General features: G+C 38.1%; 3 protein-coding genes across 3 annotated transcripts; 1 reads left to right on the forward strand and 2 right to left on the reverse strand.

The window, feature by feature from the left end:
• Positions 1-10,785: 10,785 nt before the first annotated feature.
• On the reverse strand, positions 10,786-13,149 carry LOC111918740 (subtilisin-like protease). The gene has a single exon (XM_023914358.3). It carries the CDS (start codon positions 13,145-13,147, stop codon positions 10,940-10,942), a length of 2,208 nt encoding a protein of 735 aa, XP_023770126.1. The 5' UTR covers positions 13,148-13,149; the 3' UTR covers positions 10,786-10,939.
• A 30,364-nt stretch (positions 13,150-43,513) lies between these two features.
• LOC111918806 (uncharacterized) lies at positions 43,514-49,776 on the forward strand. The gene is made up of 3 exons (XM_023914432.2): positions 43,514-44,551; positions 44,706-45,146; positions 49,138-49,776. Exons 1-3 carry the CDS (start codon positions 43,514-43,516, stop codon positions 49,774-49,776), a joined length of 2,118 nt encoding a protein of 705 aa, XP_023770200.2.
• A 15,765-nt stretch (positions 49,777-65,541) lies between these two features.
• Positions 65,542-68,210, reverse strand: LOC111918739 (subtilisin-like protease SBT1.5). Its single transcript, XM_023914357.3, has one exon. The coding sequence runs from the start codon at positions 68,016-68,018 to the stop codon at positions 65,661-65,663; it is 2,358 nt and encodes a 785-aa protein (XP_023770125.1). The 5' UTR covers positions 68,019-68,210; the 3' UTR covers positions 65,542-65,660.
• Between the last annotated feature and the right edge of the window lie 3,879 nt (positions 68,211-72,089).

Genomic DNA, 72,089 nt, shown 5'->3' on the forward strand with positions numbered 1-72,089 from the left:
TGTGGACCCTTCAAACATGCCACAAGGGATGCTAATCGTTATTATTTGACTTTTACTGATAATTACAGTAGATATGGATATGTCTACTTAATGAAGCATAAGTCAGAGACTTTCGAAAGGTTTAAAGAGTTTAAACAGGAAGTAGAGAATCAATTGGGCAGGAACATTAAGATGCTTCGATCCGATCGAGGTGGTGTGTATCTTAGTTCAAAGTTCCTCGACTATCTTAAGGAATGTGGGATTTTCTCACAATTGACACCTCCCAGGACACCGTAGTTGAATGGTGTGGCTGAGAGGCGTAATCGAACCTTTTTGGACATGGTTCGTTCCATGATGAGTCGATCTTCGCTACCAATCTCATTTTGGGGGTATGCCTTAGAGACTGCCACCCATATCCTTAATCTGGTCCCTACAAAGAAAGTTGCCAAAACTGCTCATGAGATGTGGACTTGTAAAGTACCCAAACTAGACCACATCAAGATTTGGGGTTGCGAGGCTTTCGTGAGACGCGAGACTCATGATAAGCTCGAAAATCGAAGCGAGAGGTGTATTTTCATCGGCTACCCACAACAATCCTTTGGTTACCTCTTCTACAGACCTAGTGAAAATGTGGTCTTTGTAGCAAGGATGGCTGTCTTGAGAGAGAGAGAGAGAGAGAGAGAGAGAGAGAGAGAGTTTATAAGCCAAGGAGATAGTGGGAGGCAAGTTGACCTTGAAGAAATTCAAGAGTCAAGTGGTGAAGGAACTTCAAACCCTAACACTCAACTTGAGGAGGAAACTCCTGTTGAGCCAATTGACAAGTCTATACCTCTGAGGTGTTCCACAAGGGTTAGGAATGCACCTGAGCATTACTATGGATTCCATAGTACTGCAGAAGGTGATACACTTATTTGTGATGAGACACTGATAGGTCTGGATGAGCCTAACAGTTACACGGAAGCCATGGCAGGCCCTGAGTCAGCCAAGTGGAAAGAGGCAATGGACAACGAGATACAGTCCATGTAAGACAATCAAGTTTGGAACTTGGTTGAGAATGTACTAGGTCGTAAGACTGTAGGGTGCAAATGGATCTTCAAGAAGAAGACTGACATGGATGGTAATGCACACACTTATAAGGTCCGACTGATTGCAAAGGGTTTCTCACAAACTTCGGGAGTTGATTATGATGAGACTTTTTTCCAGTGGCCAAGATTAAGTCTATTAGGGTTCTGTTAGCCATAGCTGCATTTCATGACTATGAAATTTGGGAAATGGATGTCAAAACTTTTTTCCTTAATGGAAAGTTGGCTGAGGATATTTACATGAGTCAACCAGAGGGTTTTGTCAATACAGAGTACCCTAATAGAGTATGTAAGCTTGAGAAATCCATTTATGGATTAAAGCAAGCACCTCGCAGATGGAATCTTTGCTTTGATGAGAAAGTCAAAGACTTTGGCTTTTTTAGGAGTGAAGATGAATCTTGTGTATATGTCAAGGCTAGTGGGAGTATAGTTAGCTTTTTGGTATTGTATGTGGATGACATACTACTCATAGGAAATGACATCCCAACTCTGCAGGAAGTTAAGTCCTGGCTTGGGAAGTGTTTCTCTATGAAGGACCTAGGAGAGGCTGCCTATATTCTAAGGATAAGGATCTTGAGAGACCGGAGTAAAAGACTAATTGGACTTAGTTAGAGTACCTACTTGGATAAAGTGCTGAAGAGATTCGGCATGCAGGACTCCAAGAAAGGAGAGTTACCCATCCGGAGTAACGCCAGATTGAGTAAGACACAAAGCCCTAGTACTGAGGCTGAGATAGCAGAAATGAGTCGAATACCTTATGCTTCGGCTGTAGGATCGATCATGTATGCTATGACGTGTACTTGACCTGATGTAGCCTTTGCCTTGAGCATGGTTAGCAGGTATCAGGGGAACCCTGGCAAGGCACACTGGACTACGGTAAATAATATCCTTAAGTACCTACGGAGGACTAAGGACTGGGTTCTTACCCTTGGTGGGAGTGATGACTTGCGAGTTGTAGGGTATAGTGATGCTAGCTTTCAGAATGATAGGGATAATTTCCGCTCTCAGTCAGGCTGGGTCTTTACCCTAAACGGAGGAGCAATTTCTTGGAAGAGTTCCAAGCAAGAGACAGTGGCTGATTCAACTTGCGAATCAGAGTATATAACAGCGAGCGAGGCAACAAAGGAGGTGATATGGTTGAAGAACTTCATTGGAGATCTTGGAGTTGTACCAGCTATTAAGAAGCCAATGGAAATTTTCTGTGATAGTGAAATTGCAGTTGCCTTAGCCAAGGAACCAAGGGATCACAGGAGATCCAAACACATTGATAGAAAATACCATTTCATCAGACATCGAATACAAGAAGGACTCCTCGTGGCAAAGAGGGTATCATCGGATGAGAATCCAGCAGATCCCCTCACGAAGGGACTGAATCGGGTTAAGCATCTCCAGTATGCTCGGAGCATAGGGATGAAGGATGATATTAGATTTAGTAGTTAGATAACCTTGAAATTTGTAAAGTGTAATTGACATTAGATGATGAGTAAAAGGTGTTTTATTTATGAGTAAAGTGTTGCTATCTCTTGTCGATCGTTTACTATATTTCTTTTACATGTTTTGACTTCCAAAATAATTATGTTTGGTATATCATATTCTTCGAACCTCCACAGTCGGTCATATGTCGGAAGTAGGTATAAATCAACACTGTCATGAGTGCTCATAAGTTCTGAGCATTGGACTCAACCCACGCTCACTGGAATCACTTCATGGAATTTATCTCGAGTGATCGTGAGACGGTAATATAATATGTCTTCAAACCTAGAGATATGATTTGTTACTTATGAGTTGGTTATGCATTGATTTTACGAAAACGCATTGGTAACTCGATGTTATAAAATGTGCTTTTGTGTATAATTCAATGAGTAGTAGAGCAAACACATGAGTCGAAGTTTATCTGTTCCTTCTTGGATTAGAAGCTGATATTTGGGCCTCTCGATGATTTTGTTTTGACCTATGTACCGGGCCTGGTCAGAACTAAGTTGATGTGTTCAATTAAGTTCTTTGTCAAACAAATCGATAATCGGGAAACAAACTGCTGGACAATAAGTAAGACATTGTTCCATGTATTTGTCCGGCTAATATCTAGAACAGAGGATTATATGATCACTTATCTTAAATGGCGTATCATAGTCTTCTCAGTTCTGAGAAACCTTGAAGGAGCTACGATTGCTAATCGGTTCCTGAAGTCATACTTGTAGTTAATAGTATTATTTAATTAGTTTGATCAAGAATTAATTTAGAATTAATTAAGTGATCAAAAGGTAACTAATTAAATATATAGGTTGATTATGTAAATCATCCATAACTTGTATAGTGGGCTAAGAGGCTCCATGGATTATCAAGTTGGGTTAAACCCATAGGATGCTCTATGGATACTCCATAGGAGTTACAAACCCATGGGTCATGGAAATGAAAAGTCATGACACATTAGGGTTTACATGGTGTAACCCTAGATGTGTCAACACTATATAAGGAACCCATTCTCCACCAAAATCGGCTACACAAGAACAAGTGAGGGCTAGGCCGATTTTTCAAGTGTGTGTATTCTCTCAAAATTTTACTCCTTTGCATTTGTTGTTGTGTGAAGGATTTGAGGCATCACACTTGGGGTGCTAGGCTCACAAGGTTTCAAGGATCATAATCAACAACAAGGTAAGTTATTCTATCTTTCATTCAAGTTAAAAATGTTCCCCATGTATGCTAGATAAGAATATAACCTTGGAATTCAACTTTGCATGATAATTAGACAAACATAGATCCAAGGTTATTAGGGTTGTAGGCACACACTATCGCCCATCCTAGACTCTCTCACTATAGGATTCTTATCACACATGAGCACACACTGGAATGCTTTTCTAGGAACTCTACCACTCCCAGGTGTGTTAGCACACCCAAATACTTTGAGAAACCCATCGCAAACTGCCTAGATTCCCAACTTAGACTTCCTTATGCACACATGCTCACCGGAACACTCTAACACTCCCTAAAGATCATTAGGAACACTTACCCCAACCTGCCATCAGCTGCAAAAGAAACTCCTACCAATACGAACTAACTTCCTTGCAAATACAATTACATGCAACAAGGATTAAATAGTTCTTCGACTGAAGTTTCCTACACTACAACGGTTGGACTCAAACAAGGGTTGCGTAATAGGCCAAATCAGACATTCTAAAACTATTTAATCCTTGTGGCATGAAACTTATCATATTCGCGCAATAGCTAGCTAGCTAGCATCAATATAATTTCACATAGCACAAAACAAGCAACTTTCAAGCAGAAAAACAATAAGCAAAAAGGCATCATGAGGATCAGGCAATTCTAACACTCAATTCTTGGGTATCCTTAGCCTACACACTATCCGACATCTCTAACAACTCATACATCTCACAAAAAAGGCATATATCCTAAGTATACTCTCTAGCATCCAATGTTGAGTAGATCCTTAGCCTATCTTATGGCATGAATATCATACTATAACACATATAACAACAAGTCAAATACAACATATATGATAAGTATGGGTATTTTAGGAAATAATTTTTCGAGCTCCGACTGACTGTACACATCACATCTTCCCCTTTCTTTTCATAAAATGAATATTCTCCAAAAAAAGGTTTAGCAAAAGTCTCAGCTCCATATTTTAAGTTTGGAATCCCACGAGTGTTCATCCAAATCCCTTAAACCAGGGCTCTGATACCAACTTGAAACATCCCAAAACCACGGCTAAAATTTTCATTTTTAAAATAATATAACATCCATTTTTAGTAAAGTTATACCCATTTGTTCAAAAACCATTATTCTGAAATCATAGTTAATAAGAAGATAATGCAGAATCTCAAATCATAATTTCTTGATGTGTGTGTACAGTCTTGCCTTTGCAATCCGATAAGTGCCTGCAAAATATTTAATCCACAACTATAAGAGCAAAGCTTAGTGAGATCCCTAAATATCTCATATGACATAGCATAACAATCAACTATGGATTATCATCAACCCTGGGGATTATCAACAGTCCCATGGAATTTCACCAGTCCAGGAGTTATCAGCAACTTAGTTCACATATAACAACAATCAACCGATAAGACCTAGTTGGTCAACATGCCAAAGGGAAGGCCATGTCGTAGGTGGAATATGTAACACAAATTCTAGAAGATCGGGTGTATCTGGGGAGACATCAAGTTCATCCTATTATGGGTAGAAGAGTTAGGTGGAGGTGTTGAGTTTGCCAGAGTTGTGTTTTGAGCATCTATAAGGGGATTCTTGAAATTCCAAGAGGAGGATGGAGTTGTGGATCAACTTTCCAAGTGTTCTACTCCCCAACAGATAAGACCCAGTTAGTGAACATGCATATACATGTCGTGGGCTTTGATCCCCACTATGTGGCCTATTGCCAGACCGTGGGCAATGATTCCCACTCAGTGACGATAGTTTTCACCCAAATCCACCTCAACTTCAAACGACCATAACTTCTTCGTTTTAACCCGTTTTCGACGATCTTTATATCCATGGAAAGGCATTGATGATCCCCGCTCTTCTATCTAGTTAATTTTGGCTTAACACATGCTGAATTAAAATCCTTAATTCATGAAAGAAGTCTGGAACATCATTTTTCTCATTTTACCATTTGACTCCAAAACACAAACCAATGGTATAGATCACATAAAAAATTGATCCAAGACATTTACTTAATCCATTTATTGTCCACAGTCCCGAAAAAAAAACTTCTTGAAACAGGATGTTACATTTTACGAGGTAAATATTAATTCAAACTAAGTCACAATATATTTTCATGCTGTATAGGACTACCTATTTCCCTTTTACATAATTGTGTAGTCGGATTTTCATTTTACATATGTGACTAAATTATAGCATTTTCCCTTTTACATACTACTAAATTACAATAAGGATATTAGCTATACTCCACAATGTGTTTACTACCACATCAGCTTCACTACATCCTTACCCACCTTAAGAAATACCCGTCACTCTACATCACCACTTTTATATAAATAAAATTAATAAAATATAAGAGAGAGAGAGAGAGAGAGAGAGAGAGAGACGGGAGGGGGAATTATAGGGAGAAAGGAAGAGGGAGAAAGAAAGAAAAGAAAGAGAGATTGTGAATTAAGCTCTGTGGAGATTCTTATTTTACACCACACGGTTCTGACTCTTGTTTCAAGTGTTGTTCACCATGAGGTGGCATTGTGACATAAGCCGCAACGTTCCCACTTCACATATACACCATATAACCTAAGTACAAACAACAAGTAACGACAATAGGTCCGATCCTAAGCACATGTGTGTGACCGCATATGGCTCGTGTTGTCAGGGCATAAAATTTTGACACTTACGGTTTCATCATTAATCCGTCACTACTAATTTGTCGCTATACATCACTAATATGTCCTTATTTTGTTGCTAATCCGAAAATTTAGAGGGCTTTATTTAATTATCACATAAGGTCTTTAAAATCAACTTACCAATGACCGTTAACTGTCGACCGTCCATTAGCAACATGAATATATTACGAGATAGTTGTTCCATCTCTTGTGATTAACCTATTTCTCTTATACTTTTAAAAATATTTCCCTTATACTTTTCAAAAACAATCACATGCAAGTTTGACAAAAAATTTCTTGATTTTAAATTTTAATGGTCTTACGTATTAATGTATGCTACATGGAGGAACCAATATCAACTTTGTTCATTTATGTATATATATTCATGAATTGATGTTATGTATCATTAAATATTTACTCTTCTGTATTTTTATCTCTTATTTTTTAATACCAAGTTGTGTGTTAAAATTTGTGCTTACAGTAATTTTGTTGATCATTTTAGGTAGTTAGTCTCATTAAACATGTATAAAAGTTCAACAGGCCAAATGATTGTAGCGTTGGTACGTTAAGCATTAAAGTTGATCATATGGGTCATATTTGGGCATGTTTCATGCTAAAGAATACCAAACATATGAAAAGAAAGCTTACCTAGGCCTGGCAATCGTGTCATGTTCGGGTTGGCGTGTCGTGTGTTGGCGGGTTGGCGGGTCAAATATGCCAACCCAAACACGACCCATTTAAATATACAGGTCACGTGTTGGCGGGTCACGGGTTGGCGGGTTTGGAACATAAACCCATATATGACCCACCAACCCATTTATTTATATGGGTTCACAAGTTGGCGGGTTCGTGGGTTAGATTTGGGTTCATGGGTCCGAATTTTAGATATTTAATTCTTAAACATCCAAATGAAAACTAAAAACATTCATAGAAACATGTTACAAACTTAGTCTTATAGGTTACGACTTATGACATTAGACCATCCACCACGAGTCATAATGTCGAAACATTCAAATGATCTATGAATAAATGGTATATATTATGTAATACTTATTAAATATTAATACTTGTACATAAATACATTTAAAAATAAATAATTTTTTTTATTAACAATATAAGCGGGTTGGCGGGTCAACCTGTTTATTTTTTGAGAAACCCATATATGACCCGTTTAATAAACGGGTTGGCGGGTTGGCGGGTTAGCGGTTTGGTGGGTTGAAAAACTCAACCCAAACCCGTTTATTTCGTGTCGTGTCGCGGGTCGTGTCGCGTGTCGTGTCGAGAATTGCCAGCCCTAAGCTTACCCATCCAAACGTGTGTTATTGACGACAAGGTATCATGGTCGGTGGTTTTTTATTATATGTGGTTATGGTCCAAACGTTTAAAAAGTTGCAGATTTGGTCATTTTCAACAAGTTTTATTGTGTTTTTGGTCCCTCATCTGTTAAGTTTAACTGGTTGGCTGTTAACTTTTTTAAAATGACAATTTTACCCTTAGGGACAATTTTCGCAGTTTTGTTTTTTACCATACCATAAAGACCATTTTTGCATACATTCTTTTTTATTTTGTTGAAGTATTATATATTAATAAATATTATTTTTAATATATAATATTATATATTAATAAATATTGTTTTATTGGATTATTAATTTATTATAGTTGATTTTTTTTTGTTAGAGTAATTCTTTTTATTGAGTTATTATATATCAATACATATAGTTTTTAATATATAATATTTATATCATAATAAATATATTATTAGATTATTAATTTCTTTTATTTAATATTTTTAATTCTTTTTTTTAATTATTTTTATTGGATTATTTAATCTATTATTTTCTTCATATACTAGATATTTTTTTATTAGATTATTAATTTATTTTAGTTAATTCTTAAAAAAAACAATTGTCGAAATAATTATTTTTTATTGAATTATTATATATTAATAAATATAGTTTTTAATATATAATATTTATATCATAATAAATATTATTATTGGATTATTATTAGCTTTAGGTTAATTTTTGTAATTTTTTTTAAAACTATTTTTGATTGGATTATTACTTTTAAGTTATTATTTTCTTCTTATACTAAATATTATTTTATTGGATTATTAATTTATTTTTAATTATAATAATAGTTATTGTTAATTTTATTGGCTCATGGGATACGCAAAACCGTCGTCTCTCATCATCAAAATCGTTAGGATTGATGACAAACATTTTCATTTCATCTAGCTTATAATGAGAAACCATAGGGAAAATACCACCACCATCACTCGGTCACCACCACCACTTATAAATGTTATAGGAGTTTGTTGCGCATTATGTGAGATATGAAGGATTCTAGTGGATTATGAAGAGGTTGTCGTAGGTAGCTACCAGCAACGCTAGGTGCAATAGGGTTGAGTATTTATTGAACCTCCCATGAAGGTGTTTGGAGGTGATCCTGCCAATTTTTGATAATGATAAGCGACACTTTTATGTATTTCGGCGACTTTGTGGTGAAACTAATAAAATTAAAAACACTTAATAGTATACATTAAAAATAAAATAATAATCCAATAAGATAAAATTTTTTATATTAAAAAAATAATAAATTAAAAGTAATATTTCAACGTATTAATAATTCAAAAAAAAAAACAAATTACAAAAATTAATAATCCAATAATGTATTATTTATTATGATGTAAATATTATATATTAAAAATAATATTTGTTGATATATAATAATCTAATAAAAAAATTGCTCCAACAAAAAAGAAATTATAAAAAGATTCAACTAAAAGAAATTGATAATCCAATAAAATAATGTTTTGTAATATATAATGATCCCATAATATAATAATTATTATGATATAAATATTATATATTAAAAACTAGGGATGAGCAAAAGGACCGAACCAGTCGGAATCGGCCCGAAACGGACATGAACCGGGAACCGGCTTCGGCCAAAATCAAGAATCGAACCGGCCCGACGGTTCTACCGGTTCCGGTTCCTACCGGTTCTTGTCGTGTTTTCAAATATTGGAACCGATCCTCGAAAAATAGCATCATACGATTCCGGTTTTTGCCGGTTCTATCGGTTTTTGCCAGTTCTGCCGGTTCCGGTTCCTACTGGTTCCCAGTTCCAAAAATCCACAAAAATAACGTCCCGGTCCCGGCCCGACCGGTTCCATCGGGTTCCGGTTCCGGTGCCGGTTCCGGCCGGTTCCCCGGTCTATATGCTCATCCCCATTAAAAACTATATGTACTGATATATAATAATTCAATAAAAAAAAATTACTTCGACAAAAAAATTAAAAAAAATATAATTAACTAAAATAAGTTAATAATCCAATAAACCAACATTTAGTATATGAAGAAAATAATTAATTAAAAGTAATAATACAATAAAAAAATAATTAAAAATTACAAAAATTGATAATCCAATAATATAATATTTATTATGATATAAATATTATATATTAAAAACTATATGTATTGATATATAATAATTCAATAAAAAAGAATTACTCTAAATTTTTTTTAAAAAAAAATCAATTAAAATAAATTAATAATCCAATAAAAAATATTTATTAATATATAATATTATATATTAAAAATAATATCTATTAATATATAATACTTCATTAAAATAAAAAAGAATGTATACAAAAATGGTCCTTCTAATATAGTAAAAAACAAAACTACGAAAATGGTCCATGGTGTTAAAATTGTCATTTTAAGGAAGTTAACGGATGATGGACTAAAACCACAACAAAACTTGTTGAAAAGAACTAAATCTGCAACTTTTCAAACGTTTGGACCATAGCCACATAAAATGAGAAACCATAGGGACCATTTTTGCAGTTTTGTCGTATAACAATTATTCATCAACACACATGAAAGTGTTTATCAAATTACGATGATACTGAATTGAGCCCTGGAGATCCCTTAATGTTACTTCCCCATTTTTTTTTATAAAGAACCATAAAAGTTTCACTAGCCACAACACTCATCACATGTCAACTTGTCAAGTTAATTGTTACAACATGATCACATGAAGCTTGTATTGGGAATGAAATACGTTAAAGAGGGATGAATTTCAAATTAGAATCAACAGATCTGATTAAAAACGACTTGAAATAATTTTCTTAGCTAAAATTTGTAAATGAGAGTTAAGAGCTACAAAAGATTGCATTACGGAAACATTTCAAGTCCATAAACTTGTGGATGATCACACTTTGCGTCCCCAGTCCCCATCATCGCCAAACCAACAATAAGATCAATGTATTGTAGTATAAAAATCGTTCTTTATCACATCAATCTCCCTCTTCCTATATGCGAAAACATCTTATTGATTGATCCCAACATGGTATATTAAAAAATTGGAGTAATATATATGCAGTGAAATTGTGTTCCAGTGTTATTAATTAATCAAGCCACATGAACATTTATTTGTCCATGATTAACCAGAAGAAAACAAATTTAAAAAATAAAAAAGTTGGTAAATGTAATCAATCAATGTCCAAGAAAAGCTATATGTCTTCCTCACTTAAACATATTTGATGGAAACGGGACTCCTAACTGAATGGTTGGGGGAGTTCCATATTATAGCTCCTTCACCGAATCGAATCTTTGGAAGAGTGCCTATAGCAATGAATGTCACTTGGTAAGACAGCTTCTGGTTAACCGTTGAAAAAGCGAGTGTAGAGGGTGACACAGCAATAGCCACGCCAGGTGGTGTGCAAAGTTTCACTGTGTAAGATGAAGTAGCGTCTCCAACATTTGTCACAGTCCTTGTGTATGACTTTGAGACATTAGAACTTAGTGTTATGGCGAATGAAGGATAATTCAGCTGTGCTGAGGGTATGCCTTGACCATTAACACAAGCGACTTGCTTTTGAACAATAGTCATAACTTCCTCACTCGTGTATCCCAATCCACACAAGTAGGGTATGTAATCATCAGGTTGGATATCGTAAATGAGTCCAGGGTCACTTGCTTTAGATGGATTAACATGACCAGATCCAACTGCGAAGAGGCTAGCTGGAAGCTCCCTTTCATCCTCAATCGGCTGATTGTTGAGGTTGACCAAATCAGCAGTGGTCATGATTGCAGACTTAATTGCAGCAGGTGACCAATCAGGATGTGCACTTTTCAACAATGCCGCTATCCCACTAAGATGTGGGCAAGACATTGATGTACCTGATACTACGTTAAAAGGTGTTGCTGTTGTGTTATCAATAGAGACAGGCCATGCTGCAAGAATACTCACACCAGGTCCTATAATGTCGGGTTTTAGAATTCCAGGGGTTGCTAGGCTAGGTCCTCTCGAAGAGAAAGAGGCTACTTGAGGAGCTGATTTATCTCCTATCAAAGTTCCATGGAATACAATACCAGCAACAGGCGATGAAGTTGAATTCATGTATTCTAAGATTTTAACGCCGTGTTTGTAACCAACATATGATGCAGGAAGTACATGAGCATCGACTACTGTGCTATCCCCATCTGCCTGTAAGTTTCTTAGAATCATAGCAGCTCCACCGGCATCTTTTACTGTCTGTCCTTTTGCGATTCTTCCTACACCACCACCTCTCACACACATCACTACCTTTCCTTTGACCTCGGTGTTGTTTAATGATCCTGGAGCACAAAAGGCCTTACTTATATCGCCATTCATCCCAGGGTATACGAGAGGCAAAAGAGTTTGTGGGAAATCTTTAGGTTGGAAAAGAGATTCTCCATTCAATAAAACCCCATTCCCGAGTTTAACTGTCGCCTGTACCTTTCTATCAACTGTACTAGCACCAACAGTCAGAATCCATGGAGCTTCGTTGGACACTGTAGAATTAAAAGGCCCAGAGTTGCCTGCAGAACAACTAAAAAATATTCCTCTCTGTATCGCAGCAAAGCCCCCAATGGCGATTGAATCCGTGTAGAAAGGTCTAGAGGGTCCACCAATTGAGAGAGAAAGCACATCCACACCTTCGTCAATAGCTGCATCCATAGCAGCTAACATATCGGTATCAGCACAACCACTTTCATCACATACTTTATACATTGCCACGTGTGCAAGAGGAGCCATCCCTACAGCAGTGCCATTGTCATTTCCAAGTGCAGTAGCACCTTCAACAAAGTTTCCAGCTGCAGTACTTGAAGTGTGCGTTCCATGTCCTTCTTTATCAAGTGCTGAACCAGAACCACCACTAACAAAGTTCCTAACACCGATCAATTTGTTATTACACCCGGCAACTTCGCATTTCCCTTTCCATTTTGCGGGTGGAGGGTCGATTCCTGTGTCGTTAAAAGAAGGATGAGTGGGGATAATCCCTGTGTCGAGAACCCCAACTATGATTCCCTTCCCATAGTTTGAACCTCTCCAGAAACCTAAATTCTGGTGCAACCCCAAGAACTTAGGAGTATGAGTTGTATGTAAAGACAACACGCTTTGTGGACGTACGGATATAACTCCATCTTTTTCTTCCATTTCCTTCACTTGATCAACGGTAAGTTTCACTGCAAAACCTGTAAGTACATTATGGTATGCGTGAACCATCTTTGGTTCTTCATCCGTATCTGCTGCAATTGTAGGCAAGAATGTGTGATACCAGCTTTCAAGGTCTTCGGATTGAGCAAAGGTGTGGGCGCTCGGAGAGCTTAGCTGGACAATGTATGTGTTAGTTTCTTTGGCTGCCACCGGTGAGAGGTTGAAGATGGCGGTGATAGAAAAAAGCAAAATGATAATAGGCCTGTTCTCCATGATTAATGTTGAAGAATTTGATGATGTACATCTTCACATTGAATGTATATATAGTTGATGTCTTGGCCGGCATAAAGCTGTGAAAGCCTTTGATAGATGTAACTTTAATGTAACTTTTGTCAAAACTTAGTAATATCCGTAGAAGCTAAGCGATTTACATAAGCCTAGGTAGCATCGAGAAATATTTAATGGTAAGATAACTGCAAATTTCATTCATTCCAGTTAAAAATTATAAACTTTATATGATGTACTTCAATTTTAAGTCATTGGCCTTACATATTGTAATACAAAAATAAACCAAAGAACACGTACATTTCATTAATTCAACAAAGTTCACCAACACTAAAATCAGGTCCAAAATACAAGTCTAAACAATTACTACAAGAAAGTTGGTTTTAACGACGAACAATTACTGCCAACGAAATGGAGTCGGTATATATATGACCCTATGGCTTCGTCAATGAAGAGTTTTTAGAACATTTTGAAAATTTTAACTTTTGCTGACGATAGGATTGGTGGACAATTATAACACCCAATTTTCGTTGTCAGCGGCCACAAATGTAGTCGAAAAAAACACATTTTCGTTGCTTATAGTTTTAGTGGTGAGATGTCATTGCTAATGTGTCACCACTATTGCTCCGTAGATAATAGTAAGGTCGCCACTATTGGCGTCATTGCTATTCGATGTCGTCGCAATACATAGAATCGTCGCAATTATCCGTCTCCGCTATTGAGTAATTCTGGTACACCAACATAATTTAGTGTTCCGATATGCAATTACATGCGTTCAAAGAGTCACTAATGGTGCTTCGTCACCCCTATTGGTGTTGCTAGAAAAAACTACCTATATTGATCTTCGTTTTTCCCATCATTCCCTTCATTGTTTTGGGTGACTTGACTACTAAACGATCGAATCATATCTCCTAATGTTACTAGAAACGATAGGTTTTTAAGATAAGCATTAATATCCGCCTACGAAGTAAATATATAAGTTAAAATTGATGGGTTTTATGCATAAGAACAATCCTATGTGCTCATACTAACCCTAATGCTTGGATTCAGGTTTCTCTATTGTACATGCAATGAATCCAAGACTTACAAACCCTAAACAAGCATACATATTTCATAATTTAACATATAGAATCAGATCTAGATGTTTACCTCTTCAATGGAAGATTGAATATTCTTTCTTGGAGCTTAGAGTCACAATTGTAACTCCTCTAATGGCTTACGAACACCATAAACAAGAAGGCAACTATGAGAGAGGAGGGAGGATGTTCAATTTCGGCCTAGGGTTTCTTGGGAAGCAAGTGGCCGAAAATTGCAAGTAGGGGTCTCCTTTTATACTGTATGTTGCTAGAGTTTCAGTCTAAACCCTAATTGACAGCTTATTCACCAAGCAGCCCAATGAACCTTCTAGAATAGGGCCTTGGACGAAAATATGATGATACTTCATCATAATTTCGTTCCCCCTTAGTCCATTAGGTTTCCCAACCAAAAACTCAACTATCATACATTTGACAGTTTATGCCCTTTTATTTAATTAATCTCTTTTAGTCACAAAATTAATTCCTAATTAATTTATGACTAATACTAACTAAATAAATGTGATTTCTCCTTTAATATATTATTCTTATAATATATTAACAAATCATATTATCCTCTCTCTCTCATCAAATTACCTTGTCAAGTTGCTTTGGTGAAGGCAACCAAAAGGACCATGCATAACCGGGTCAAGTACATACCAAATATAGTTACGGGCTTAGACGCTAATCCAACAAAAATAACAAACCAAGAAAAACCAGATAATTAGTACTTAACAATTAAGTCGCAAATGCATTAAGTCCTTAACAGTTTAAGAAACTATCAACCTACCAAATTCATAATAAATCAATTAAGTCCTTAACAATTTAACAAACTATCAAACTACCAAATTCATAACAAATAAATTAAGTCTTTAACAATTTAACAAAATATCAAACTATCAAATTCATCACAAATACAATAAATCCTTAACAAATTAGCAAAGTATCAAACTACTAAAATTCACAATAAAACGCACTAAGTCCTTAACAATTTAGTAAAGTTCCAAAGTATCAAATTCATAACAAATACACTAAGCCCTTAATAATTTAGCAAAGTACCAAACTACCAAAGTCCTTAAGAATTTACCATGGTCATACAATCACTATGCCTATCGATTATAGTAAAATATGGTTTTACAAAAACCTTTAATTGATTTATCAAAGTTACAAACGTTTGGAGTTACAACAACCATAGTAACAGAGAAAGGATAATACAACCTGAAGACTTTGCTAAAGAGAAATGATAATACAACTTGAAGACTTTGTTAAGTCTTCTATAAGATATCTCTAGCATCATCTCACTAAGCTTTACTGTGATATATGAGTACAGTGTTGGAATATTTCACTAAATGTGGCCTTAGGACCATTTATGCAATAAGTTTTTTTTAATGTTGTTATATTTATGTATTACGACAACAATTATGCTAATTTAACATAATTGGTATCACAACTTTCGTTAATGTTACTTGCTGCAAGTAACTAAAACATAAATAAGGATGAAATTGATTTCTCTTAGATGTCAATAACAATACATAAAAAGGAATATAGGTTTCCCTCTAATTCTTGAGGATATCCTATAGAAACGAATCAATTCCTTGTGTAAATCTCCATTAAATTATGCATCTAAACGGGAATCAAATGCCTTCATCTTCTCATTCACGCATTCCTGTGAAGATCAATCATTCAAGTACGCATTCTTATTCTCTTATGTATGTGATGAATATGTGTTCAAATTGATAAGAAAGATTATGGGATAATTAATTTCTGAAAAATAAATAACATGTCGTACTAGAGGAATCTTGATCTTAATCAATTTTAACCAATTAAGAACATAGAACCATGATTCTCGTTTTCATTATGAAATAAAAAAAATGAAATTCTATGATTATTGCCTAAAATTGAAACTGGAGCTAGTTAAGCCATTTAACTTTATAATGGAAAATACAATAACTTGATTCCTAACCGTGAATCACATCTTATACGCCAAAATCATCCCCAATTGAAAATTACCAAAATCATTCTCGGTCAAAATAAGCACTATGAGTGTGTTTTGTTGTTCATTCGAAACCAAAAAATGCCATCAAGAATGGGATAATGCATCGATCGTGATGCGCACTGAATCATTAGTAGATGACATAAAATTTCTTTCGTCAATTTTAGGCTACATCAGAACATCGGTGCTTGGGGATGATACAGTTTCTTTCTTGCATAACCTTACTGATCCCTTTTCCTAAGTTTCTCTGCCTCAATGTGTTTTTTGGGTGTCTTTGGCCTAAATTTTTTATTTCTTTATGCTTCCGTTAAATCTTTCGTGGCCCAAAATTCTAATTTTATTAACCTAAGTTTTAACTAAAGACCTAATTTTTGTTCCCTAATTTATTAAATTGATGTCATCATGATGCATCATCTTTTAACATTCAAATTGTAATGTATGTTTGAGAATTAGGTATATGTATAATAATAACGATATACATATAAAATTATACGAAAACTTCAGTGACACGTTAGATGATTGACCCACCAACATATCATTGAAGTCGTCATTGATATTTAAACTTATCATTTTATGTCAATTAAGTGTATTTTTCAACAACGAACCCAATATATAATTGTTTAATAATACATATTATATTTCTACCCAAAGGTAATATGTAATATTTATGTTACGTATCTTACTCCTTTATGTATGTTTAAAACACTTGAGTATTGGTCATAGCCAACGTAAAGCCAACATTCTTGTAGATCATTAGTTTAATATGTTATGTTGGTGTTATAATAGACTTAATCTTCAACATGCTAATCTTGCTTGCTTTATGTGATTACCTAATATGTTTTAGCTCACTTATGTTCTTCTAAATATAAATTCCTTAAATGTATCAATCTACTAACCACTTTAAGTCCTAACTATGGGATTGAACCCTTGACTGACACTAATTTAACAACATGGCGAGATGGTATCAAACCAATTCTTGGAATTATGAACTTAGAGTATTATTTGAGGGTTGATCCTTCTATTGCACTCATTAACCAAACCTCGTAAGAGCATAAGAGAGTGCATGGACAGTGGGAAAGATCAGATTCAAATGTCCATAAAAATATAAATGTAGTATGTATCTCAACTATTATTAAGGGTGCTCCTTGTTGTAAATTTTGTCATAAGGAAAGGCATTTCCAATGAAGGTGCTCAAAGATAAAGGAACTGTTATGAAAGAACTTTGATAATCTATCTTTGGTCTACAAGTCCTTTAATTTTAGAGTTCCTGTTAACAAATGGTGGGCTGATTCCGACCGGAGCGGGAACTAAGGCTTAATCAAGCATTCTAAGGCTATACAATATTAATTATGTACAACTCTAAATCATTCACTTAACAACTAATTAATATTAGCATAAACCTTAAGTAGCACATAGCAAGTAGATCCTAAGACTACAAGGCATCTTAGATATCAGACAATATAACATGCAATTTCTGAAAAGATCCGTAGCCTACTTACTAAAATGCATTTCTAACATTTCACATATCAGCAATCATAAAAAATATGGATATCTCATGAATCACTTTCCTTTCTGAAAATATTTATTAATTACTTTGAGTTTGGAATTATTAATCATATCAACAATCCTTTTCTTTTTGTATTATTCTTTTTCTGAAAAGATTTATTAATTACTCAGATCCTTAATTTGATTTTGGAAATACAAAATTATTTATCCAAATCCCTCAAACCAGGACTCTAATACCAACTTGTAACATCCCAAATTTCAACCAAAAATTTCTTTTAAAATAAAGAGTAAACTATCCCAAACCATTTTCATAAAGGATCAAAGTAGAAAACTGTTTGAAACGTCATCAAACCGTAATGATAAATGTATAAAAACGAGTCACGGAAAAACAATGTATCAAATCATCATAATCAACAAAAGTCTACAAACATGATCATCTACGATGTACGTACAGTAAAATCAAGCTATAGCTTTCCCATGATCAGAATAACTACGTGAAAAACATTTAATCCACAATTGTAAGCAAAAAGATTAGTGAGTTCTCTAAAATACCACAAACCACAATATACACACAATACATACAAAATAAAGGCACTCATCACTAGTGTCAATCCACGAGAACAAGAATTGATTAATGGCTCTAGTGCACATCTACTCAAAACGATGACTAACAACTCTAGTGCATGTATAGTCATCCCAATGGTTAATGGCTCTAGTACACGTCCAACTTTGACACGTGTAATCTAGGATGTTGGCTCTAGTTTCGATCCACCATCAACTCCTTACACCTAATATGTCAACATATCATAAAGTCAATCAATCAAACAATCAACATGAAAAAGACTATACTAACCTACTTGTCTAATTAGCATACTATAGTACCGCTACGTCCTATCATACTAGGGTGCATAATATAGTTATATAATTCCCCTGAATAAATGAGTTGATCAATCACTCACTCGCTACATGAAGATCGGCAACACGAACCACCTAAGGAAAAATTAGAGGTCAACCTTAGTCAACAACTAAATTCCTCAAAGTTCTGGCAAAAGTCAAACTGGTTAAAAGGTTAATGGTCGAAGTCAACATCTGTGTCGTGACCATTGACCGGTCGCATCGTGCACCACTACGTGACAAAATAATCGCGAATATATTCACCTAAACCCCGCGCCGCAAGCCCCATGTTTGTCGCGCCACATAAACTAGCTTAACAACTTTCTTCTTTAGGACTTAATCCTTTAATTCCAGTAGTCCAACCTTTTTAGATATGAATCTTATAATGGTTTTAATGGATAAAGTTTCCAACTTTATCCATACCCATGCCTCAATCACTCACAAAACTAAACCCTAAGTCCAAAAACCTACTTAAAATGCCAAATCCAAGTTCATGGCTCAAATATATATGGCGTTTTTATGCATAACAAAGGCTCGAGAAGCAAAAAAAAAATATCCACACCAAGTTATTTTGTTCCTCAAACACCAAGAACATCAAGATTGTGGAACCAAAATGATATCTTGGAGACTTACATATTTAGAAGAGGCCATGAAAAGGTAGATTACTTCAGCTACTTTCTTTCTTATACACCAAATAACAACTTTCTTCTTTAAAATCACATTAAAGAGACGATAAGAACTCAAAGCACCAAAAGAGGTTAGGGTTTGGATGAGAGAATGTTTTATGAAGATGGAGGCTAACAAATAATGAAGCCAAATGGGTTTGCGCCCTTAAATAGACCCAAAATTCGAGGCTTCTAGGATTTGGCCAGTCAGGTCGGTTGCGTTGTGACATTTATTAAGGGTCGTGTCGCGACATAGGTCGCACCACGCTTCTTCGGCCGTTTCATTCTTACTTACAGTAGGTTACAAGAATTCAATGGATATATAAGACCATAATGATCTAAAGTATGCCAATAAAGCCATGCCCATAAAACAATAACGAAATTGGTCTATGATGAGTTTTGATTTCATATCTGAATGGGCCCCCATGATTGGTCTGTGTAGCAACTATAGGGTTAAAAAGGATGAATCAATCTCTACAACTTAACATTTATGCTCCCAAATAAAATCATACTTTCCAATGATAACTAAATCTGTACTCATGAACAATATTATGACCAAAAATATTTCCATTATTCAAGTTATAAAGTCTGATTAGAAGGTTTAAGATCAACAAACTATATCAGCTCAACTTCCAATCATGAAGGTTGGAAGGCTTAAATAACACATAAATCTCCATAACTCAAGTTGAATCAAGATTGTAACGCTAGATGTTAGATTAAATTATCCAATAACTTATTCTAAGCTAATTAACATAAAATGTACTCAAATCACTTCATGAAATTCGAATATAACAAAGCTAGGACTCAAACCTCCAAATCAACTTAAGAACTTCAGTTCAAGCAACAACAATAGGAGTTATAGATGAGTTAGAAGAACTTCAGTTCAAGCAACAACAATAGGAGTTATAGATGAATTAGTATTCTATTGGTGGACTTGAACTTATAATAGTATCACTTAAGCAACTACACAACTAAAGATTTTTGAATTTTAGGTTTAATTACAAAACGTAGAATATATACTTTGAGAAAGAACTAGTGATTCTTCCATTCGAAGCTTCCAATGGATGAGTTAGACTTTACAAATGCATATCAACTATCTCCAATTCCACCCTAAATCTTCAAATCTTCATTTTCCCTCCCCAACGAAAATGATAAGAGAAAGAAGGGATACTACTATTCTAATGCTTGGCCAATATTTACTCATTCGATCCTTAAGTTCCTTATTTTATGAAATAGTCACCACTTGATTTAAAAAAACAAGATATTTTCACTATTAGTACCTTTCCATAATTTTCATAACTTGTATAGTCCTAGGTTAGTCTAGTGAACTAAGAAATTGGTCAAATACTTTGGCAACACTCAGTGGTGGAGCTTCAATCTTTCATTTGGGGGCTGAAAATATAATTTGTATAAAAAATGGTGAACCGGGGGGGGGGGGGGGGGGGGGGGCGGGGCGAAGAATCAAAATTTTATATTTTTGGGCCTAATATGTATAAAATTAAAATATAGGAACTACTTCTGCCAAAAAAAGTCAACCCCCTCCCCCCACCCCTAACCTTATATAAGATCCGCATGACAAGACTAATTTATGATATTTGATCATTATTTCATTGTAAAATTCTTTTAAATCATTATTATTACTTTATCATTTATTTATTTGAAATATTCTCATTTTATTTATTTATTCCGAATTTAATTTTTTTCTAAAAATATGTATAAACTTTTTTGTCCAAAATAAAGATGTTACAAGAAGAAAGCCTATATATTGTTTTACTTGGAAGAAACCTATTATGTTATGGGATTTTTCAATATCGTCACTCTAAACGTCACGTGAAAAAAGTAAATAATGTAGTGCTAACTCAATGGGTGCCACAACATCTGTTACTTTCATAGGTGGTAACATGGAAGTTACCTGATAATTAGCCTGCTGAAAGGGCAGATTTTACAAAATTCCAATAAATGATGGCTTTTTTTGCAAAATAAACGCAATATTAAAATTAAAAAAAAAAAAAAAGAAACAAATAATGTAGTGGCTTTTAAGACTATAATGTAGTGACTTTTAAGACTATAATTTAGTGGCTTTTAAGACGTTTTCCCTTATTTGAATTAATATATTAATTAGTTATGCGATCAAATTTATAAGTTAAGAAATTAATTATTTGTTGAAAATTTTGAAATTAATTACAAGTTTCATTATATTTAAAAATGTTTTAGGTTGATTTATTTGATCTATGAATTTATTTAAATTGTTCTAAAAGAATCCAAAACTACATAAAAATGGATCAAATATACGTTACTTTTTCTAGAAGATAAAAATCAAAAGAAATGTACGTCACATACTTGGTTTATGTGAAAATACAAGTATAGCTTGAAAATTTAGTGAGTCTACTTATATGATACAAAAATCCACACCAAAAAACTATGTTTTTTGTTTGAGAATAGTTTTGGAGCCGGTCATTTTTAAAGGGGTTTTTGACATAAAAACTTCAAATTTTACACAAAATGTTCGGTTATATCATAAGTCTGTATTTTGGTGCATTAAAACTCGAACATACCGGAAAATAAGTTCAATTTTACCTTTTACCCGGCTACAGCCGGTTACACAACATAGGAGGCGTTGATTGGACGTTGATGGGGAGATTTTTTGACTATGCGTGGAGATTCTTGGTAGACATTGAGCGCCACATCAACACTCTTTTTTTTAAGAAAAAATTTTAAAACAATAAATGGAAGATGAGACTAGAGAGACCCGAGCTTAGGTCTCGTCCCTACATAGCAAGAAGCTTTACCATTAAAATAGGAGAAATTGTTTGAAAACGTACCTAACAATTTATATTTAATATCTAAACGCTGCTATTATTATTATTATTATTATTATTATTATTATTATTACATTTTATTATTATTATTATTATTATTATTATTATTATTATTATTATTACATGTATTTTTATACATGTATAAAACACATATAAATACCTATTATATATATAGGTATTTATATGTACAAATACATAATAAATAAATGCGTTTTTATACATATTTATATACAAATATCTCATTATTATTATAATTATAATAATAATAATTATTATTATAAACACATTTTTATAGATATTTGTATATATACACGTATATGTAAATGCGTTTTATACCTATTGATATATAAATTTGTTTTTATTATTATTTATATGTATAAACACGTATGGAGATATTTTTATACATATAAATAAAGTTCTTATGCGTATTTAAAGGTATAGAGATATTTTTATATATATAAAAAGTTTTTATATGTATTACGATTTTATTATTAATATTTATAAATACAATCTTATTGTTATACACATAAGTATAAATGTGTTTTTATTATTATTTTATACATATACATTTGTATACATATTTACACATATAAATATAAAAACGTGTTTATATATATATATATATATATATATATATATATATATATATATATATATATATATATATATATATATATATATATATATATATATATATATATATATATATATATATATATATATATATATATATATATATATATATATATATATATATATATATATATATATATATATATATATGTGTGTGTATCAATAGGTATAAAAACATATTTATATGTACATATTTATACATACAAATACACATAAAAAACATATTTATATGTAAATAATAATAATAAATATATATATATATATATATATATATATATATATATATATATATATATATATATATATATACGTTTTAAAACACATAAATATACATGTATAAATAATAATAATAATAATAATAGTAATGATAATGACATCTATTATTTAAATGTTCCAGCAAAATAGATATGAAATACATTAGCTTAGCAGATAAATATCAAAAGTCTTTGTAGCTTAGTGGTTAAGCCTCTACTAAAAGATATGGGATACCATGGTTCAAATCTCCCTATCTTTATTTTGACGCTTCCCTCTTCTTTTTCTCTTGTTGACTTGATACGTTGCTGATGAAGCAGATATCGAAGACTAAGGTTCGAATCTCCTTATCTCTATTCCGGCGCTTCCCTCTTCTTTTTCTCTTGTTGACTTGATACGTTGCTGATGTAGCAGATTTCGAAGACTAAGGTTCGAATCTCCTTATCTCTATTCCGGCGCTTCCCTCTTGTTTTTCTCTTGTTGGCTTGATACGCTGCTGTTGTGGCAACTTCGACTTAGTAGGGTGACCGTCATTTGAAAGTCAAATTGAAGTTGGAGATAAATATGAACCAATTTTCTGTATATTAGGACATTAACGCACTAAAATAGGGATGAAAATGAGGCGAGTATGTAGAGGGGTTGACCATCCTTGTCCCCATCCCCGACGGATGCGGGGAATCGAATCCCCTCCCCTTTAAATTTTGGCTTTTCCCGGTCCATCCCCAATCCATCAAAATAATAAACTAAACTTAGGCAAAAAAAAACCAAGTTTAAAAAGTGATAAAGAATAGAGGCCATAATCTGATTATGTTTACATCAATCATAAAATTAAACAAGCATTAGAACAAAAAGTGTCGATTTTGTATACGGATTGTCGAACAAAGTGAAAATTTAATAACTCTTGGAATTAGGAACATAATTTGGTATATGGATTCTCGGTACAATACAAATCTATTCATTCTTAGTGGACTTATTTCATAATTAATAAATTATTAATATAGTAATAATAATATTATATATATATATATATATATATATATATATATATATATATATATATATATATATATATATATATATATATATAATGTCATCAATGTAGGGGCGGGGCGAGTTGGGGATTGGTATACCGGACCCCAGCCCGATCCTCAGTTTTAGCATAATGGGGATCCTAAACCCCATCCCTGGTACATGTTTTTGCATGGAATACTCGTCCCTAATTGGGGCGAGTCAACCGGGTTCCCCACCGGATCGGGTGAAATTTCCATGTCTACACCAAAAAACAAACTTGTGACATAACCGACTATTTTGTGTAAAATTGGGGGCTTTTATGAAAAAAACCCTTTTTAAAGCGGTTAACCCAACTAACCGTAGCGGCTTCTCCTGACCATCCCTTAATGGAGCCAATCATTTTTACATTAAACTAAACTCAAATGTGCACATCAAATTTCAACCAACCAAATGAAGTTATTTAACATAGATAATGTAACATCCCAAGTTCGGAACAAGAAGCGAAGGGTGCTAAGTGTAAATAAAGGAAGGGACTCGACGAGTAGGTATGCTTACTCGCCGAGTCGGAGCGGGTTTGGATCGTGAATTCAGTGACCAAATCGTCGAGTCGGAAGCTGGACTCGACGAGTTGGTGCTGGAATGAGAAAACCCTAATCTTAGGGTTTGCACCCTATTTAAAGGACTTTATGTCCCTCTCACAGCCTCCTAATCCCCCAGAGAGTTCCAGAAAACCCTAAGTTCGTGTGAGGCTTCATTATTGAGGAGATTGGGGCTTGGAAGAGGAAATTGGTGGAAGGAGCTCGAGAAATTGGAAGCTAGCATCAAGGGGCTTGTATAGATCTGGGATCTACATTAGTTTTGGGCACATCTCTGAGTTAAGGAGCCCTTATCTTGAGTTATTTCCTTTTTTTTGGTTCATCCTTGGTGGTTGTTTTGGGAGTTCTTTATCTTGTTTGAGGTTTATTTCGGGTTTGGAGTTCAGATCTAGGCTTATGATGGTCCATAATGTCATAAAGTTTCTGTTGAAGAGTTGTTGGTGAAGCCCCTTAGTCCTTAACCCTAGCCATAGTATGTTTTGGGCCTACATCTCTTTGGTTTCATGTAAAGTTTGCAACTTTATGTGAGGGTTAGATTGTAGAGGGGTGGATCTATGGGTTGGAGCCCCTGCATGGCTCGAAAAGCCTCTGAATGGATTGAGAGCCGGAGAGACTTGGCGAGTCACATGGGTGTACTCGACGAGTTGTATGAACATTTGCATAGACTCGACGAGTTGGAAGAACAACTCGGCAAGTCTGTTCTTGGACTCGGCGAGTCTGGTCGCAGACCCCAACCTCTTTTGGTTAAAGCCTTGGATTAAGTAAGTCGGTCCGCGACTCAGTGAGTCGGACAAGATGGGACTCAGAGATCGTTGGACTCGGCGAGTCTTGGGGCGACTTGGTGAGTTAAGTTGTGTTATGAGAGTTTTCTGGGAATGGGAACTCGGCGATTCGACGGGTTGAATCGACAAGTAGAATCAACAAGGAAGGTTGACTTTGACTTTGACCAAGAGTTGACCAGTTTGATTTCCAAGGGTATTTCGGTAATTCTCGTATTTATGGATTTTGGTTCCTTGGTAGTGTTCCGTGGTGGAGTTCGTGTCGGTGGACGGAGCAGCTCGGTCTTATCTCATCAGTCGACAATTACAGGTGAGTTATCCTCACTATACTAAGGGGTCTAAGGCACCAAGGCCGGTCCATTGGATTTGATATCCTAGTAGTTATTGATATGTTGAGTTTGAGTTAGTGATGTATGCCAGTTGATATGCTAGTCGGGTAGATCTGTAGGACTACGTGTGATACTGTATGATTATCTGTATGTGCATTAGTTATGATACATGTCGACATGTTATGTGGGATGGGTTGAGGTTGTACTGCTCCGGGCGGTAGCCAACAAACCCTAGAGTATTCCAGATATGAGCTGAGGGCCCGGTAGGCATTCTAGACTCATACTGAGGACTCGGAGTATTCCAGATATGAGCCGAAGGCCCAGTAGGCATTCCAGACTCATACTAAGGACTCGGGAGTATTCCAGATATGAGCCGAAGGCCTGGTAGGCATTCCAGACTCATACTAAGGACTCGGGAGCATTCCAGATACGAGCTGAGGGCCCAGTAGGCATTCCAAGCTCGTACTGTGGGCTCGGGAGCATTCCAGTTACGGGCTAAGGGAGACTCGTATTGTGGGCTCGTGGGTATTACATTTTGTAGGGCTATGGACCCGTTATGTGATGTTCTGTTCAGTTCATTATGATATGTTATTGTTGACATGGTTATGCGGACTGTTTGTGTATTAGTATTTTGGGGGTAACTCACTAAGCTTTCGGGCTTACAGTTTTAGTTTATTGTTTCAGGTGCATCAAGGGATTGTGGCAGGGCAAAGGCGTGATCATACAACTCATCACTTTTTATGACTATGTTTCTGGGATACTCTAATATTAAATTATTTTGAAAACATTTTGTAATGACTAATGGGTTTGAATTGTTTAAAAAGTTTTAAATTGGCTTGAATTTTACGGGTGTTACAAATAAACTAAGTGCATATGAACAAATAAACAAAAAGATCCTAAATCTTCTTAGATGTATCACTCAGCAACCATTGCTCTGTAGTATCCTATTGTTCCATAATTTATTTGAAATAGCTTTCTTTAATGCAAGTTCTTAACTTGATTAATGGTAGGTGATTCATCCACATAAGGTAAAACATTTTTCCATTATCATAAAGGCACTAAAGCATATATTTTATGTGGATTAATCGAAGAATCACCTGGGTGTTTGACCTCTTCTCGTGCATCTGTGTTAGTCAACGGATCTCCTACCAAGGAGTTCAACATCACAAAAGGTGTAAGACAAGGAGATCCTCTCTCACCTTTTTGTTAATAATCACTATGGAGGGATTGAATGTTGCAATGAAATCTGCTGTTGAAAAGGGCATTTTCAATGGCATTCAAGTACCAGGTGATGGACCAGCAATATCTCATCTTTTCTATGCATATGATGCGTTGTTCGTTGGTGAATGGTCTAGGGCAAATCTAAAAAACCTAGCACACATTCTCAAATGTTTTCATGTTTCATCAGGTTTGCGAGTGAACTTTCATAAATCCAAGGTTTTTGGTGTTGGGGCTTCTAATTAACACCGAAACTGCACAGTGGGCATGATGCGAGGCTGGTGTACTTCCATTCACCTAGCTTGGGGTTCCGGTTGGAGCCAACATGAACCTGATCAATAACTGGAACCCAATCATTGAAAAGTTTCGAAACAAACTCTCCTGTTGGAAAGCTAAAACCCTTTCATTTTGTGGAAGGCTTACCTTAATCAAATATGTTCTAGGAAATCTTCCTACCTATTACATGTCATTATTTAGAGTTCACATCAGAGTCATTGAAAAACTGGAGAACATAAGAAGGAAGTTCTTATTGGGGGTAGGGGTCATGAAGAAAAAAATAAAATAAATTAGGTTTCATGGGAGAAGGTTATCGCTCCTAAGGAACTTGGTGGTTTGGGAGTCAGATCAACTCGTACGCTGAATGTTTCTCTCGTTAAATGGTGGTGGAGACTTAAATATGAACCCTCCTCACTATGGGCTAGAGTCATTGTAGGACTTCATAACCAGCGTAATAAACCTGTTGAGTACTTAGCAAAAAAAAAATAACTGGAGTTTGGAACAATATTGTTGGAGTTAAAAAGGATATTGATGCATTGGGACTTAGTTATAACCATATCTTCGAGCAAATTGTCAAATATGGGGATAACACTTAGTTTTGGCATGACTTATGGGTTGATGGTGGTGTAAACATGAAAACAAAATACCCCAGATTATATGAACTTGAAAAAAGAAGTCATGTAAGGTTTTAGAGAGAAAAAACGAAGGTGGGAACATGTGGAAGTGGAGATCTTGTTCTACTGTTGTTGGTTGCTCCTCTGAACTAGAATGTCTAGTCAACGACATGGATTCGATACAATTACAAGCTGGGGTCGATCAATTGTCATGTCTACTATCGGCGGATGGAAAATATAGGGTGGACCTCCTCTGAAAAAAGATTGATCAGGGCTCCACAACAAATGTCCACCAATTTCAAATAAGTTGGTGTAAACTCATTCCAATTAAAGTAACTACATTCATATGGCGTCCTGTGATGGGGAAAATACCATCAGTTGTAGCCCTCTCCTATCGCCGGGTTACTCTCGACACTTGTAGTTGTAGCTTATGTATTGATGGAACTAAATATGCAAATCATATTCTGGTGGAATGTCCTTATGCGAAGTCTGTCACGAAGTCCATACTTAACTGGTGCGGAATAGATCATATCCATTTCCATAATGTAGAAGAGATTACTTGTTTTGCAGCCAATTGGGGGAGATGCCCTAAGATAAAGGAACAGTTAACAATCATTTGCTATGGGATGCTTTGGAGTATATGGAGAGTTAGAAATGATTGGGTATTCCAAGCAAAATTCATCACTCCAAATGGTGTGGTGGACAATATCAAAGCTTTAGTGTATTTGTGGGTAAAATGTAGAGGCAAATGTGGTTTATGCAACTGAGAAGAGTGGTTCTCTTGTCATTTTTCGTCTTAGTCTTAAATTTTCTTTGTATATGTAATATGTAACCGCTAAATTTTCCCCTATAGTTTCTTACTATTTGAGTGCGTTTTTATAATATTGGTCGTTTCCAAAAAATAAAAATATTAAAACAAAATTAAATACATTACAAGCTAATAAGTTCATTTAATATATGTTGACTCAATACAACATATTTATTACTCTTATTATATTTGAAATACATCAAATTACAAGTTCCTAAAAAAGTGAATGAAATTATTGATGTCGCTAACTGAAAATTTATTGTGAAGTTTTGTATATACTTATATAATTTTAAGTATTTAAGTATATATATAGGCAACATTATTTAGGTTGCTACACACTTACAGGAAACATACTTTAAACGGGAACACGCTTACAATATAAGTAACATAGTCTATTACAGCATACTTGCATTATAGGCATGTACTTACTCTCAATAGAAACATATGCTGTAGATTTTAGACAACGTGCCTTAAAAAACTTACAATTTTGACAATATAAGTTACACAACAACATGTTTACAAATTCGCATAATAAAATACTTCCAATTTAGTAAATATACTTTAAATGACAGCATACAATTAATCAACGCAAAGTGAACAACACTTAAACATAAAAATGTAATCAACCATCACCAATATTGATCAACCAAAAAGTAACATTAAGATCCTGTATACATTACTCCGAGAAAAAAAGATCAACAATTCATAAACATCAAACATAAAAATTACTAACATATACATCAAAATTTTATACTATAAAATTCATTTAATATTCATCTATGAACTCATCAAAACACTAACATACACATCATGATCTAACTAAGTTTCTTGCCTTGGTAACTAATATAATCATATATTAAATTTATCCATGGAAAATGTAATAAATTCATGAAGAAACAAGTAGCAAATTTCCATGAGAGAGAGAGAGAGAGAGAGAGAGAGAGAGAGAGAGAGATTGCTTATATACGTCGATTTTGGTGAGGGGCATACCGGGAGGGACATAGCGCCAATGACAATGAGCGCCTAGATGGATATACTAATGGATATCCATTGTCTCGCATAAGACCAGTACTGCTCCAAGTCAATTTGATGTCCGAGACAATAGCAAAAAATGAGGTCCTTCAAAATTTAGTAATCACAAACGATAACACACCGAATGTCTATGGAGACGAGTACATGAGCAGTCGTTATTAAATTATATATATATATATATATATATATATATATATATATATATATATATATATATATATATATATATATATATATATATATATATATATATATATATATATATATCAATTGTGGGCATGGCTAATGAGCAGTACCCATGCCAGCCGAGTAGTGTTCATCGACTTGCGACTTGATTTTGGCTTCTTCCGGTATGTGTTGTCTTCCTGGATTACCACCATCTTTCTCACCCAATGATATTTCTGATTGGTATCGCATTTATGAATCATCGTTTACCATTTCTTTCGCTCAATTTTTGCAGTCGGTGCTTCATGTTTCTTCCACCGTACGACTTCCTTTCTCTTATCGTTATCTCTTCTTAATTTCTTCATTTCTGTATTCGACGTTATGCTACAACGGTCCATGTATGTTGCAGCCTCTATTTTTGTCTCTTTCTATATAAATATAAATATTTACCCCTTCAAAAACCCTCAATTGGATCGAGATTGGTCTCGAAATAGGGTTTAGTTTCGAGATTTTAGTTCAATTAAAACTCCAGGATTTGGGTTTAAATCACGACTCAATTTCAATTTTTGAAATAGGTTTTAGTTATGATATGAAGTCTTGATTCACTTCTATTGGGAGTTATAATAATCTTACAAATAATATTTTTTTTTTCAGTTTTGCATTTCTATCTATTCTTTTTTGACAATAAGTCAGAGTGGTTGAGTGCTTGCCAATCGGTCGATGAGTCCAGATAGTTAATCAAGCAGAGGGAGACCCTATAACACATATACAGAGTCCATGTGGTTCAATATTCACCATTTGAGTTAAAATAAATCTCTCAAAATGGAAACTTTTGCCAGTCAGCCCATGGAAGGTTGACCATAGGAGTTAACCAGCTCTTAAGAGTAGACATTATACAGTAATTGCAAAACCTATCCTCTTTAGGTTGAAATTACTTGCTACTTATGCATTGTTCTGATAATTGTACACATTACACTAGGGATGTTATTCAGGTCGGTACCGAACCGAATCGAACCGACCCGAACCCGAATAGCCCAAAAACTGAATATGTGTAATTACATGAAAAGAAAACTGAACCGATTAACCAGTACGGGTTCAGTTTGGTTTGTGTTTTAATCGGTTCGGTTCGGTTACTACTCGAATAACCTGAATAACATGTACAAGATGATTAAGGACCTAATATAATCGAAAAAACCGAATAAACTGTATTAAGATTCTATAACCCGAATAACCTGAATAATAGAATAACAATGTACTTTTATACATCAACATAAAGCATTCAAAGACTAACATAGCACAATAACACATTGAAAGTATATCATTTACATAGTAGATTAACATAATGAGAATTAATGTCTTACTTGAGTTTCTTGAGTTGGAGCCCAATTTTCAATGACTAGACAAAGTATGAATTCGTGAATCCTTAGAGACAATAGGAAGGGTCGATTTTTGAAAGTCTGAAACAAGAGGAAGGATCGAAAGAAGTGATTTCGAGTTTGGAAATAGATGAGAAGATTGGTCGATTTTGAAATGATGAGAACGAGCATAGGGATTTTTTTATGAATGATGAAGACAAAAGTGTGAATTATAATTATGATTTTTGTCGAACAGAGAAAAGGGATGATGAATGCTTATTCGGGTCGGGTATTTATAACCGAATAAGCTCTTATTTGGGTAAGCCGAACCGAATAACCCGAGAACCAAGTAAGCATAATATAGATAATCGAAACCCGAATCGAATTGCTTATTCGGGCCTAATTCGGTTCGGTTCGGTTCGGGTTTCGATTCGGTTCGGGTTTCCGGGCCAAATTCTCATCCCTACATTACACTATCATTTTCTATTTGTTTTGTTGATAACAAGGTTGTATGGTAGCAAATACCATCATGCCTAAGACCCATTAATAGTTGTTTTCATGGTAGTAACTCTTTATATAATTTTGTGAGAGAAATGAAAATGTGCTTACTTCAATTCCTTTTATTGAGTTGGAATCGGAACTCCAAGACATGTTCTCATTTATGTTGTTTTTTAGTGAACTAGGTATAGCAGCATCGTTCTAAACAGTCAACCAAATATTTTCTTAAAGTTTCTTTGAATAAAAGTATTAATTTCCAGAAACATGAGCTCGATCTTTTGCCATGCTCTTGTTTGATTGTTGGCTTGAGATTGCGAGTGTGGTTTCCTTATCTAACTTTAATTGATAAAAATAGGATGTGATGTGTACAGTCAGTCAGGAAGTAAGCGATTCCTAATATACCTATATGGATATAATTATGTTATGGATTGATATGCATGCTACATTATAGGCTAACGGTATGTTCAAGAATCGCATGCTAGAATTGTTTGAGTTGTATGGGTGTTGCAGATGCTTTATATGTGTTGAATGTAATATGTATCGTGGAATCTTTGACTAATATTATCGAATTGCTAATCGAAGGCCATAAGAATTGTACATAATTAGAATCTAATAGCCTTAGAATTTTTTATTCGACATTATTACATGTTCTTATTTGGTTGTGGTTTTCGGGTAGAGAATCTTATTCGAATGTCTATTAAATTTTGGATTATGTACGGCTATGCATTCGTGAGGAATTTTGGTGGTATTAGTGTAGACATTGTTTGAATGGCAGGTATGTGGGAAGAGAAGAATCCTAGAGAAAGTCTGGGAAGTGTAGTATTATGCATATGGTTAGATGATGGCATGCATAGGGCAGCACAGCAGAACCGCGTCTAGCCCAAGAGTCGGGCACGCCAACTAGGCTCAGCCCAGCAGGCTTAGCGCCCGCTGGTGTCCCCGGGAGCGAAGCTCACAGGCGGAAGGCTCGCGCCCGCCAAGAGGCGCTCCTGGCGCCAAGACAAAAGATACGGCCATGAGACAAGCAAGAGGATCGGAGCATTATCGTCTGAGACAATGAGAGCGCTCTAGCGGTTGAAGGCGCACGAACCTCCAATCAGCGCCTCTGATCCTGTCTCCCCTAAAGCGATTCTGTTTGGTACGGCTCAGGCAAGAGTGCTAGGTATAAAAGGATGTGCTCTCATACCTACGAGGTAAGTTCTCCAAGCTTTCTAGAGAGAATACAGACAAACCCTAAAATACCCTCTAACTTGACCGTCGGAGCGTTCTTCCAGGAGCTCCTCCCGGAAAGCGGCTGACGGCCTCTGTTCTTTGTGATCTTGCAGTGATAGCTAGACGATCGAGAGAAGTTCGCGGATAAAGCAAGAGCAAGGTAGCATCGTTTGGCGCCATCCGTTTGTGAGACGAAGAACACAAACAAAAAGCACAAAAGCAAACGTCAATGGCGTCCAACGGCAGTGAGGGATGACCAACCAGTCCCATACGTCCCATGACGGCGTTGGACGAAACACCTCTGTCTACAATGGTCAACAGGACCATTTTAGGCGAAGGAAGCTCTACATCAATCGCCGGAAACGTTCCACAACCACCGCTTTCTCAACAAGGAACGACTCCGGTGGGGCCACTTCCGTCTACACACTTTCAGATGCCACCATTCTTTGTACCGCCGCTGCAGCAGGCACAATCGGTCCACTCAACAACACTTCCATCGAGCCACGTTTTCAATATCTCACCGTCATTTGCAACGCCATCGTCATTCCAGATGACGGGTGGACAGAGTTCAACAGCCTCGTTACCGCCGCTGGCACAAACCATGATAAACCACTCACCACCCATCTACCCGATGGTCGGCGCATGGACTAGACCGACGATCCCAGGCAACGGCAGCTTGCAACAGCCGGTAATGATCAACCCTATAACCCCCGCACACCCTTTCTCTGCCAGTTATCCCCTCCAACTGCCATTCCAGCCATACCCCTTTTATGGACTTGCTACCTCGCACCACCATCACATGGCATGAACCCTCAATATCAACAGGGTGCATCGACTGTCCCAGGCCAAGAAGGTTTTTCCCGTAGTGTGACGTCTCTGTTTGTCAAAGAGCTGTTGGATTGTGAAATACCAAACACAGAAAAGCTACCGACACTCAAAACATACAATGGAACCACTGACCCGAATAGCCACATCGATACATATGAATGGACGATAACGTCATTGAAACTTAACGAAAAGTTCTGGTGCACGTACTTCCCGACGACCCTTGACGGCAACGCTGGCACATGGTTCAAGACGTTGCAACCAGGCAGCATTTCGAACTTTGCTCAGCTTAAGTACCTTTTCCATACCAACTTCATGCAGTTACGTAAGTACAAGGGAGATTCTCATTCAATCATAGGTTGTAAACAGAAAGAGGGGAAACGGTACGAGAATATTTCTGTAACATCCCGGAATAGCAAGAGTAAAGTTGAAGGGCTAAAAGAGTAAATTGGAAGGGGAACTCGGCGAGTCCATGGGTGGACTCGGCGAGTAGAGTCGCGACTTGGTCGCATGTTAAGTGGCCGACTCGGCGAGTCAGTGGATGGACTCGGCGAGTAGGCGCTGAGTGGAGAAAACCCTAATTCTCGGGGTTGAGCCCTATATAAAGAACATAACATCCATTCCCCCATCCTCTTTACTCATCCTCAAGTTCAGAAACCCTAACCTTCGTGTGTGAGTGGATGAAGTTGCATTTGGAAGCTTGGAGAAGCAATTGTTGAGGAAATCTTGAAGGGTAGGAGGCTTGGAGCAAGGGGATTTGCTTGGATTCGAGTTTCATTGTTGTTGGGGCGTTCTTTTGAGGTATTATCTCGTTCTTGGGCTGTTACTCATTTAGATTCATCATTTTGGGGTTTATGGGAGCTCATCTTGGTATGTTTTGGAGTTTGGAGGTTAGATCTGAGGTTGCTACCTCAGATCTGGATTGGAGAAGGTCTAGAGTGCATTAAAGTCCCTGTGTTTGAGTGTTAAGATAAGCCATCATGTCCCAAATCCTAGCCCTAAAGTGTAAAAGGCCTAGATCTCTTTGGATTCACGTAAAGTTTGCCACTTTACGTGATGGATGGGTTGTAGGAGGCTAGATCTGTGTTTTGGATCAATTGTATGGCCTGGAATGCTTCTGTATGGATTCAGACCGGTGGTACTTGGCGAGTCACATGGGTCGACTCGATGAGTTGCTTGAAGATCAGTTGGAACTCGTCGAGCTAGAAGAACAACTCGGCGAGCTGGATGAAGATGGTCTGGAAGTCGGCGAGTTGTAAGAACAACTCGGCGAGTAGGTTGAAGATAGCCTCAGACTCGGCGAGTCTGTTCTTGGACTCGACAAGTCTTGTCAAAGAGTCCCAATCTTTTCTGGTTGAGCCGTGAATCGGTGAGTCAAGGGATGACTCGGTGAGTTGTGTGTGAGTGGACTCAGAGTCGTTGGACTCGGCGAGTCTCGGGGTGACTCGGCGAGTTGAGTCGCGGATTGGGGGAATTCTGAGCATGGGGACTTGGCGAGTCATCGGGTTGATTCGGCGAGTAGAGTCAGTCAGGGGTTGACTTTGACGTTAACTTTGACCAAGGGTTGACTAGTGGTTTCCAGGGGCATCTTGGTAATTGTTGGATATTGTTTTGAGTTCAGTGCTTTGGTGGTTGTCCAGTGGAGGAGATCGTATCAGTGATCGGAGCAGCTTGGGTTGTCTGTTCAGTCGACAGTTTCGAGGTGAGTTATCCTCACTATATCAACAGGGTCTAAGGCACCAAGGCCGGCCCTTATCAGATTGAGATCCGGGTAGTTGTTGTTATGTTATGGCTTTGATATGTTTGCATCCTGGTAGCTAGGATGGTATATGTTAGAGACCTGATTGAGATTGGTATCCTGACAGATAGGGTGATGCTATGCTAGTGACCGGTTAGGTCGGTATCCGGGTTAGGATGATGATATGTTATGTGATATGTTTGATCTGCTTGTTGACTGTGAATTGCTATATAATTGTATGTATATGTGCACATGGTTGTTTGGACTGGAGTTGGGTTGAGGCGGGTCCTGCTTTGTGCTGTAGGCCAAGATACCCAGGGCGGACCGGTTGTCCCGAAGGCCCAGCGAGCGGTCCGGATAGGCTGTAGGCCCCAAGAGGGCGGACCAGACGTGCCGAGGCTCGGAGAGTGGACCAGGCCGACTGAAGGCCCGGTGTGGACCGACCAGTCATACTGTAGACTCAGAGAGTGGACCAGGTGGATTGAAGGCCCGGTGCGAGCGGACCAATCACACTGTAGACTCAAGGTATATGGCTAGACTCGGAGGGTGGACCAGGTGGACTGTTGGCCGGTGCGGCGGACCAGTTCCACAGTAGACCCGAAGTGCATGGCTGTTCTATGATCGGATATGTTATGGCATGTTATGCGTGTATGGTATATGTGGTTGGTATTTTGGGGGTATCTCACTAAGCTTTCGGGCTTACAGTTGTGGTTTAATGTTTTTCAGGTTCTTCAAGAGACCGTGGCAAGGCGAAGGCGTGATCGTACCGCTCCTCGTGTTTATATTGTGATGAGATTCTGGGAATACTAAAAATAAATTGTATTGAAAACCTTTTTGTAGTAAACTTTACTGGAATCGGGTTGTTTTTGAAAATTTTAAATTGGTTGAAATTTTTGGTCGTTACAAGTTGGTATCAGAGCCTTGGTTTGAGTGAATTGGAGGAACACTCGTGTGACTCCAGTCTCAAATCGAGGAGAGTTTTCAAAAGAGAACTTAAAATGGTTTTCAAAATGAGTAAAGGAGGACGCGGAGGTACGATCAGCCGGAGCCCGTAAGTAACCCCAAAATACCATACATGTTATTTGTTTTTGAGCTTTGATAGAACAACATGCTAGTGTTAGGCTAGGGATCTTCAGGATTTTATGATAAATGCTGCCTGATTGTGATGCCTGTAGCCTAGGGTTCCTTGTGGGAGATTTCCAGTGTTCCTCTAGTGGTGAGGGATTGAGCGCTTGTTTGTATGTTTTCGCTAGGGTGTTGTGGTAGTACTTCATACAAATATGGGTAGGTGTGGAAGGTAGTATGGGCCTGTACTACTGAAAGCACAGGACCCATACGCGTATCAGGGAAACCATGACCTCTAGAGTTGGGTTGAGAGAGTTGGTTCGCGGGATAGTGGGAAGTATTTGAGTCTTTGTGGTGATTTTCAGTATGGAGATTCCGAGGCATGCTGGGAGTGGATCCGGGGTAGGATCGGGAGCAGGAGAGGGAGTTCCGGGCGTGTCAGTACCGCCCGAGGTTATTGGTCAGATGAGCACATGCGAGTTGGATGCGAGGATTCGTGAGATCCTGCGTGATGAGATTGCTGCGTTGTTCCGGGCTGAGTTGCTGGAACTGTTTGGGTCGATCAATACCGCTATGGTTGAGTATTTTGATGAGCGCTATGCAGCTCTCACAGAGACGGCTGTCATGGCGGCTACAACGGCTGTAGCAGCGGCAGGAGGAGGAGCTGGTCGGGGCTTTCAGTATCGGGACTTCGATAATACGAAGCCTCCCACCTTTGATGGAGTTCAGGACCCGATTGTTGCTATGAGATGGTTATCGGACATGGAGGGGTGTTTCTTCACGTGTTCATGCCCTGCTGATCAGAGGTGAGGTGTGCTCTGAACCTGTTGAGGCTTGGGGCGAAGGATTGGTGGAGATTGACCACGGGGTCATATTCAGATGCGCAGAGGGCTGCGGTTTCATGGGATCAGTTCAGAGAGATGTTCAACACTCGTTATGTTCCGCAAGTTGAGATGGAGAGATTGGCTCAGGAGTTCCTTGAGCTAAAGCAGGATTCGGAGTCGGTGACTGGGATCACCAGGATGTTCACTGAGAGGGAGATGTTCTGCCTAGAGTTCGCTTCGGAGTAGGCTCAGATGTCTCGATATCTGAGCATGCTCAAGAGGGACATCAGACAGTTTGTGTCTACGCAGAGGTGCGAGAACCTGTTGGAGTTGCAGGAGGCCGCCAGGCGGCGTGAGTTAGAGATTAAGTTGCAGTTGCGTGAGCTGAGGCAGGCTCTGGTGCAGTCGCAGCCGGCGTTGAAACGGTCCAAGACCGTTGACGCTAGAGTGGGGGATCTGAGCAGCCACACTTGTGGGAAGTGTAGGAGGGGTCACACCGGAGTTTGTAGGTCCGGTGGTGCATGCCGCAAGTGCGGAAAGGAGGGGCACTATGCGAGGGATTGTCGGCAGTCAGCGCCAGTTCGGGATTTGAGGATTTGTTATCATTGTCATCAGATTGGACATTTGAGGGTCAACTGTCCACAGCTTGCTGCAGGACCGGTGCAGGCTCCAGCACTGGCCACTTTGAGGATCACGGGTGGAGGTCAGGGTGGAGCGGAGCCCCCAAGGGCTCAGGGTCGTGCTTTTCAGCTTACCGCAGAGGAGGTCAGAGCAGTGTCGGATGCAGCTGCGGGTATGTTTCTTCCTTGATGTCTTGTTATCTTGTGATTATTGTGGTGTATTGTTTATGTGCTGGTATTTTGTGTGGTTTTCGATGCGGTATTCGTCGTTTTTTAGGGTTGTGGTTTGGTTATGAGTTATTGTATTGGGAATTTCGTTGGTTATCATTCATGAGGGTTATTAGTGGAAACCTGGAATTGGTTAGAAGATCGGGTATCATCTGCTTTCTGAGGAGTGGTTAGATGCAGATTGAGTTTCTTTCGAGCGGGTTAATCAGTGTTGATATGGGATCTTGTTAAGGTTGTTTATGCTTGTGGGAAGCAGTCCGCGTGTAAGTGTTTGTTTTGTGCAGGGTTGTTTTGGGTGGTCGGTATTGGCGACCGATGTTTGATAGTCAGTGCTACAAGTGGGGGAGAATTGGAAAATTCTCCGGGAGTCCGATGGGTATTTGAGGGTGCTTAGCTGTTGGGATTCAGCAGTGTTATGTCAGCCCAGAGTGTAGGCTGGTAGGAGCAAGTGTCAGGCATGCGGGGCGGGATACAGACCTAGGGCATTTGATTGTGGAGGGCCTGGGGATCAGGCCGGGATCGATTATGTGTGATGGAGATAGAGTTCGGAACCCCTAGAGGGCTAGAACAGTATGCATGGGAGGATTTCCCGGAGAGATAGCTCAGAATGATGAATGCTAGTTGGGCGGTCCGGATAGACTGAAGGCCGGTAGGCGTACCAGTCAGGCCGAAGGCTCGGAGAACGGTCCAGCCAAACTGAAGGCACTGAGAGCGGTCCAGATTGGCTGAAGGTTCTGAGAGTGGTCCAGATTGGCTGAAGGCTTGGTGAGGCGGTCCAGTCATGCTGAAGACTCTGCAAGTATTGTTGGATCGGTTCGAGGATATGATTGTGTATGTTGCAGTGTGTTAGCATTAGAAGGTCTGGCCCCGGGTTTTGATCTCGATTAGTGGAGTTTGTGCATGGGCTTGAGGTTCCCTGCGATCAGAGTCAGAGCATGTGGGCGGTTACGCTATGAAGGAGTGGTGCAGCATTGGGCGAGCACAGTGGCACTTGTCGGAGTGACAAGGCGGCCAAGTGGATTTCCTTGGCAAAGGAAAGAGAGAGGAGTGTAACTCCGAGACTGAGTGCAAATTCACGGAAGTGAAAGCGGCAGAAAAGAGTTATGATTAGAGTGATCCAAGTATGACCATTGAGCAGCGTGTTTGCGGCAGTGGAATGGAAGCACATCCGGTTTGGGATGTCTGCTGAGGTCGCGGAAGGAATTTCGCGGGTGTAGAGCCAAGAGGCTCGGAAGGGATGCAGGGAGGGAGTCTTGGGCTCTCAGTGTGATTCTGATTAGGGAATTGTGTATGTAGTAGTGGTTCATCCTGGAGGATGTTTGGAGTTGTCATCAGTGTATCGGGTTTTCCCAACCTAAGGGTGCTAGAGCTAATTCAGCACGTGTATGTGATTGCAAGAGGAGAACTCATAGGAGTTGCTCTGAAGAATGTGTCTTTCTGTCAGCAGAATGATTAGGGTTGGACTCGGATCGGGAATCCGGTGGTGCATGGTTATTTTCTAGCTCATATGGGTCGAGTGATGGTTGTGATTTGGAGCAGTGTTGCATCGTGAGTAGTACTCAGTTGTTAAGTGGGGTTATTAGAGGGTAAAGTCGGTGGCCGGCTTGAGTCGGTGGTTAGGACACCGTAAGAAAGGAGAAAGTGAGCTTCCGGTTTCTATGGTTGTGTTTTGAGGAACCTGGTTGGGTTGGAGCCAGGTGATGCGTGGCAGGAGTATTTCTAAGAGTTGAGTTGTTGCAGGCTTCGAGGACGAAGCCTAATGTAAGTGGGGGAGAATTGTAACATCCCGGAATAGCAAGAGTAAAGTTGAAGGGCTAAAAGAGTAAATTGGAAGGGGAACTCGGCGAGTCCATAGGTGGACTCGGCGAGTAGAGTCGCGACTTGGTCGCGTGTTAAGTGACCGACTCGGCGAGTCAGTGGATGGACTCAGCGAGTAGGCGCTGAGTGGAGAAAACCCTAATTCTCGGGGTTGAGCCCTATATAAAGAACATAACATCCATTCCCCCAGCCTCTTTACTCATCCTCAAGTCCAGAAACCCTAACCTTCGTGTGTGAGTGGATCAAGTTGCATTTGGAAGCTTGGAGAAGCAATTGTTGAGGAAATCTTGAAGGGTAGGAAGCTTGGAGCAAGGGGCTTTGCTTGGATTCGAGTTTCATTGCTGTTGGGGCGTTCTTTTGAGGTATTATCTCGTTCTTGGGCTGTTACTCATTTAGATTCATCATTTTGGGGTTTATGGGAGCTCATCTTGGTATGTTTTGGAGTTTGTAGGTTAGATCTGAGGTTGCTACCTCAGATCTGGATTGGAGAAGGTCTAGAGTGCATTAAAGTCCCTGTGTTTGAGTGTTAAGATAAGCCATCATGTCCCAAATCCTAGCCCTAAAGTGTAAAAGGCCTAGATCTCTTTGGATTCACGTAAAGTTTGCCACTTTACGTGATGGATGGGTTGTAGGAGGCTAGATCTGTGTTTTGGATCAATTGTATGGCCTGGAATGCTTCTGTATGGATTCAGACCGGTGGTACTCGGCGAGTCACATGGGTCGACTCGATGAGTTGCTTGAAGATCAGTTGGAACTCGTCGAGCTAGAAGAACAACTCGGCGAGCTGGATGAAGATGGTCTGGAAGTCGGCGAGTTGTAAGAACAACTCGGCGAGTAGGTTGAAGATAGCCTCAGACTCGGCGAGTCTGTTCTTGGACTCGGCAAGTCTTGTCAAAGAGTCCCAATCTTTTCTGGTTGAGCCGTGAATCGGTGAGTCAAGGGATGACTCGGTGAGTTGTGTGTGAGTGGGCTCAGAGTCGTTGGACTCGGCGAGTCTCGGGGTGACTCGGCGAGTTGAGTCGCGGATTGGGGGAATTCTGAGCATGGGGACTTGGCGAGTCATCGGGTTGATTCGGCGAGTAGAGTCAGTCAGGGGTTGACTTTGACGTTAACTTTGACCAAGGGTTGACTAGTGGTTTCCAGGGGCATCTTGGTAATTGTTGGATATTGTTTTGAGTTCAGTGCTTTGGTGGTTGTCCAGTGGAGGAGATCGTATCAATGATCGGAGCAGCTTGGGTTGTCTGTTCAGTCGAGAGTTTCGAGGTGAGTTATCCTCACTATATCAACAGGGTCTAAGGCACCAAGGCCGGCCCTTATCGGATTGAGATCCGGGTAGTTGTTGTTATGTTATTGCTTTGATATGTTTGCATCCTGGTAGCTAGGATGGTATATGTTACAGACCTGATTGAGATCGGTATCCTGAGAGATAGGGTGATGCTATGCTAGTGACCGGTTAGGTCGGTATCCGGGTTAGGATGATGATATGTTATGTGATATGTTTGATCTGATTGTTGACTGTGAATTGCTATATGATTGTATGTATATGTGCACATGGTTGTTTGGACTGGAGTTGGGTTGAGGCGGGTCCTGCTTTGTGCTGTAGGCCAAGATACCCAGGGCGGACCGGTTGTCCCGAAGGCCCAGCGAGCGGTCCGGATAGGCTGTAGGCCCCACGAGGGCGGACCAGACGTGCCGAGGCTCGGAGAGTGGACCAGGCCGACTGAAGGCCCGGTGTGGACCGACCAATCATATTGTAGACTCAGAGAGTGGACCAGGTGGATTGAAGGCCCGGTGCGGGCGGACCAATCACACTGTAGACTCGAGGTATATGGCTAGACTCGGAGGGTGGACCAGGTGGACTGTTGGCCGGTGCGGCGGACCAATCCCACAGTAGACCCGAAGTGCATGGCTGTTCTGTGATCGGATATGTTATGGCATGTTATGCGTGTATGGTATATGCGGTTGGTATTTTGGGGGTATCTCACTAAGCTTTCGGGCTTACAGTTGTGGTTTAATGTTTTTCAGGTTCTTTAGGAGACTATGGCAAGGCGAAGGCGTGATCGTACCGCTCCTCGTGTTTATATTGTGATGAGATTCTGGGAATACTTAAAATAAATTGTATTGAAAACCTTTTTGTAATAAAATTTATTGGAATCGGGTTGTTTTTGAAAATTTTAAATTGGTTGAAATATTTGGTCGTTACAATTTCACAAGGTTCATAAATGCTACGTTGGACGTGCCGGGGCACGATGAAGGTCTCATAGCTGGCGCCTTTACATGGGGGCTCTTGCCAGGCCCTTTGTCGCAAAAACTCATGGGAATGAGTCCCTTAACACAGGCCGAATTGAAGGAAAGGGTAGAGCGGTATCTGCGGCAGCAAGACGGTGAGGCAGCCAAGCAGGCCTACTTGAATGCCATGGCAACCAGACACCACAACCCGGGTCACATGGATTTTCGGGGGGGGGGGGGAATAAGCACTATGGCCAGGCAAGAAGACCACCGGTGCGTTTTCGACCATTTGTCAAGGACGACAGACGGGGTCGCCGCCCAGAAGTGTACACGGTGTCCGAGAAACAACAGCCGGCCAAGTCGCCCAATAACCGATACTGTGAATATCACAAGAGTAAGACACACGATACGGTCAACTATTCGGTATTAAAAAAAGAGATGGAAGAGAAGCAACTCAAAAGAGATCTGGTGGAAGTAACGCGAAGCCTGCGCGCCAAGTTTGATGCTAAAAATGCCAGGGGATCCGGCCCAAGGAGATATTCATGATACGAAGTAAGAGAGGCAGGGAAGAACAACCGGGGGGCAGGAGACCGCTAAATTTTCAGCACGAACACTCACTTTCTTCGTACAAGACCCTCGACATGAAGGATGGAGGGGCGACAATCCACTGGTGATACAAGCCTCCATCAGGGATGTAACTCTACATAGGGTTTATGTCGACACCGGGAGTTCGGCGGACATCATCTATGAGCACTGCTTCCGGCTCCTCCCAGATCGTTGGAAGGATAACTTACGACCCACGTCTGGGAGGCTAGTAGGATTCACCAGTCATAGCCTATGGCCGTTGGGCACAATCCACCTCCCCCTGACCATTACTAGCCATGACAAGCAGCGGAAGAAAACCACCTTGATAGATTTTATGGTCATTCGACATTCAGCAGAACATAATATTATTATGGGAAGAACAGCCCTCTTGAAGCTCGGGGCAGTACCATCAACTATGCATGGGATGATGAAGTTCGACACCCCAATGGGCGCAACTACGGTGCTAGCCACTCCACATAAAGAATTGCAATGCTATACAGTCATGAAGCCGACAGAAATAACCAAAGAGACCAAGAGGCCCAAACACAACCCCGTGAAAGGGAAGGAAGTAATCAATGAAAGATACCCCAACTAGCCAGTCAGCATTGGATGCGATCTCCCAAGCCACACAAGAAGAGCGTTGGTTGACTTGCTCAAACAATACAAACATGTGTTCGCATGGACTCCTACAGATATGGTAGGGGTAGAAAGGAAGTTCATCGAGCATAAAATTGTAATTAAACCAAGCGCAAAAGAGGTTAAGCAGAAGAAGAGAGTCCAGGGAGGAGACCGTAATAGGGCAATTAATGCAGAAGTGGCCAAGCTGGCAGAAGTCGGGATAGTGCGGGAGGCAATATTTCCGACATGGATCGCGAACCCAGTTATGGTCCGCAAGCAATACGGGTCGTGGCGTATGTGGATAGACTTTTCAGACTTAAATAAGGCATGCCCTAAAGATTGTTACCCTCTCCCGGAGATTGATCAGAAAGTGGAATCGTTACAAGGGTTTAAGCTAAAGTGTTTTTTGGATGCGTACAAAAGGTACCACCAGATTTTGATGAGCAAAGAAGATGAGGAGAAAACAGCATTCTACACGGATCATGGCAATTTCTGCTACACCAAGATACCTTTCAGCTTGAAGAATGCAGGGGCCACATATCAGCGCCTGGTCGACTCGATATTTGCCAAACAAATCGTGAAAAACATCGAGGTATATGTGGATGACATGGTGATTAAGAACCCGCATGAAGACAAGATGTTGCAAGATATTGAGGAGACTTTCCGAACCTTAGAGGCGGTAAAAATGAAGCTGAACCCGGCCAAATGTACGTTTGGGGTGGAAGAGGGGCAGTTCTTGGGATACTACGTCACCAGGCAAGGTATCCAGCCCAGCCCGACCAAAGTCGATAAATTCATTGAGACACCAACACTGAACTCCCTCAGGGATGCACAAGGTCTGAATGGGAAACTTACAGCTCTAAGAAGGTTCATTTCGAAATCCGCTGACAAGGCCATGCCGTTGTTCCACACATTGAAGGGGTGCATTGAGAAGAGCAATTTCCAATGGATGAATGAAGCAGAAAAAGCACTCCAAAGAATCAAGGAAGCGCTACATGAATTACCCACGCTGGCCAGCCCTGTCCCTGGAGAGACGTTACAAGTGTACCTCTCGACATCAGGCGAAGCAATATCTTCAGTATTGAATGTAGAAAGGGAAGGGGAACAGAGACCGGTATACTTTGTTAGTAGGGCGCTGCAAGGACCGAAACTCAACTATCCCACGCTGGAGAGGCTGGTCTTGGCGATCATCTATGCGGCGCAACGACTAAGGCGGTACTTTCAAGCACACCAGATCGAGGTGCTTATGAGTTACCCCCATCAAACAGATACTACTCAAGCCGGAGACGTCGGGCCGGCTGGCGAAGTGGGCGATCGAACTAAGAGAGCACGACATAAATTACCGCCCAAGGAAGAGTATCAAGGGACAAGCGCTAACCGATTTCTTACTAGAAATTCCAGACGGAGGGGACCTAAACAAAGAGAAAGTGTGGGCAGTTGAAGGGGCCCCGGCTGATAACAGTTCATGGACTTTCTATACAGATGAGGCATCCAGCAGGGAAGGCTCAGGGGCGGGGCTGATCCTGACCAGTCCAGCAGGAGAAGAGGTAACCTACGCCCTCCGTTTCGATTTCCACACGTCGAACAACAAAGCGGAGTACAAAGTGCTGCTCGTAGGGTTGCGTCTAGCCAAGCAGATGGGTGCGAAAGCTGTAACGGCCCTAACCGACTCGAGGCTAGCAGCAAACCAGGTTAATGGGAGTTTTGAGGTAAGAGATCAAAGGAAGGGAAAGTATGTAAAGATGGTGAAACAATTGGTAGGATCATTCAGGCGGTTTACAATCAAGCAGATACCTAGGAGTGAAAACAAGAGGGCAGACACTTTAAGTAAGTTGGCATCCATGTGCTTCGACCACCTGTCAAAGAAGGTCCTAGTAGAGTGTGACAACCCGGAATTTACATTCGGTCAAACCCTAAAAGTCAATCACTTCAATTTATAAGTCAATTACTTTATTACTTATTTTTAGCAAATCTAAAGTTCGTTTGATTATTTTAATATTATTCTTTAAACGAACGGGTGAAAGGAAGTGCCGTCTCGGGTCTTGAAATTTCAAAACCGCAAACACCTCGTGTCTTAGAAGTTCACGGCCAAACTTTTATGTTTGGGCCGAAAAGTCTTGCAAAACCGTGAAATCATGCATTAAGCATGAGTTTACTCCCCAAACTAGTCATTTTATGTTTACTCCCCAAAGAACATCACTTTTCATTTTCACCCTAAAAGAGTAAACTCAAAAACCCTCTCAAGTATCATCCAAGATTTAATTCAAGATCTTCAAACTTGTAAGTGTTCTAGCAATTTCAAGTTGGTATAACACTTAATCTAGTGATTGTGCATCTTCTCATCCATCCATTTTTGTGTTTTGATTAGATTTCCAAAAACATCAAGAACACCAAGAACACACACTAAGTGTTCTTGGACTGTTAGCTCATTTCAAGCTTCCTTATAGTAAGTACTTCCATCCTTGAGTCATATTAAGCTTGTATTACATGTTAGCATCAAGAAAATGTCCCAAGAACACAAGGATTAAGGTGTTCATGGTCCAAGAATGTTCTTGGGCCGTAAACACCAAGTAAGGCACCAAAGTGTGCCTAAGTCCTTTACCTAGCCTTACTTTGATGTCTAGACCTTCCCTTGATGTGTTTAAACCTTCCCTTGATGTGTTTAAACCTTCCCTTGATGTGTTTAAGCCTTAGAAAACACCAAAGTCCACCATTTCTATGTGTTTACGGTTTGGGGATCTCCCAAAACCGTAAACACCCTAAAGTGAGTTTAATTGGGGCATATTCCTTCCTTAGGCCTAAAAACTAACCTAGACAATTACCTTGACGAGTTAAGGACTTGAAAACTTGGCAATACCATTTTCCATATGGGTTTACGGTAGTAAACCCAAAGGGAAATGACCATGAGGCCGTAAACTCCTCAAAGGAGTGTTTATTGCCCTAATCCCTTCCAAAGGCCTAACCACCAAGTAGAAATGCTTCAAAGGACTTGTAAAACCTCAAAACAACATATGGTCATAAAGTGTAGAGTTTACGACCGTAAACCCTTAAGTTTAATGCCGTAAACTCCTTGGGTAATGGTCATTAAAACCGTAAACTCCAAAGGAGTTTACCCTTGAACTCCAAACACTCTAGCTTTGCCCTACAAACACTTGGATGCAACCCTTGTGATCTTTAACACTTGAAACAAAGTGTTTTCATGTTCTAGAGTGTCCCAACTTAATTTATTAGTTATAAATTGACTAATTAGTTATATATATGTTCATTATATGATAACTAGGCTCGTGCGTGTCTACAAGTCTTCATTTGTCACCTAGAACAATATCCGACACTCCAATCCAATCCACTCACTGCAAGTGAGTTCATACCCCTAATCAATGGTTTAATTGTTTTTAAATGCTTTTATGGGGGGAATACAAGTTGAATACTTATAGTTATTACTTCAATCACATGTGATTAATAACTACAAAACCAGTGATTTTTCTTACTGTTTAAACTGCTTATCAAACTGTTTTGCTTCAAACTGTTTTACAAACTATTTTACTTATCAAATACTTTTACTTAAACTCTGTTATACTTATTACCAATTTCATGTCCATGTATGTAGAGTTATATAAGCAATGTTTAAAAGGCTTAGGAAGGCCGCCCGCCTTATTTCCTTTTCGTCGTTGAGATGTGGTCTGGTAGGGTATCGGGTGTTCGTTTGAAGGTTGTTTAAATATTAGTTATATATCATGTGTACATATATAGTCATAAAATGGTACTTCCAGTAAATTCAATACCCTTGGGTAGCAAGGTTATACTTCCATGTTCATACGTACAAGTTATATTACTAGTAAACTACAATAGGCGTAGTTTAGGGTTTTACTAATACTAATACAAGAACAATGAATCATACAAAGAGTCAGTGCATACATGAGTCATAATAATTAGTAATGAGAAACAAACATAATACATGGTGATGAGAAATAAACATGATACATAGTGATGAGAAACAAACATAATACATAGTGATGAGAAAAAAACATAATACATAGTGATGAGAAACAAACATAATACATAGTGATGAGAAACAAACATACATGCTAGACAGAGGAAGAACACACAATACAGCTAGCACATACATTACATATACATTACATTCAGTTATGTGAGCCATTAAATGGGTCATGGCACTACCTGCCATGACTGTTTTTGTATCCAGAATCTCCTTAATTGGGGAGCGTATGAGTTTGCATATAGATCTATACTGGATTGACTATCCTACACCTTGCTACTCACTACAGTGGGACTTGCAAGTCTACGGGTGCCAAATGTCATTTCTTACGATGTCTTACATCGTCGTTTTACTATTGAGTCGGTAGCAGGGTACAGGCCGATCACATTGTACTTTAAATAACAATTGGTTTAAGGTATTTAGTACAACAGTAGATACTTAATACAACACTACAGTACTATAATATTTATCCCATTACATTCACTTCGTGAACATTCACACGATGCACGGTAATGTAAAAACTATATTTTTGGTTAATGATAGTCGGATTTGGGAAAATACACACTCTTACAAGAGACACACATAGTTACTAGATGCCTTGGTAGAAGGCTACTCTTAGTAGGAAACATAGGGTTTTCTAGGATAGTTCAAACAAACACAAACTTTACAAAACTTATACATTACATCTTACAAAAATCTTACAAACGCTTTCATACAAAATAAGACACTAATATACTTATGATCTCACCGGCTTTAAAGCTGATACTCGCTTTCAAAATAACTTGTATTCTCAGGTCACCACTAGACAGGTACAAGTGCCAGGCTTTGAGAAGAAGGAATTCGTTCAAGACTCATCTTTTATTTTGATATGTATATTTTTGGTGTCTATAACTTTGACAGAACACACATGTATGAAATTATATTATTAATGCAATGGATGATGTTGTTGCTTGTTTACTACTATTCATTGTTGTGATATTATACATGAAGTCCTCCGCCCCAGAATGTTTCCGCCATTAATGGTTTTGGGGTGTGACATAGAGGTACTCCGCGAAAGAAGTATAGACGAGCAGCAGGTGAACGCCCTATCCCCAGCCGGGCCCACGTGGATGACACCGTTCCGGGAATACCTACAGAGGGGGGTGTTGCCAAACGATCATGGCGAGGCTAGGAAGATACGTATAAAAGCGCCTTCGTACGCAATGGTTAACGAAGAATTGTACAAGAAAGGGTTCACGACCCCATGGCTAAAGTGTGTGGACCAAGCCAAAGGGAGAGAGATGTTACAAGAAGCACACTCAGGCCAAGTAGGTGCACACGAAGGGGCACTGGCTTTAACGGGCAAGGTGTTGCGAATGGGGGTGTACTGGCCGACGATACATCAAGATGCGATAGAAATGACCAGGAAATGTGGGGAGTGTCAGTCTTACACCCCAGTCCAAGCGAACCCGCCGGTACCACTACATAACATATACAGCCCGTGGCCATTCTACCAATGGGGCATAGATATAGTAGGTCCATTCCCAGAAGCGCTGGGAGCGCTAAAGTATATGGTGGTGGCCGTGGACTACTTCACAAAATGGATCGAAGCGGAGCCACTACTGGCGTGCATATCAGGGAGGCACATGATAAAATTCGTATGGAAGAACATCATGACAAGATTTGGGATGCCTAAAGTTCTTGTCAGTGATAACGGCCTATAGTTTGCTGAGAACCCGTTCAGAAAGTGGTGCACCACCAAAGGGATAAGCCAACGTTTCACATCGGTAGCACACCCGCAAGTGAACGGACAGACAGAGGTATCTAATCGAACCATTGTGAATGGAATCAAGAAGAGGCTGGGCAAAGCAAAAGGGAATTGGGCGGAGGAGATACCGATGGTGTTGTGGTCGTACAGAACTACACCACGAACAAGCACGAAGGAAACCCCCTTCAGTCTGACATATAGGACAGAAGCCATGCTTCATATGGAGGTGGCAGTGAACACAGTAAGGGTGGCCAACAAGGATGAGGAAAGCAATGCACAAGACTTAAGGATAAACCTGGATATCCTAGAGGAAAAGCATGAAAAATCTGGAATGCGCCAAGCTGCATACAAGCATGCAACAGAAAGGTACTACAATCACAGAGTAAAAGAAAAAGCGTTCAGATTTGGTGAATACGTTTTAAGGAAAAATGAGGCAAGTCGAGCCCAACCCCAAGGCAAGTTGGGCCCAACATGGGAAGGCCCTTATAGAGTCACAGAGGCAAACAAGAATGGCGCATATGTGTTAGAAACAATGGAAGGAAGGCAGATTCCAAGAACGTGGAATGCTAGGAACTTGAAGAAGTATTTATTTTAAACAAGAAAGAGGGAAAGATGCGCAATCCCAGCTGACCGATGTGTTGCTTAGTGTAGCACATCCCAAGTACTTAGGGTACATATATCCATGCTTAGTGACATGAGTTTAATACTTAGTGTATTTAAAAATCCGCGGTCAATGTATAATGATAATGCAATTGCTGATCTTTGATACTTAGTGTATTAATTTATAAGAATTGAATGTTCACGTGCAAAGCTTGATCGTTGGGTGATAAAAGCACCCAATACCGACACTTAGTGTGTCAACGATAGCATCTGCAAAACGAAATGCCTAGCACATCAGGGTGTTGTATCTCCTAAGTAATGTATAATAAACAAGCAAGCAAAACAATAAGCAAACCGAGCAGGAAAAAAAAAGATAATGCTTAGAGCATACAAAATACACACCCAGGAAAATAAAACATTGTTGTTAGAAAAGAAAGTCCAAACATTACACAAGTCAAAACATCAAAACCTATACCAACTACGAAGAGAAATTTTCACACCCCAGGAGGGGTAGCACACGATGTCGGGGCACCCTCCCCAACATCCTTTCCATCACCCACAGCCACTTCATCAACATTACCATCACCAATGCCTGCTCCAATACCGCGATCACCTTCACCACCAGCCTCACCATCCTTAACATTTTCCCCCGCACCAACTTCAACTACCGGCATAATCTCCTGACCCACCACACTTTTTGGGGTACCCTCAGAACCACCAAAAGAACATAACTCCCGAAGACCCTCAATACCTAACTCCCCCAAACCCAACAGAGATGCATGATCCATACTGGCAAAAGACAAAAGAGCATCGTTTACACTAACTGCAGGACCAACCAAAGAAGCACCGGAAACTACCCCCTCCACCACTAACACCAGCAGAAGCCTTCTTAAGAGACTCAACCCCAGCCACAAATGCAACATGGTGGATGAGGCTTATGGCATTGGTAAAATCGGGATGCTCAATCAACTTATCAACAATACGAATAACACCAACACGCACTAGCCAATCCAGGTCTCGACGAGAAGCATCCATATCCGACTGAAGCGACGACACAAGCTTGTCACGATCAGCGGCATCACGCTCAAGACTCTCGACCTGAATCATCAAAACCTCATTCATCTGTGTGAGGGAGTAAACCTTGGCCTCCAACGCAGCTCTGGCTTCATCAAGGACGTTTTTATCAGACGCTAACAACTCGCACTTCTTCATAGATACACGAAGATCATCACCAAGCTCGATAAGACGACGCTCCAGACTTTCCACACACGATCCATAGGCGGCATGCGCGGTCTCCATCTCGCCAAGAGTATGGATGCGCCGGGAACCTGCAACAAGATAAAACATGGTCTGCATGGCAATGTAGGCCACATTGTAAGCAAGGGCGGGGTTACCCATCGCCTCCATATCTCCAACTGCAGCCGGAGGAAAGGCATGTTGCGAAAATTCCAAAGCAATGGCGCGCACAGAGAGCCGAGAGTCATTGCGAAGATCCTAGGTCGGAATAAAAACAGTAGACTCAGAAACACCATCTCCAGAACCACCACCCTTGGAGATTGCAGCTTGTCCTGGGACACCAAAACCTTTTGTTGGGGAAAGCTTTGAAGGAACAAATGGAACACTTGGAGAAGGAATAGAAGAGAAGTCTGAAATAACGGACTGTTCAGTCGCCCTGTTGATCCCTTCGGACTGTTGCGTGTCGTCATCAGGGATAACTACCACACCAGTTGGTGTGGAACTCATAGAACTCAGCAGGCGAGAAAAGTTGCGCCTAGTATGTATACGCTTGGTAACAGTGGGCGTGCCAGTAACTGGCTCACACATGGCTTGTACAGCTTTTTGTTTCGCCTGCATCCGTCGGACATCAACGATGATCCCCTCCTTGCTGTCCTCACTATCCTCCATGGAGGAGGAAGGAACGCCACCCAGGGGCATGACAGCAGAAATGGGGCGAGCATGCAGCGGATTCTCCTTGGACGCCGATGAACTTGTCGAAGGAACGGGAGGGGCAGTGATTAGAGCAAGCTGATCCATCCGAAGAGGTGGAGGAAGTCGATCGACCAAATCCACCTCGCGAAACTCCAACTTGCCTCGATAACGTTTTCGCATCACCTCATCCATGGACAGAGAAGACTCGGCACCTAGGGAAAGCAGAACGGAAATATAAATAACACAGGAGCAATAAGGGGACAAAAAGAACAAAGGGATACAACACTCACCATCAACGATAGAGAACACCGCCATTTTGCCACGCCGCCTCCAAGAGGGGCTCATCCCTACCCAGAAAGAAGGGCCTCGAAGTAATCTTCAGCGGATACCTGCACACTCTTTAAGTAGTCGGCGACACCCTGGTTGTGGGGGAAAAGTTTAAGGATGGTATCGGCAAAAACATCGGCACGATAGCGACCACTCCCAACCAGCTCCTGATTCACCCACAACCATTTATCCTGCCAGTTTTTGGGGGTACGCCCGTCGGGGACTAAGGCGTGTCCCCCTCTCCGGACCAAGAAGGTGCATTTATCTTCGGTAACACAGAATCGGAAGAAAAACTTGAAGACAAAGTAATCTGGAAGGTACCCGTTGGCCCTGAAGATCATTTCAAACGCGACCACTTTGTTAACTGCGTTGGGAGTCAACATCTGAAGGCTGCAACCATCTTTCTGGAGGACCTCCTCCTGAAAATCCGTTAGAGGAAAGCGTATACCAGCATCTAGGGTTTTCAGGTAAACTCCAATATTACCAGGGGGAGGGGACGAGATGCTAGAGCCAGGAGAGGGAAACTCCACATCCTCCAAGGAAGACAAACCATAAGTGATTTCCAACTGGCGATACTCGGCGGCGGATGGAATGATTCCGCGAAGGTTTGCCATGAATGACAAAGGAAGATGAACATAAAGAGGAAAAGGAGGAATAGATGAGTCAATAGAAACCGTGCAAATGCCCTTATAAGGAAGTGGAAGAGGCAGGACATTTAAATGTCTGGCATAGTGACGTAACTGCCAGTCATCACGCGCAGTCACGTCGCCATTAAGGACGAAGTGGCAGATAAAGAAAAACTGACATGCGTTAGTCGGTTAAGCCCAGACCGCCGTAACTAGCGCTGCAACGCTACAGCTACTGGACTGGGGGACTTGATGGTGTGCCTAGGGCAGCACAGCAGAACCGCGTCTAGCCCAAGAGCTGGGCACGCCAACTAGGCTCAGCCCAGCAGGCTTAGCTCCCGTTGGCATCCCCGGGAGCGAAGCACACAGGCGGAAGGCTCGCGCCTGCCAAGAGGCGCTCTTGGCTCCAAGACAAAAGATACGATCAGGAGACAAGCAGGAGGATCAGAGCATTACCGTCTGAGCCAATGAGAGCGCTCTAGCGGTTGAAGGCGCACGACCCTCCAATCAGCGCCTCTGATCTTGTCTCCCCTAAAGCGATTCTGTATGGTACGGCTCAGGCAGGAGCGCTAGAGACCTGCGAGGTAAGTTCTCCAAGCTTTCTAAAGAGAATACAGACAAACCCTAAAATACCCTCTAACTTGACCGTCGGAGCATTCTTCCGGGAGCTCCTCCCGGAAAGCGGCTGACATCCTCTATTCTTTGTGATCTTGCAGTGATAGCTAGACGATTGAGAGAAGTTCGCAGATAAAGCAAGAGCAAGGTCGCATCATTAGACGTATGCATGTGTGCCATGGGTTTAGTAGAAAGATGTGAATCAACTAAGGATTCTTGGAACAATCCTTGGAGTGAGTATGGATAAGTGTGGAAGGTAGTGTGGGCCCATTGAAAGCATACATTTTAATCTTTTGTTGTTATACAATAGGAATTAAAGGTGATGCTTAGTTCAATTAAGTTTGGATATTGGGTAACATCATATTAAGGGTAGGTGTGATAGGAACAGAGAGTAGAAATTTGTTCTTTGACACTATCATGTGTCGATGTATGGATTACATACCAGAGTATGATACATTATTCCTTTAGACAGCCAGGTATGGTAGGTACAATCAGGAAAATAAAATGGTATGTCTGGTCATCTCTTGAAGTAAGATGACAAAACTTGATCATTCTATACAGTCTTGTGAATTACATTGCTAGTGTGGACTTATAACCCACAAATGTAGATGAAATGGGTATCATATTCATCAAATTCTTTGATGGCATAAATTACCTTTATGACTTAATCGGCAAAGAAAACCCCTAGCTGTGTAGTCAAACCATTGCTCCAAACGATTCATTAGACAAGTTGATTCTTCATGATAATCATGGACTAGGAATTGTGAGAATCAGTTGTGATGGGTGTGTATGGGTGTACAGTTTTATAGATATCTAATTGAAGGAATATATTTTTATTGTTCGATAATAGTTGGTTTTGTAGGTTTAATAATTATAAACTATTATAATAATAATATTGTGGCATTGAAAACTCTATGTGTCTCACTAGGTTTCCCAACTTCACCCATTCAAATTATATGCATCACATGTAACATGGTTAAAGCTGCTGGAACTTAATTAAGATGTCGAGTGATTAAGAGACAACATACAATAGTGCTCATGACCGTTAGGTCTTTACTTAATTTTTCTTAACAAAACAAAACAATTTCTGCAAAATGTTTATTGTATTAAGCTTTTCTGCAAATAAAGATATTATGATTTTCAACCATGTTATGTATGGAAAATGATATGGCATGTCTGGTCATCTCTCGAAGTAAGATGAAAACACTTGATCATTCTAGACAGTCTTGTGAATTACGTTGCTAGTGTGGACTTATAACCCATAAATGTAGATGAAATGGATATCATATTCATTAAATAATTTGATGGCATAAATTGCACTTATGACTTAGTCGGCCAAGGAAACCCCTAGTTGTGTAGTTAAACCATTGCTTCAAACGATTCATTAGACAAGTTGATTCTACATGATAATCATGGACTAGGAATTGCGAGAATCAATTGTAGTGGGTGTGTATGGGTGTACAGTTTTATAGATATCTAAGTTAAGGGATATATTTATATTGTTCGGTAATAGTTGGTTTTGCAGGTTTAATAATTATAAATTATTATTATAATAATATTGTGGGATTGAAAACCCTATGCGTCTCACCAGGTTTCCCAACTTCACCCATTAAAATTATATACAACACATGTAACATGGTTAAAGCTGATGGAACTTAATTAAGATATCGAGTGATTAAGAGACAATATAAAATAGTGCTCATGACTGTTATGTCTTTACTCAAAGATTTTTTTTAACAAAACGAAACAGTTTCTACAAAATATTTTGTTGTACTAATAAATTCTGCAAATAAAGATATTATGATTTTTAAAGCGTAAAGAAAAGGTTTTTTTGTTATGAAAAATATGGGATTTCACAACAAGTGGACTATAGCAATGGAAGTGACTATAAGACTATGGGTGGATCCTGGCATTCACATGGGTTGAAATAAACCCGTTGGGTGGGGGTCGTTGGATTAAAATAGACCCGTTTGCTGAAATAGGTCATTGGGTTGAAACATACTCATTACTATTATGTATGGTTATTTTTATGATTAGATGAGAGGGTTGTTAGATCCAAGTGGATGTGTAGATTACCTTAGACCTTGTTGTTTGGTTAATCATTTTGGGGATTTTTCTTGCATTTGTATATAAATATGTCAACAAACGATGGTTGGTCGTGGATCCTGTTATCTAGTTTATCGGTAAGAGGAATGAGGTCGAGGTATCTGGAATTGATTGCGTCGGTGAGCGATTGGCCATCATGTTTGTTGCGTGGGATAGCCTGGTATGCTAGGAAGTCAATTATTTTGGATTCTTCGAACTTAATGAGGGAATTGGTTCCTCTCGAGGTTTTTTGTTAGTTGTGACAGGTTCACAACCTTATCTTTGGGTTGCATGTTTCTCGTTAAGTATTGGATTGACATTTATCATTGAAGGTGGCCGTTTGTTTAGAGTTTCCTTCCAGGGCTGCAGTCGATGGAATTCAATTAGAAGTTGTTCGCCCATGAATGGATTTTGCGCTTGCTCGTGGAGACCTTATGATTCATAATCACAGAACTTGGTAAAGGAGATATGACGGCTTTCTAAAAAAGGAGTGGGTTTGGAAAACCTAAAAGGGGTTCGAATCTTGTTTAAGGAGTAATTTTTACGGATAGATTTCAAGGACAAAATCTAATTTAAGTGGGAAAGAGTTGTAACACCCGTTTTTCCCTATTTGATCAGTTGAAGGATAAGGGATTTTGAAGATAAGGTTTTAGGAAATATCTAGTGCCAGAACATGGTAGGTGTTTACCATGGCGTGACCATGCCACTTAAATGAGGAGCACGCTTGACTGGTCACCAAGGTGTGGTGAACGCCGCATCCCAAGCCCATGAAGTTTAGGTTTTCTCACATATTTAAAGGCATTAAATCTAGGTTTAGGTCATTCTCTTCATCCTTCATCTTCCCAATTCAAAACTTTATCCTCCATACATGGTTGTGAGGTTGTTTTCTTAGTTTTGATCTTGTTCTTTTGGCTTTGTGAAGCATAAGGGAGAAGGGGCCCAATATTGGTTCAAGGGAGTAAAGAGCTAGCTTAAATCCATCATCTACTTCAAATTTATGAGTCATTGAGCTATAAAGTTGATATCTTGATCCTTATTCTTCTAGATCTAAGTTTGTGCTCATTGTGGATGGTTTTGGTTCCTTTTATAGACACTCTTGGAGTTGAGTAACTCTATAGTTTGATATCGCTCTTTTATGGTTTTTGGACTTCTATTGATTTAGAAAAGGGACCATGCTTAGTTTTCCTAGAATCCATGTACAAATATGTAGCCTTTATAGAGCTTACCGGACTTAGGGTTTAGAATCTTGATTGGCGGTGATGTCTAATTGGATAAAGTTTGAAACTTTATCCATTAAGTGATTAAGAAGAACCATATATGAAGTTATAAGGCTTGATCTATAAGGATTAAGCTCTTAATGAAGAAAATGATGGGTTTTGGCCATAAGAACATCTTATGTGCTCATGCAAACCCTAATGCTTGGATCTAGGTTTCTTTATTGTACATGCATTCATCCAAGACTTTAAACCCTAGATCTAGCATATGAAAAACGATATTAACATAAGAATAGGGTTTATATCTTACCTTGATTGTTATGTAGCAATAAAAATCTCAAATCCTCCTTGTAATGGCTTCAGAAAGCTTAGAGTCACAAGTGTCACTCCTCTAATGGCTTACAAACACCAAGAGCAAGAGGATGAAGAAGGAGAAGAGGAGATGTACCCAAAAACGTCTAGAAACCCTAAGGAAACTCTTAGCCACGTTTTTTTGGTGCCCTAGGGGTTCTTAAATAGTGAGGCTGTTAGGGTTATCTAACAAGGAAACCCTAATTTGACTGCGTAGGCCCTAAGCAGCCCATGGACTCCCTCCTTAGAGGCCTTGGACAATTTCTAATGGGTTTCCCCATAGATTTCGTCCACTCCTATAATATGGAGTCCATTAGCCCAATATCCAACTATCAGATAATTGACAGTACTAGTCCCCTTTATTTAATTAATGTCTTTTAGCCACAAAATTAATTCTTGACCGATATTAATTAAACAATATGATTTCTCCTTTAATATATTATTCTCATAATATATTAATAAATCATAACTAATTCTCTCTCCATAATTCATCCTATCAAGTTGCTTTGGTGAAGGCAACCCAAAAGCACCATGCACCATCGGGTCAAGTACATACCAAAATAGTTATGGCGTTGGACACTAATCCAGCAGAAAAGTCATTCTGACCGAACCCACGGTGTATCTAAGGAAGCCCCATGACATGTTGGTGTGCTACAATGCGTCTATTTTGTCCGGACTTGTCAACGACACGACAAAGGTCTCGCCATGGCATAATGGCCATTAACGTACTTGACCATTGCCTTTTGTTGACCACTGACTTTTGACCAGTTTGAATTTGGGTCAAACTTGAAGGTTTTGGTTCGTTGACCAAGGGTTTGACCTTTATTTGGTGTTAGATGATTCATGGGCCTGATCGGTTGAAAGAGTAGAGTGTGCATATTTGTTTTTCCGGTTTTGCAATTCAATTGAGTCTTCTCATTATACCACATGAGACACTGTATATCCTTTGTATGATAGGATACATGTACTATCAGAGTACATGACTTTTAGTTGACTAGGATAACTCCTTGTTATGTATGTGCAATATAGGACACTTGGTGTCATGATATGCTAGAGTGGTAGGGTCTTGCTTGTAGATTGTATGATATTGTTAGGTGTCATGATTGGTTAGTGTAATGATAGTTCTGGTTAGTCATTGAGTAGATACCCTAAGGGTTGTATGTTGTTTAAACTAGATAGGCTGAGAACTCTTGGTCTAAAGCCTTATTGCATGGTTCTTGTTTGATTTATTGCTTTCAGGTGGGATAATTTGTTCGACTATTTATCTGATTCTCGATCACATATTATTATGTATTCATGAGGTGGCCGTCAATATTAACATTGGCCCAAATATGGATATGGTTCTGTCTATAGGTCGATGATTGTATGACGGTTGAGAGCTGGAAGTAGATAACGGCTTAGAGTTGGTAGTAGTAGTGGCTGAGAGTTAGTGGTTGAGTGCCAGTAAATGAAATGTATGGTGATTATGTATTTTGTATCCATGTGGATAGGAGACTTGGTATATGAACACTGGAGTCGAGGACTTTGTTTGTATGCATTGTATGTATGGTGGAATAATCGGTATACAGTGGAACTCACTGTTGTGGAATAAATGTTTTGGAGGTTGTTTATGAGAAAACCTCGGCCGAGACTGTACATTCACATCGAAGATATTCGTTTCCGCTATTTTGTAATTAACTTCGTAAATCTTATCATATCATACTATATTATAAAGGAAACATTTTTTTTCTTTCACCACATTTATTTGAAACTCTCATGCATTTTTTCTTTCACCACATTCATTTGAATCTCCCATGACTTTTCAATTTCTTTCTAATAATTATTATAAGTTGGTTAATAAGATTAAATAAATATCAAATCTAAAGTGTAATCATATATAAACTAAATTTCAATATTAAAAGAATATCTTTACTTCTACTTATAAAGTGATGTTTTTTTTTAACTTTTTACATATTATACTTAATTTATTAGTTTTAATATATTGTTGGATGTAGACCATTATCATTTTAAAGCTATAACTTTTGAACAATTTGTAAAAAATATTTAAATTATAAACATAAATATAACATTAAATGACCAACTTAAATATAAATTTTAGTTTAACTTAAACAACTCAAATAATATTTTGTAAATAGTTAAAAGTGATAAATTGTAGTGTTTTTCTAATAATGATTATAATTTGGTTAATAAGGTTAAATAAATATCAAACTTAAAGTGTAATCATAAATAAACTAAATTTCAATATTAAAATAATATTGTTATTTTTATTTATAAAGTTATGACTTTAACTTTTAACATATTATACTTAATTTATTATATTTAATATATTGTTGTATGCAAATCATTATCAATTTAAAGCTAAATGCAAAAACTAAATTATAATATCAATTTAACTAAAATATTTTCTAAAGATATTTGTATAATTGTTAAAAGTTTTCAAATAAGTAGCTTAAAGTAACTTACAATAACTATAGTTAAAAATAACTTTATATAAATGATTATATTGTTACCTTTAAAATCAAAAAACTATGTCTAATGTTTTAAATAATTATAATGATAGAAATTAAAACAGTAAAAAAAAATAAACTTTAAAAAACTAATTAACAATAACAAAAACTATAAATAACATTAAGCCATATAATATATTTAATTTTATTAATGAGTAACTCGCGGGTAGAAGTCATTCAAACGATAGAGATTATACAGTTATAATAGATGTATATATTATCATATAATTCAAAATAATCAATATACTATGTCAATTTAGTATATGAATTATTATATCAAATTTAACAACAATGTTATTGTTTTATTTAAAAAATATATATATTTGTAAAGATTTCAACTATATATGTGTTTTTGCGCAACGCGCGGTCATTCGCCTAGTGATTTATAAACAAATGAATGTCACTTGATGATTTTAAGTAAAAGTTTTAATCTATTAATCTATTCTAAATGATAAATCTCGTTTGTAATCTGGTAAGTTACATTCTACTATTCTAAATTATTCCCATGAAGGGCTAATTATTAGCTCATGTTAAATCTATAAGATTCAATTAACGCGACAATTCAAACAACTATAGCAAACAAGATCATTCAAAATATCAATTATTTTGTCATAAATCAAACAATTATTTTAAGAGTTTAATGGATTGACACATCATCATTTTACATACTATACAACTCTACATTAATTTTTCTACAATGCATTGAACTCAGAGCATCCACAATGGGGAGTTCAATGGGAGAGTTGAATGAGGTGGCAAGTCCATGTGTCATTCAATGGATGAAACTCAACCATTGTAAGATGTCACCTTGACATTCAATGGATTTGGAGTTCAATGGTCGTTGAACTCTTTAATGGGAAAAATGAAAGTTTTAATTCTTAAATATTTACTATAAATTACATTTTATAATATTCTATTGAACTGTGTAGAATTCAATGCATTGTAGAGAAAAATATAATAGAGTTGTATGGATTGTAGAATGATGATGTGGCAATCCATTAAACTCTATGGAGTTTAATGCATTGTATGCTCTCAATAGAGTTCAATGAAATATATATTTAATAGTTAGAAGGTTTCCTTTTTCCCATTGAATAGCTCAATGATCATTGAACTCAATATCCATTGAATGCTAACATGACATCCCATAATGGTATAGTTTAATCCATTAAATGTTAATTTGGCATGCCACCTCATTCAAATCTCTCATTAAATTATGCAGTGCGGATGCTCTTATAATGATCTCTAATGGCATCAAACCAGTAGTCGTAAATACAAGAATGCATACATAGATTGACCAGCCACCTTGTAATTTCTGGTAATCCAAATATGTTATGCAAAGGGGCATCGTAATTTCATGTATAGCCTTCAATCAACAAAATCAAACTTAGTTTTCATATTTCAAATCCAAAAACATGTTCCGATAGCTAAATCAAGCTCAATTGTGCATAATTGATCATATACTTAGCGACTCCATCAAATATTGGGGGGGGGGGGGGGGGGGAAGGGTAGGGGTGGTTGAGAAGTGGAATCTAAAATTGGTAGAAGAACCTCTTTCACGCTTTTGTAAAGCATAATCAAAATCAAAATATAAATTTAAATTCATACACAGAACGTGTCCAAGATACAGCGTAAAGTATAATCAAACTCAAAATATAAACGCATGGGATCATCTAAATGCAAATGACCTCCTTACCAAAAACTTTCATATAGAAGAAATCATTTAGTTGGTGGTCATCACATTTCAGAAACAACTTTGTAGATAAACGCAGAGTTAGATTTGGTTCTTCCATTTTGGCATCTACAATAGATCGATCCTTTATGATAATTTGTAACCGCCAAGCTTTCTTCAATCTCAGTAAGACGCGACCTCGCGATATTGACAATTTAATGATCAGGACATTTGCCAATGGTATTGAGTATTGATCATGTTTGAGATACATTGTCGACAGTTTCACGCATGGAAGCACGAAGTTTAGGGTCGTGTAAATAAGGTATTTATTTAGTGTATCCGAAGTAAGGTTCTAGTTCGGATGTGGAAGTCTATGACAACCGTTAAATTCAAGTCAAATTCAAAGTCAACAAGTCAAACCGGTCAAACTTAACTAGTACTTGTATGTTAAAAAGTTATTCTATGTATAAAAATGTACATTTGTATGTCAAAAATTCAAGTGTCTCGAAGAATCTAAGTGTTAACAATGTAAAAACCCTAAAAAGAGAGTTAAACGCATCAAAACACGACTAAGGACCCTTTTGGGGACTTAAAACAATCATTAACGAAGTATAACGGGATTCACAGACCTTGCATTTCAATATTATTCGATGATAATGACTATAAATGAATATCTCTCAGTTCTCTCCCAATCTCTCTCACTTTATAAGAATCTCTCCCAAATCTCTCTCAAACTTTTTATAATCATTCGGGTAATCCCGACCCTTAACTTGGCCAAAAATCACTCAAAACGGGAAGAAATCATGAAAAACAACCTCTTAGAGCCGAAACCTTCTTAGGAGCCGAACCTTCTTAGGGTCGAGCATGTCAGCACCGAACCTGTCAGAGCAGAACCTCAGAATCTCGGACCGAACCTCACAGACAGCAGCCGAGACCGAGCCTCGCTTTCGGTTCCTCTCTTCGCACCTTTGGCTCCTTCTCCTACTCTCGGTTCCCTCTCGGTTCTCACCCTACTAAGAGCCAAACCTCGCAGGTTCGGTCCCTAAAGCCGATTTTTGACTACTTTCACCTCCTAAGCCCACTTTTGACGTTTTTGACGAGATTTTTTCACCAAATTCATATTTTTACCATTTTTAACCCCCAAAACTCGTATTTTATTTATTTTTCAAGGATTTTTAATTAAAAATCATTATTTTATATTAAGAAGGATATTTACCCCACAAGTGGGTCAAGTGTGCCCACTTGCCTCCCATGTGTCATTCTCCCATTTGCCACCTTATCCACATCACACAAACCAATGCACACATCACTTCAAACTCGCAAGTTACTCCAGCAACCTTCTATATAAAGAAATCACTGGAGGATTTCTTGATTTACTTGCTCATTTCAAACATACACACTTCTCATATCACCTCAAGAAAGCTTCTTTCTCTCTAGTTTCCACCACCTTGTGCAAGTGTTCTTAAGCTGCTACTGCACTTTTGGGTAAGTATTCCATCTAAAGTCAAGTGTCATTCCATAATTTCATAACACTCTTGGATCATTAACTCATATCTTAACACCAACAACCGTTCTTAGGATCATCCAAACTCTCACGTGTTCATCAAGTGTTCTTGACTTGATACTTCTCATCTTCGACCTTTCACTCTTCCAAGAATCACTCAATGTGAGTTCATATCCCTACATTTTCTAGTTTTCTTTAGTTTTCATGGGGGAATACAAGTTAAAACACCAAAACATATTTGAAACTTAACTTGACAGCTTACAACAGAAAAGTTTTGACCTGTTCATGAACTGTTTTACCCAACTTAAACTTAATATTTTTCAAAACTGTTCAATATACAAATGGTTCAGGTTTATACCTTTAAAATGACTACTTGCTCATCTCCATACGATTTTTCTACAAGTTATGGTGATTTTTACAAAACTGTCTATCACTGCAGCAACGAAATCAGACCAGGTCGTGAAAATGAACATTTTCACACTGGTTTGAGACCACCAAAAATTATAAGAAAATTTGTGAACATAGTAGACTCTTTTTCCAAACTCTCCGAGTTTACGGATTTAGTTTTCAACTTACAATGATTTTTCTATAAATAATCTAAAACAGTGGCAGTTAATAGTTAAAAGAGTTATTCACACCTTGTAACATGCTGAGCAAGGTGTGTAAGATTTTATACTTAACATTTTCATTGTCATTTTATTGAAATACAAGGTCATGCATAAAAAGGTTTCATTTACAACATAATACACTTTGATAAAACTATAATAGGTATAGTTTGGACACCTCATTTAACAAAGAAGTGGTAATACTATCGATTTACAAAGTGAGTATTTTATTACAACCTACGTGAACATGTTAATGAATAAATTTGTGAGACATTCATCTTCGGAGTACTCTTTAGTACAACAGAAAAGTCCTGTAGTTATAGCCAGAATCTCTTGTAAGGAGAGTGTGATAGTTGTATATAGATCTATATTGGGTTTGACAACCCGCACCTGAGCTGCTTGCAATAGCTAGACCGGCAGGTCTGGGGTGACAAGTGTCATAACATTCCGACGCTTGAAGAATGTCGAGTATGAGGCATGCGAGTCATAGTATGGTTATAACAACTCACATGGGAAATTAACAAACACACCGTTCACGGGAATTTAAAGATTTCACAAAAATGAGTTTTATTTAAATATAAATCCACATATAAGTATGATGAATTACTTACATATACTAAGTCTTGGTTCAGTTAAGACTGCAATAAACCTTTTAGAAAATATTGGATTTTTTGGAAACAAACTTGTAACAAACTTTAAGGAACAATATGCATTTTTCATTCATAAATTGCTTATAAACTCACCAGCTTTAATGCAGATACTCTTTTAAAAACAACTTGTATTCTAAGGTAATCAGTAATATAGGTAACCACAAGACTTTTTGAAGGCAAGACGCTAAGGTATAGATTTCTTTTGAACTATTTTAACATCATATGTAATTTATTTGGAAACATGTATTTTGCAACGATGTAACCTTTTAAATTATATTTATGATGGTTGTGTTTATTTTCTTCACTATGGATATGATATTGAACATGACGTCCTCCGCCCCCGAGCGTTTCCGCCGTTTCGGTTTGGGGGTGTGACAAAGTCGTTGGCAATGGTTGTTACCGGGAATGTTAATTTGATGCTCTTCCTTCTGATATTTATGTCACTATCGGAATTCAAGTAGATAGAGACCACAATCATCTTGTCGGCTGCAAGCCAGACGCATCTCGTCGCTGACTGCAATTTGGATAACGACCAAATTCATCTTGTCGGCCATAAGAGATTAATCAAAGCACGAGTGAACTGTTTTTTTTTTTGGGTGGGGGGAGGGGGGGTTGAAGGAGAAGAAAGTTGAATTTGAGGAACAGACGTCTAATGATTTGAAATCGAGATCCAGAAATAATGGAGAAAATCTAATTATATCCTCTCTGTTATATGATTCCATGTACAACATGTATAAAATGATCGGTGTACCTCTTTAATTTCATATGTAATATAAAGATCTAAAGGTTATAAGAGTGGTTATGTGGTTAGAGAAATGTTATTTGGTTATATTTTAAACCTCCCTCTATATACCACATAAATTCCTATCTCCATTTATTTTTTCTGGCATCATAAAAACTACATCGTTTTGTTTTTCTGACATATGGATTAAGAATAAATGGAAAATATATTTTTTAATACCTATACCGACGACATGTCGTCGGTATAGAATTTCAAAAGACCGCCAATATTTTTGTCGTTCCCACCAGCCTTTTGCCGACGACATGTCATCGGAATAGAGGTCCTGGTCAAATTAAATTGGTCAAAGTTCGCAAAAGGTATGGCGACGACATGTCGTCGGGATAGGGGTACTTTTAGCGACGACAATTGTCGTCGGCATAAGTGTCATCTGCATAGGTCTGTATCCTTGTAGTGTGTGTCCATTGCAAACCTAATATATGTTGTGTGATCCGTGTGAGACTAAGGTTGTGTTTGGCGCGCCACAGCTAGCTTATTTTTTGAGCTTTTTTATGTTGTCGTGTTTGGTAAGCCAAAAAGTAGCTTATAAGCTAACTTTTCGAAAAGCTACTTAGACTAGCTTTTTAGGAGCTTTTTTAAAATTTTCGAAATACACCTTTAATTAATTATAGAAACACATACTCTTATATGTCATTTTATGTAATTTTGTATATTTCAGCTAGCTTTTCAGCTAGTTTTACCAAACGTTATTTTTTATCAACTAGCTTTTCAGCTATCAGCTAATTTTTTATTTAACAGCTAGCTTTTCAGCTAGTACGCCAAACATAACCTAAATGATTTCTATACATTTGTAAAGTCAAAAGTGAATGTGAATGAATTGTTCAAAATTCAAATCATTCTTACACAACATCCACACAATGTTTTAAAGAGTATTCAAAATGTCATCAAGCAAAACTACGTAACTCATAAACCAATATACAATCTTAAACATTTGTTATCTTAAAACATTATTGTCCCTGAAAGCATGCCGTATACATTCGCAATCTATTAGCACCAAATTAGAATAAATGTTGCCATATTACAACTATGGGCGACACTACATTATGTTTCCCATCAGTCCAAATTAATTTACCTAACTCTGTCTCCATATTCCCCCATGAGCCAGTTACCTTATGATCAGACTCAATCTTAACTGTGTAACTTTGTTTTTCCCCTTTTACAGTAAATTGCATTCGCTGTGGCACTACTGTTACATTGACTCCTTTTGGGCTAGTAACAATAGCATTGTAATTTGATGTACCTTCCCCGACATGTGTTACAGTTCTTGTGACTACTACCTCTGGTTCTGATGAACCTCTTGGTTCACCATACGCGATTGATATCGCTGGGTAATTGATGTTCCATGGTTTGTTTTGCTTCCCCCTACACCTGACTGGTTTTGGAGAAAACTGTCTAAAAGCTTGGGTTGAGTAGTTCATTGCACACAAGAACTGAATATAATCATTCGCTGTTATGTCATATACCAATCCTGGATCAACCGCTTTTCCAGGATCTATGTGACCTGAACCGGTGCCCCACACATTGGCTTCGTTGTATGATTGTTCATCTAGCAATGGCTTCCCTTCTCTGTCAACCATGTATGCCGTGGTCATGATTGCGGATCTAATCATGGCAGGAGACCAATCTGGATGGGCCCCTTTCAGTAGAGCAGCCAAACCTGACACGTGAGGACACGACATGGAAGTGCCCGATGCTATATTAAATCTTGTTCTTCGAAGGTCAGAAGGAATTTCGCTAGGTGGCACATCATTAGGCCATGCTGCTAGGATGTCAACACCTGGTGCTATTACATCAGGCTTGAGTACATAAAGCGAGTCAATACTTGGTCCTCTTGATGAGAAGGATGCAACTACAGGTGCAGGTTTCACCCCTGTTCGAGTCCCGTGAACTATTATCTTCGCCATTGGATTTTTTGAAGAGCTTATATAAGCATGGAGCTTTTTACCACCTGATTCGGTTATCAACATGCCTGGAATTGTGTAGGAATCTGATACTAGTCCTTCACCTTGAGGAGAAACGTTTGACACAATTACCCCTATCCCTCCAGCTTCCTTGACCACTTCACCTTTCTTGACACGAGCATTACCACCTCGGTCACAAATCACTATCTTCCCACGTACCAGTTCTGTGTCAAGTGATTCCGGCATGCAAGTGGCTGCTCTCGAGTTGTAAAATCTCCCTTGCGAGGCGTTCCTTCCATGGATTAATGGAAAGAATTTTGTTGCTGGGATTGTTGTGCTACTTGAAACAGATGCCCCTGTGATTACTGTGCCATCTTCCAAGATCAGATCTGCTGGAAACCTCCTGTCGATTGTACTTGCACCGACGGTTGTGATCCACGGAGCTGTGTTTGTCACCGACATAGCATCAGGACCTCCATTACCTGCTGAAGCCGAAACGAGAACACCTCTTGTCATTGCTCCAAAAGCTCCTATAGCTATGGGATCAAGATGATATGGCCTACTTCTGGAGCCACCTACGGAGATGGAAATGACGTGGACACCGTCTTCAACAGCCTTATCTAATCCAGCGAGTATGTCTGATTCCCGACAACTCTCTCCCCAACATATTTTGTACGCAGCGACTCTGGCTTTGGGTGCCACTCCGACAGCTACTCCTTCTGCATACCCGAACAGTGATGCATTAGCAACCACCCTTCCAGCTGCAGTGGAGGCTGTGTGGGTGCCATGGCCATCGGTGTCTCTTGAAGATCTAATCTGAGCTGAGCTGTTGGTTTCTTGGATGCTTGCATCAAATCCAGCAGTAAAATATCTTGCTCCTATTATCTTCTGGTTACAGAGATTTTTGGTGAACTTCTCGCCTTCCATGCACTCGCCTTTCCAATCCGAAGGGATTGGACCAAGATCTTGATCATGGAAGCTTGATGCTTCAGGTGAGATACCAGTGTCCAAGATGCCAATAATGGCATTAGAACCATAATCTGACTCCTTCAATAGGCCATTAGGTTCATTACTATCAAGCCCCAGAAACTGAATTGATCGAGTAGTATGAAGCTGAAGAGTTTGGTCAGGTAAAACAGCCACAACGCTTGGGTGGGCTTCCAGTTCTTGAGCTTCTTGAGGAGTCAGTCTAGCTGAAAAACCATGGAAAACAGTCTTGTAAACATGAAGGAATTCTTGGTTTGGCTTTTTGTCACTATTGAATTTGTGATAATCCAACTTTCTTGAATTCAAACTTCCAAGGGTTGCCTTATACCAATGCTCTACATCAGCGAAAACAGATGGTTTCAAGTCGTTTTGAATCCTGACTATGAAGCTTTGGGTATCATCAAGCTGCACAGAATTTGCTATGAAAAAACAGACGATCGAGTAAACCAAAAACCAAAACCGACCCATCTTGTTAAAAAAAGATTGATCGATTATATTATCGAAGCTACGCGTGTTGGTTTATAATGCAAATGAGATTGTGAAAAAACATGAGCTGGATTAAGAAACCCACAGAAGATATGAGGGTGAGCATGATTAGGATAAAAATTTGGATGCGTCATGCGTGAATGCAATGTTGTGAGTTGGTGTCTATTTTAAGCATTATAACGTAAGATACATCTCACCCTTATCTTGTTGCATAGTTATAAATGGTATAAACATTTTTCCAATGCTTTTGTCAGAACTGACAGAAAGTGTCCAGAATTTGCCGCAAAAGTGACGAAAGATAAGTGATGATTCATGGAATTTTTGTGCCCTGTTCAACACATGTTCGGGCCGTTGTTGGTTTGGGCTTTTGCATTTTTTTCTGGCCTGTTGCACTTTTACGTTTAAAGCCTTTGTCGTAGAAAGGCCATAATTAATGGAAGGGCAGTTTTAGTTAGACTTTAATAATGTAAGCCAATCATTAATAGTAGAAAAATCGAAAAGCACCCCTTATAATCTTGATTTTGACACTTTGGGTGTAACTATCAAATATAAGGTGTGAGAATATATTATTAATATCATCTTCTATATTTTTATTTAAATCTTGCTATTATACTAAAAATACAAACAAATATAATTTTTTTTTATATTTGATGTTAATTATTATTTATTTTATGAGTACATATAATTAGCATAATCTTATACATTTATATTTTATTTATAATTACTATTTACTTTATTAATAAAAATATTTTATTCAATTTAATACTTTTATAATAGTGTTTTTGCTGGTCAAATAAAATACAGAAGATATAATAATAAACTACTATTATTAAAGCTTGGGATAATATGAAGGAAACGTGAACACCGTGGAAGTACCGTGGAAAATTGGGTTGAAATTTAACGTGTCCAAGTCCATTTTCCAAAGAAGGGATTCTGCCACGTAGACGTAAAGGATAAGTATAATATGATTATGACCAAAACAATTCTGCTTGCATGTGTCTTATTCGTATGAAAAAAAAAATTGCTTATTACATTCATCCACATTCATATGTAAGACTTTATTAGTGTGTTAATCAATTTGTGGGTTTGTTATTTTTATAAGAAGAGATTCAAAATTGTAAACTCATAAATAAAATGATTCAATCCTTCCTAATAAATCATTTTTTTTTACTAAATGTCATCTTCTCCTTCACTTGGATAAATGTCATTTTTTAGAATTTTTAAATATTTTCTATTTTCCACTTGTCATTTTATTAAATTAAAATTCCACATTTAATATGTAAAGTAATATATATGTACGATATTTATTAGAAATGGTTTATATATGTAATGTATTCAATGTATTAAAGCCTCATTAATTTTAATAATTTAAAATTTTTCTTATAAATTCAAACTTCTCAGATTGTTAAAATTTTATATTTAACTTTTTTAAATAAAATCATATAATACATGGGTCTCACAACTAGTAAATATTAATTAAAGAGTAAATAATATGGATGATACCTATGGTTTATGGTAATTTATGTATTTGGTCTCTAATCGTTTTTTTAATTCGGATAATCCCTTAAACTTTATTTTAATGTGTAATCAGATTCTACCAGCCATATTTATCTATTATTTTTAAAAAATTATAACTTATCCTTTCTAATAACTAAAGGTTTTTTTTTCCACTTGTTACATTCTCATTCAATTTGCCAAATGTTATTTTATGGTTATTTTGAATTAATTTTTTTTAACATGTCATTTTATAAGTTTTTCTATTTTATTAAATTCCACATAATATTTTAATGTAATAATTGCAATCAATATAGTAATAAATTGATATCAATTTCATTAATAAACTTACCTTTTAATTTAAAAATTCCTAAAATTAAAACTCATTAGTTTCTTTTCTTTATTTAAATTATTTTTTTTAATTTAAAAGATAAAAGATATTTGCATTATAATAATTCATTATTTATTTTTCTTATAAATTCAAAGTTCTCAAATATTTTGAATTTTGTATTGAACTTTTTGTTAAATTAACCAAAGTAATACATGAGTTTCACAACTAGTTTTTGTTATTACGGTTTAATACAATAAATAGGGCCATCAACCCCTTATCCCAACAAATGCTCCTCTTTTTCACTTCTCGTGGAAGACTTCTCTTCATCATCAGTCGAAAACACATAACCAGCAGCATCCAAACCTACCACTCCTGTGTTGCTTCATCTCGACCACCTCTCCTAGACGGTCACCATTGTCATCACCACCGTCACCACAACATCTCCATATAAAAAAAATCCCCACCACACTGGACAACAACCGCATTCATCCACCACTTACGGCACATCAACTAATGTGAAGCTCATGGTCAGATCAACCATCGTTGCATTTCTATTAAACTGGCGCACGGCAACCATCGCAAAAACATCGTGAATCGGAGTTGTTACCACCATCGATGACGTGATCGGAGCCACCACGCCACCATCGTTGCATTCCCCTAGTTATTTAAATGTTTTTTTTTTACAAATTGTTTTAGATAAAATTGGTGTCACCACTACCAAAAGTCGTATATAAAATTGGTATGTTCCATAAAATGGTGGTCGTTTCATAAAACCTACATTTGATTTTGATTTGGGTTTCATAGATCGATGTTCAATTCATCATGCTTGATTTTCATTTTCGTCTTTGGTTTTGATTTTGGAATCGAGATGTTGAAATCGTTTCTAGATCAGAGTGTTTTGATTTTTTATTGGAATCTAGATTTTCATTAGGTTTTGATTTTCATCTTTGATTTTAATTTTGGAATCGAGACTTTCATTGGGTTTTGATTTACAACATTTTTTTGTAAATGGTCATAGTGATACCGAACATTATGATTATGAAGATAAGGAGAGGGGATTGGATCGACAGTAAGCAATTTTTTAACGGTGTGGGTATAAAGGGTATTAGGGGTGGTCTTATTTAGTTAACAAAAAAATTATAATAACCAAAATATAAATTAAAATAATTTAAAATAAATAGATAACGGAAAAAGAGTCTTTTTATGTATGGTATGGCCGAAATACACAGTAAATTAACGATTAAGGGACATTATATATATATATATATATATATATATATATATATATATATATATATATATATATATATATATATATATATATATATATATATATATATATATATATATATATATATAAGGAAAAATGAAAAAAGAAACAAACAAACAAAGACCAAATGCACAAGTTACCCCAAAATCATAGAAATCATCCATATTATTTACTCTTAATTCTATTATTATTTATAAGAAAATAAAAAAAATACAAAAAACAATATAAAAATTACATAATATGGTTAAACTTTTTACTAAAATGATTTATATTTTAAAACCAAATCAAATTTATAACCAAACAAGAAACATCAAATAATTTCCGTCCATTTGAATTAACAAAAGATATAACATATATGCACTGTTTAATGAACACATTACATAATCAAATTTCTTAATACTTCAATTTCCCTATATTCAATTTATTTCATACCAATTTTAGTTAAAACAGTACGCCAACCGAATCAAAGGCAAACAAAGCTTTCTAAAAACGTCAACCTTAATAATGGAATTGGAATTTACGTGGAACGGGGTTCGGAGTGTAAGAACCGCAACCCATGGTGATTATGACATGCCAATAAAAAAAGTTAAATTATACTGTTTGAAAAAATCGTTGGTAAGTTAAAAATTAGTGACAAAATTGCAAGAATGGTTCCTGTGGTATATTGCAAATTGTCACTTTGGGCCAAATAGGTTTTGACTAGCACAAATGGTCAAAAAGTTTCCATTTTGTTGCTAGTTTGGTCCATTCTGCTTTAACTTTTTATAAAATGACGATTTTGCCCTCTTTATTTTCTTTTTTTATTTTTGTATTACAAAAAAAAAGAAAAAAAAAAGAAAGAAAAGAAAAATACCCTTTCTCTCTCACTCACTCACTTTCACATACTCTCTCTCTCTCCCTCTCTCTCTCTCTCTCTCTCTCGTTTCTTGCTTACCACCGGCAAAAGAAGAAGAAATCG

Source organism: Lactuca sativa, chromosome 6 (assembly GCF_002870075.4).
Source record: "Lactuca sativa cultivar Salinas chromosome 6, Lsat_Salinas_v11, whole genome shotgun sequence".
Classification (NCBI taxonomy): domain Eukaryota; kingdom Viridiplantae; phylum Streptophyta; class Magnoliopsida; order Asterales; family Asteraceae; genus Lactuca; species Lactuca sativa.

Excerpts from the sequence above, each read along its gene's own strand:
- LOC111918740 (XM_023914358.3), bottom strand. The coding sequence starts at position 13,147 with ATGGAGAACAGGCCTATTATCATTTTGCTTTTTTCTATCACCGCCATC.
- LOC111918806 (XM_023914432.2), top strand. The coding sequence starts at position 43,514 with ATGGTAGGGGTAGAAAGGAAGTTCATCGAGCATAAAATTGTAATTAAA. Across the intron at positions 44,552-44,705 it reads GGGAAGGGGAACAGAGACCG|ATACTACTCAAGCCGGAGAC; the intron begins GTATACTTTGTT and ends CCCATCAAACAG. Across the intron at positions 45,147-49,137 it reads AGGTTAATGGGAGTTTTGAG|TTTGCTGAGAACCCGTTCAG; the intron begins GTAAGAGATCAA and ends AACGGCCTATAG.
- LOC111918739 (XM_023914357.3), bottom strand. The coding sequence starts at position 68,018 with ATGGGTCGGTTTTGGTTTTTGGTTTACTCGATCGTCTGTTTTTTCATA.